The sequence below is a fragment of the Onychomys torridus genome, chromosome 3 (genome assembly GCF_903995425.1).
Source record: "Onychomys torridus chromosome 3, mOncTor1.1, whole genome shotgun sequence".
Classification (NCBI taxonomy): Eukaryota; Metazoa; Chordata; class Mammalia; order Rodentia; family Cricetidae; genus Onychomys; species Onychomys torridus.
The window spans coordinates 35794183-35866271 of NC_050445.1; the positions used below are offsets into that span (position 1 = coordinate 35794183).

A 72089-nucleotide genomic window follows, 5' to 3' on the forward strand; every position below is an offset into this window, starting at 1 on the left:
GTACTCAGTTAGACAGAAGATTTGTCAGCAAGTATATAGTCAGGCCTTTTTGGTTTTTGTTTTTGTTGTTTATGTTTTTGTTTTTTTGTTTTTGGGTATGTACAAAAAAGGGAATTCTCCCACCTCACTGTTTCTCAACTGCCTCCACTGCCAGGCCTTCTGTCCTCCTGGTGGTATCTACATCAGAATGAGTATCTTTGCTGAAAACTTTCTATACTTCCCCTAAACCATACTTTTCCTTCTATGTAAGATGATATGTGGCTCTACAAGCATCAAGCTTGGAGTATTGTCTTAGGGTTGTATTGCTGTGGACAGATGCCATGACCACCATGGCAACTCTTGTAAAGGAGAACACTGAATCGGGGCTGGTTTTATTCAGAGGTTTAGTCTATTAGTGTGACGGCAGGAAGCTGTAGCTGAGAGTTCTACATCCGGATCAGCAGACAGCAGGAAGAGAGAGCAACAGTGGGCCTGGCTTGAGCTTCTGAAACCTCAAAGCCCGCCCCCAGAAACACACTTCCTCCAACAAGGGCACACTTCCTAAGAGTGCCGCTCCCTGTGGACCTATGGGCATCCTTTTCATTCAAACCAGCACATGTTGGAAGCATGGCATGATAGGCATGGCACTGGCTGTCACAGGGTAATGATTTTGTGATACCAGGTCTCCCAACAGAGGTCTTGCTGGGGAGTCTGGAAGCTTAAAGGGTAAGTGGGCTCTTCAGACCTTGGGTGGTGGAGGCTGCAGCAGTTTTGTGGCAGAAAAGGAAAGGCCACTGATGTGAAACTGTTAAGAGAGGGAAAAAACCCTCAGGAGCTTCTAATTCACTTTTATCCCCCAACACTCAAGGAAGTTTCTAGTGGAATGCCAGGACTCTGTTCTTAGCCCATCCGATTTCAAGAACTTAAAAATAAAATAAATAAGAATAGAGGGCAACTTTTATGCCCTTTTTCTGATGATACAGAACTAGAGGTGTCATAGGTCATGGGAGTGAAAACCAAAACTGTCTCCTTTGAAATATTATACAATTAATACTAGTTAAACCAATACCATGAACTCAAACCCCATTAAATGCAATACCTTCTGCTTCAGAGTAAAGGGGAGCTGTTTGAAACCAGGACTTCATGATGGAAATATTCTCTAAATGTTGGGCAATCAACATCCCAGTTACAGACACTCACTGTTGTTTGTTTACGAGACTATGTAGCCCAGGCTAGCCTTGAACTCATAGTAGTCCTGAGTTCTGGGATTACACCTGTAATCCATCATATCCAGCTCCAGCCTTTCTGGTAGAGATGTAGATTGCAGGTCATGAAAGTATCATTGAACTGATGCAACTTCATCCTGAATATAATGTGCAGTTCTGGGAAAGACCTTTGAAAAGGTCATGATAACTGTAATTACTTTGAATGATTAAAAAGTGGGTATTAGTAGTGGCACCAAGAAAGATGATTTATGTGATAGTTTTCCCTGAAGCTAAAAGCTAATGAGAGATTTTTTTTTTTAAATGTCAAAGCCAATTTTTGAAGATAAAATTGCTTTAGTTCAGTCTGAAGAGAACTGAGTCCACTTCTCACTCTTACTTGTTCCATAACACTGGGTAGGAAAGGTTATTTTGTTATTTAACTTTTCTGTTTTAGTGAAACGTTAACTATTTACTGGTTGTCTTTGTTTAAAATCTGATATCCCAATTGTTCCAGAAGAGGAAGGGGATGGCAACAGAAGAAGGATCTGTCCCTTTGACTGGCGAGATTTAAAATATAATAGGCTGAAATTTGGGGCGAGACCCCATGTCTGAAGGATGGTTGGAGCTCAATCAGTTGACCAAATCACACGGGAGGGACCTAATTCTTAAAGAAACTCATCATCGAGAGAAATGAGGGGGTTTGAGAGATGACTCAGTGGCTAATAGAGCTTGCTGCTTTTGAAGAGGAGAGGACCTACCCACGTAAGGCAGCCGCTTCAGTCCACTCCCCCACAAGGCAGCTCACAACTGTCTATCCCTGGAGTCCAAGGGGGTCTGAGTCCCTCCTCTGGCTTCCATTGTGTACCTGCATGCATAAACACAAACCCACACTCACACACATAATTAAAAATAAAACAACTCTTTAAAAAGGGAAATAAGGATTTTGCTATCAATAATCCAGTAAGGGACAATAGTATAAAAAACAGAATGACAAGTCCAGAAAAGTGTTGGCTGTTGCCTCCGTCCGTGCCTATAGTAAGATTCTGTAAGAAATTATCTTTCTTGGTGTGTATGCTAAGACAATGAAAAACTGCCCTAAATGAAGAGATGGGAGTCGTGACAGACACAGATGCTGGGAACAATGTGTTTGGAGAACAAGCCACTAGGCAAGGCGTGACACTGGCTGAAGGCTCCTCGAGAAACGTCTTCGACAATGTTAAGACCAAAAGGAGAATTTGCTCCTTGGTGCTCTGGCTATAAAAGAGTTCATGACAATCAAGGCATGTAGATTCATCAAACCCCAAAAGGATTGTTTGGATTTTTTTTTTATATAATCAAAACTTATTCATCTTCAACTAGAGGCTCAGTACTCCTCACAGCATTCCATCATCAATGATTACATTTAATTCACCTGAGAAGAACCATCCAGATAACCTTAGATAACATGCCAGCTCTCTGGTCAAATCCTCAGCTGGTAACCGGATGACTAACGCAGCACTTGGATAATGTTAGGTGAAGCCATCTGATGTTTCCCTGGAGTGTTTAACTTCCTAAACTCATTTGTGTTGGTGTTCTTTTAAAAAGTAAGCCATCTGTCTGTTTTTTTCTTACTGACAGTATCTGATTCTGAAGTGAGTTGTATATACTTCGAGAGTTTCAGTTATTAAAAACTTTCTCACATAAGATGTCCCTACTTACAGTGTATATTGCTAACACATTAAGAGAAGGGCTTCTGCAGAATGTGGGATCCCAACATAAAATCAAACAATCTCTTGATCCTGCTGGGGTCATGGAGTACTATGTCATTTCAGAGGCAAAGAGCAAAAATGGGAAATTCATTGAGAGTTTTAAGTATAGTGTAAGTCTAGAAGAGAAGGGTAGAGTTTGATTGGGATTGTGTAAGAATCACAAGATAATAAGAGAAGACCAGCAAAGCAATGCTTTCAATAAAAAATTCAAATAAATCTTGATGTATAAATTCTCATATGATTCTTTCTTCAAGTGAGTGAATGGATCTTTTAAGAAGCTCCTAGAATGAGCAGTGATGTTAACTCCAATTTTTATTTTTGTTATGCATGAATCTCTCTCTCTCTCTCTCTCTCTCTCTCTCTCTCTCTCTCTCTCTCTGTCTGTGTGTGTGTGTGTGTGTGTGTGTGTGTGTGTGTGTGTGTGCGCTGTGGATATCGCTCTGTGTAAATAAAGTTCTGATTGGCTAGTGGTCAGGCAGGAAGTATAGGCGGGACAAGAGAGAAGAGAATTCTGGGATGTAGAAAGCTGGGGAGAAACACCGCCAGCCGCCGCCATGAGAAGCAACATGTAAAGACACTGGCAAGCCACAAGCCATGTGGCAAAGTATAGACTAACAGAAATGGGTTAATTTAAGATAGAAAAAGTAGATAACAAGAAGCCTGCCACAGCCATACAGTTTGTAAACAATGTAAGTCTCTGTGTGCTTTCTTGGTTGGGTCTGAGCAACTATGGGACTGGCGGGTGAGAGAGATTTGTCCTGACTGGGCCAGGCAGGAAAACTCTAACTACATGTGTGTGTGTGTGTGTGTGTGTGTGTGTGTGTGTGTGTGTGTGTGTGTATTTCTGTGTCTCTGTGTGTGCAGAGGCCAAAAGAGAGCATCAGCCACTTTGGAACAGGAGTTATAGGCAGTCATGAGCCACCCAAAATGATCTATGAACTGAACCCGGGTCCTGACCTCTGAGCTGTTTCTCCAGTCCGGGCATGAATCTTCTAAAAGAGGTTGCTAAGGAAGGAAGCCATCTGGTTGATATAAGTACAGCTGCATGGTATCTATAGTGTCACTTATCAGGATGGATCTCACTAAAGGAAAGAGACAAGTATACAATTTTTTATGGAGAAAAGATATTGTGCACATTAGTATTTTTTGTGTTGTCTTTTAAATACATACTATATAAAATGTTATTTATTTATAAATACAAGCACATGTATACATATTCTACAATGGAGGGATGGAGGGGATGAATGAATGAATGAATGAATGAATGAATGAATGAAAACTCCAAGTTAAAGAGAAGAAGCCAGTCAAGCTGCTTATTCTATCACCCCCCAGGCTTCCTCTTCCTCTTGGGCTCCACTAAACACGTCCATTACCAGATGTTCGGATATCCCCAAATTCTCTGTACAATTCCAGCCCAATAGAACAAAGATACCTTTTTTTATTCTCTTGGCATAGGTAAGTGAGGCAAGAATTTGGAAATTACTGGCTGGAAGGAGATAAATAAATATCTCGAACATTCAGACAAAGAGAATGGCACCTCCAGTCACCCCTCATCTGTTCCTGCCACCAACTGGCACAGAGCAATGACACAGAGCCATCTGTCTCTCCAGTGGCAATTTTGTGGTCACCTCTACAGGGCACTACTGCAGATACTACCCCTGCCTAGCAATGCACACCCAGGCTTTCTGAGTATTCCCACACTAGTTCACATGCACAGAATGAAGCTAAGGGTTGTTGACAAAGAAAACATCACTCAAGGATACTTATTAAAACACAAGGAAGAACGTTCTCAGAAGCACTGCCTTGGGCTCCTACAGTGGAGGAGAGGTGAGGCTCAACTCTAAATCCTGCATGGGCAAACAGGAATTTAAGACCAAGGAGAGGTGTGGGGGTCAGTGGATGGGCAGTTGCTAAGAGAAAAACACTATGGAAAAGGTGGATCACAACTAAGCTGATATAAGGACTCATGGAGGTGTGTGAGGGGTGATCAGGTATGACCTGAGGGATGGTGGAAGATGAGGGTGTGATCAGATTTCAAGGAAGAGAAGTCCATGCTAAAATGACTTAGCTTACTGGCTCTTGGCTAAAATTAGACTTCAGACGTGCACAGATAGGCCTAGTGGAGGGTTCAGAAGTGGAGACTGTCTCAGCTCCTTTTCTTGATCTCTCTTGGACTCGGCAGCAGGCCTTCATCCCGAGCTTTGACTCCAGGGACAGTAGGGACTGATCCCCCATGGAGCCTGAGAGTCTCTATTCTATATATATATTTAAAAAGTAACTTGAGGGGTTTCTTTAGCTTATAGTGCTGTAGGAAAGTCAAGGCAGGAACTCAAAACATGGTCAAGAGCAGAGACAGAATACGTGCACGCATGCTTGCTTGGTTACTGCCCAACACTCGGCTAGGTTTCTCTACAGCTTCCGGAGCCCAGACCTGTGAAATGGATGAAATGGTGCCGTCCACAACTGTCTGGGTCTTCCTACATCAACTCACCATCAAGACAGTCGCTCACAGACACATCCACAAGCTAACCTGGTGTAGAGAAGTCTTCATTAAGATACCGGGTTATGCCAACACGGCACAGTCTCCATCTCAAGTTCCACACCCTGAATCCCGAAGTTGCTTCCTCCAGTGAGGAAAGGAGAACTTTGTCCTTGGCCTCATTTCTTTGGTGAACAAGAAGGCCTACAACAGAATGAAACAAAATGTAAAGTAACCATCTAGAAGGGATTTTGTGTGTTCATTTGTCCTTTGCTTTTCCAAACAGGGGTTCTTTGTGTAGTCTTGGCTGTCTCTGAACTCACTCTGTAGACCAGGATGATCTCAAACTCAAAAGAGATCCACCTGCTTCTTCCCCTCAAGTACTGGGATTAAAAGCATGTACACCACCACCACCTGGCTTGAATTCCTCTATGGGAATGTACATAAAAATACACACTCCAGGCTGATGAGACAGCTCAATGGTAAAGGCACTGGCTGCTAAGCCTGACGGCCCAAGTTCAAGCTCTGGAACCCACCTGGCAGAAGAGGGCTGACATCTAAAAGTTGTCCTCTGACTTCCACCATGTATACTGTGGCATGTGTCCACCCCAACACACAAAATAACAAAATGTAAGTTAAAAAGACATACACTCCAGATTATACATATAATGGGGAACTTGTAGGCATCAGGAATGCATTTTCCTAACAAAAATTATATCAATAATAAAAAATGACTTGTGGCTAACCTTAGAAATAGTGAAGCTGGCCGGATTGTTTCAACAATGATCTTTCCTGTTGTTTTCCAATAAGAAAGAATTTATGTCCCAAGCCCAGCCACGTGCCCCCAGGCCTCTGCACACTCAGTGACTTTCTTTGGGGTGTGCTCTCATGGCTTGACAAAAACTTCTTGAAAAAATTGATGACTCTGAGTCCTCATTCTGGTGGAACTGATGACTCTCACAACAGCCAACAAGACTTCTTTCATGAATTTCGTTTCCAGAGTACTTGGAAGGCCTGCGAGGAGGCTGAGATAGCCTGCCCCCAGTTCCCACACAGCCTTCACCCCTGGTTCTATTTTAACTCTTTCAGTGCTGGGGTTATGCTAAGAGAAACAGTGAAAGGTGGCTAAACACAGGGCCTTGGATCTCTAGCTTGTGAAGCACCTTCTGCAGAGAACTTTTAGGGAGGCAGCAGGACAAGGCCCAGGGGCTTTGAACCTCTCTGACAATGAGCTGGAGGAAGACCAATAGGAGGTGTAAGGGCTGGCTAGTAAAGCCTAAACATCCCTGGTCCCATCGAGGTTGATAACCACCTAAAGTGGTCCTCTGTGCTTTACCCAACATTCTCTTTGGAGAAGCAAGAGAGGATGCTTTTTGTCTTTATAAATTCTACACACTGCTTTTGAGCTAGAAAAATACCTCCAAGTCACATCAATGCCTTAGTGGATCATCCAGCATGGGCTATGTCATTGACATTGATCCAGCTTTGGCATCAGCCTTCTGGTCAGTGCTGGCATGCTAGGCCCACGAGAAGAGGAAGAGTGGGGACAGTGATGTGACTGTGCATAAACCAGCAGCAAGTATCATGACTTACCAAGACTGACACAACTACTATCACCAGATTTCCAATCAGCCAGCAACTGAGAGCACCACACCAGGTTCCTCATCTGGTACCTTCCCTCATGGATGCTCCAATCTTAAAGGACATACAAGAGTGTGAATTTTAATCTAGACATCAGACATCATTAAACAGAAAGGGAATCCACACATTGAATCAAAGTCCTTTGTGTATAGTGGATTAGGGTGCAAAGGTGAACTGGAGGGGTCCTGCTCATTGCTAATCTCAATAAGACTTGTGGACCTGTGCTTCCCATCCCTACACCTCCACACTCTTCAGTAACTGTTCTGTTTCCCAAACTTGCAGGGTGACACAGTTAAGAATTCTTGGGAATTCTATTGGCACACAGCCTTCGTCTTTCAGACCCTTTGATAGAGAGCTGCCTTGTCCAGTGTCACATTTCTTCCAATGTGACCCACCTCCAATGCACAATGAATTTCATGGTTTGGCAAATTTTGTGGCCATCTTGGTACAACCAAGGACATCTCAGTGCGGTGATAACACCATAGCTCTCAGTACATCAGTCAAAACAGCATTGGACCTATATGAAAATGGATTCTGCCCTATGCTCACTCCTCTTCAGACCCTTCCCTTTCACAGGTACTGATGCCAAGCATCCTCCTGGATTGACATCCTGTATACTGGATTCCATCTCAGTCTACTACCCAGCAAACCCCAAGTGTGACATCTCCCATAACCTAGACCGTCTTATCTCTCTGGGAGCACCATAGGGGGCTACAAACTGGCCTCTCCACTTCCTCTCTTGTACCCTGCCCCGATGTCTAGGCTATACACAGCATCAAGAATGACCACTCTATAAAGTATGTCAGGACATGGTATTTTCTTGCTAAAATCCATCCACATTCTTGTTACATTCGGAATACAACCCAGCCTCAGGAGGTAAGGCACTTGCCGTACAAGCATAAGGACCCAAGTTTGAATTCCATGTAGAAGCCTGGCTCATAGCCCATATGCCTGCAATCCTAGCCCTTGTATGGGAAGTCCATGCTGGTGGGGAAAGAGAGGCTCGCTCCTTCACAGCCCACTTAAAAATACCAGGACACCAGAGCTAGGGAGATAGTTCAGTAGGTAAAGCACTTGCCACTGGGTCTGACGACCTGAGTTCCGTCTGTGCAAACCTTATGGTAGAAGGAGAAGACTGACTCTCACAAGCTATCCCAAACTTCTACATGTACACCATCCTCCTCCTCGAACACAAATGCGTCGGTAAGTGCAATTAAAAATTTTAGCCAGGCGGTGGTGGCGCATGCCTGTAATCCCAGCACTCGGGAGGCAGAAGCAGGCGGATCTCTGTGAGTTCAAGGCCAGCCTGGTCTACAAAGCAAGTTCCAGGACAGCCTCCAAAGCTACAGAGAAATGCTGTCTCGAAAAAAAAAAAATTTTTTTTTAAGTTGTCTTCTGACTTCCACATACACCCTGGGACGAGTATGTGCAATTTTAAAAATTAATGTCTTTTATAAAGTCATCTTAGTTGAACTTTCTTCACCTGCTCTTTCTAGAACTTTCATGACTAGATGCTGAAGAGAGTTATGCTGACACATCCAGGTGTCAACACTTAGTAACGTGACAACCACAAATTACTGCCAGGGAGTAATGCCTGCTCGGGGTCCATAGCCCTGCCACCGGCACTTGGCTCTTAATCTTTTGATGATCTAGCAGGCATGAGGTGAGTCGGGTATTTTCTTCTGAGAAATGTAGAGGGTTGGAGGAAGGCCCGCGATTTCCAATCATCAAGTCAAGCATGGTGGCGCACACTTGTAATTCCAGCACTTGGAGGCTGAGGCAGAAGGATTGATCACAAGTTCAAAGCCAGCTTGAACTACACAGCAAGACTAGGCTCAAAACCAACCACTCAATTAATTAAAGCAAAAATCAAGAGGAATAATGTTGTAATGCAGCTTTAAAAATCTAATGCAAAAAAAGATCCAGGCTGAACAAAATGCCAAAGTTTAAAGGCAAAGCCATTTAATAATGTTTTGGCCTGGGACAAATTAAATCAACAAACTTCAGTGTATTCATTCTGCAAATAGAAAAGGGTGTATAGATAGTTGTCTCTGTGGGGTGGTTGGAGGGGTAATGCATATGAAGCCCCTGGTGCTGAGAGGGTCGGAGCAAACAATGGATGATATCACCCATAGGAACTTGCCACAGTCAGGGTGAGACGGACAAAATTCACTTGTGGGTTGGTTCATCCTTTTCTTTTTGTTGTCCGCCCCTGTCTGGTAGAAGGAAATAATATTAACAGTTAACTCAGTGATTTTTGTCCTCAGTGATTTTAAACCTGGCCTCACAAATGTGAACAAATATTGACAAACTGGAGCCAGGACTGGAACGGACCCATTTCTTTTATCTTTGAGTCTCATCTCCCTCAGGGTTGGGAATAAAGCCCTCTAAACACCCTGTGTCCTCTACCTTCCTGCTCTCTTGCCATGCCCCATATCCCTGCCCTAAAAACTCAACAGGGTTCTCGTAACAACACTGATGGATGCCTGGGAGAAGAGAGAGAGATGTGTGTGCAGATGTGGTAAGAAAACCGCTGTATCGGCTACTTCTCCTATCACTGTGAGCACACTACCTGACAGAAACAGCATGGGGTAGGGGTTGTTTGGGCTCTCAGGGACTTCAGTCCATCCCACTAGGGAAGGCACAGTGAAGTATCTCCATCCAAGGAAGCAGGCATATGAGGCAGTAACTTCTCAATGGTGCAGCAGAACGCAGCGAGAGTGTCTGGGTTTGCTTTCTGTGGCTCTGATAACTATCATGACCAAAAGCAACCTGGGGAGGAAAGGGTTACCAGCTATAGGCCATCATAAAAGCATGTCAGGGCAGGAACTCAAGCAGTGACCATGGTGAGATGCTGCCCACTGGCATGTTTCTCATGGTTTGCTCAGTCTGCATATGTATTTGTCTGGACCACCTACCCAGGATGGCACTGCCCATAGTGGACTGGGCCCTTCCACATCAATCATGAATCAAGAAAATGTCCCACAAACATGCCCATAGGCCAATCTGATGGAGGCATTTTCTCAACTGGCGTCCCTTCTTCTCAGGTGACCCCGGCTTGTGTCAAGTTGATAAAAAAAAAAACAATCAGCAGAGAGAGCAAGCTAAAATCCAGGGCAGGAATTTCTAAAGGCCCACTCCTATCCCCCAAAGGCCCATCTCTGATGGTGTACTTCCACCAGCCAGGCCCCAACTCAACTCCCAAAGGCCTGACTTCCTTCAGGTGAGCTCCACAAGTAAGGCACCAAGTGTTTAAGACCCGAACCCATGGGAGACAGCTCATATCATTCCTGGAATTGTCATCAAGTTTCCTGTGTGATATTGTCACAGCTGTCTTGCCGTGTGAGTTATGACTTCGTGTGAAATCTGAAGTGAAAGAAGGGCAAAGGTTTCCAAACTGTGAGCAGCAGTTCTCTAGTGGATTATGAAATTTCATGTTCTAAATGAATTAGAGCTCAGCAAAGAAAGAAAGAGGGGAAGGAAGGAAGGAAGGAAGGAAGGAAGGAAGGAAGGAAGGAAGGAAAGAAGGAAGGAAGACCAGAATGTACCACACATGTAAAGAATAAACCACACAAAAAGGATGACAAATATCATCCTTAAAGTTTCTTGAGATTTTTATTTATCTTTATTTTATGTGTATGAGTGTTTGCCTAGATGTATATGTGTGCACCACATGTGTGCAGTGCCGAGTGAAGCCAGAAGAGGGCATGGGATCCTGTGGAGCAGAAGCTACAGGTAGCTGTAAGTTACCACATAGGTGCTGGGAAATGAACTCAGGTCCTCTGGAAGAGCAATCAGTGCTCTTAACCACTGAGTCATCTCTCCAGCCCCTCTTAAGGTGTCTTTACCCACATGTATATATGATGTTATGAGATAGAATTCTTACTGTGAATCATGCTTTAACAAATCAAGTCACTGCTGTAGTAGTCGAGAGCTTGAGTTCAGTCTTAGTTTTCCTTTCTTTGATAAAATACTTTCACAAAAGCAACTTAAGGCAAAAAAGTTTTGTTTCAGTTACAGTTCAATTTGGTTTCAGCCCATCATGTAAGGAAAATCAAGGCAGCAGGAGCCTGAAGCAGCTCGTCGTATTGTATACACAATCAGAAACTAGAGGATGCTTCTCGGTCACCTGTCTATTCTTCACAGCTGGGATCCCTGCCTCGGGAATGGCCCCACCCACAACTGATGGGCCTCCCCACAACAATTAATATAGTCAAGGATAGTACCCCCTCAATAGCACATCCTGAGGCCCATCTGCCAGGTGATTCTAGATGCTACCAAGCTAAAAATTAATACTAGACATGGCAGTTTTTATAGTCAAATTCCTTGGGTTCAAATTGTGACTATACATTTACTTTTAGCAAGACAGCAATTTATCTCACGTCTTTCTGCCCTGTTTACATCATAAGTAACATGTATTCATAGCAATACCTACACCATCCGTGACACTGAAGACGAAACGAAAGTGTGTTCATAATGCTTATGGAGTGATGCTGGAAACATACTGAGCACAGCCGGTACCCACTGTTGTGTTACCATCACTGCTGGTATTACAATTGGCAACAGCATTACCTTTAGGTTACATTTGTATAGTGCTAATTTGCTGCTTGAAGTATGCTGAGAGCTCAGTAGTTGTCATTGTGGGAGAGACTCGTGGTTCTTCCCATATCCCAGGTACCCTTGCTTTCTAACATGTAATGGTGACACTTTGTCACACCATTGTGGGTAAGTAAAGTGTGCTGGTTAGTTTTTGTCAGCCTTACACAAACTGGAGTCAGTTGTGAAGAGAGAGCCTCAACAGAGAAAATGCCTCCATCAAATTGGCTTGTTGGCAAGTCTGTGGAGCATGTTCTTGACTGGTAGTTGAAATAAGAGATTCAGACCTGCAGTGGGTAAGGATGCAGGCTGAGCAAGTCATGGGAAGCAAGCCAGTGCCTCTGCTCCTGCTTGAGCTCCTCCCCTGAGCTCCCCAAATGATGGACTGTGATCAGGACCTGTACGCCAAATAAACTCTTCCGTCCTCAGGGTGGTTTTGGTCAGTGTGTATCACTGCAATAGAAAGTTAACTAGTACCCAAGGCCTGCTGGCTAGATGTGGCCAGTACATGACAGTGGAAGTGATGTGCGCCTTTTCCAGACCTGAACAATTCATGTGAGACCCTCCCTCCCTTTGGCTTTCCCGGGGCCAGCTCTGAAGACTTGGGCTGGAACAATAAGCAATCAGAGGAGACCTCCATACCCTGGGTCCTGAGAGACTGTGTGGAGGTGAGCCTTGGCTGGATTGTTTATAGCTGCTTGGTTGGGGTGTAATTCACACACATCATAATTCATCTTTTAAAAGTATACATTGCAGTATATTCATGGAATTGTATCAAATTGAAGATAGTACTGTAAATATTAGCACATGAAACTCGAGCTTTATACTCTGGGCATCTATGGGCATTTGGCAGCTAAAGGGAGCTTGTCCTTTTCAAAAATAGACTTCTTAAGACTTATTTTTTATTCAAGTGTGTGTGTATGTGTGTGTGTGTGTGTATGAGAGAGAGAGAGAGAGAGAGAGAGAGAGAGAGAGAGAGAGAGAGACTATATGCCACATATATACAGGTGCCTGCATAATTCAGAAATAGGCATCAGATAGATCCTCAGGAGTTGCAGTTACAGGCAATTGTAAGCCATGTAGGTTTGGGGAACTGAACTCAGTCCTCTGGAAAAGCAGCATGTGCTCTTAACTGCTGAGTCATTATTCAAGCCCTGTGAGTTTGGTTTTTGTTGATGTTATTCTTTGTTTTGTTTAATGTATTTGGGTGTTTTGCCTGCACGTATGTCTATAACCATGTGGGCCTGGTACCCCCAGAGGCTAGAATATGGTGTGGAACTGGAGTTACAGACAGTTGTGAGTCTCTGTGTGGGTCCTGGGAATTGAACCTGGTTCCTCTGGAAGAGCAGCCAGTCCTCTTAACCACTGAGCCAACTCTCCAGCCCCAGAGGTTGTCTTTTAGTTGCAGAAAATAATGTGTTTACAAAGGAAATAGTCTGACCAATGATATCCTCATTTCTATGGCTTCTTCCTTCCTCAAAAGTAATGTGACTTTTCCTCCTGCTTGTCACTAACTCCTGTTTACATGACTTTGTGTCCGTTTTTATTTTAGCATCATTTCAAATACACTCTTCTTTGTTTCTATACTGTCTTCCCATTTAATAGCTAAGCTTTATTTCTTGCCATTACTAGACATTTGCAGATTGATTTTGTGTGCATTGCATTGATTTTTGTATATGCATGTAAACATGTCTGTGCAGTGTTGGAATGTACCCTAGGAATAAAATCTCAAGCAGTACTCACCTCTCTCATAAAAATTTATACCTATACCTACAGTATAGCTCCCCACCACCACCACCACCAAGTTATATCCTCATGAAATAATCCCTGTGGTGAAAGTTTATTGTCAGAGTGTGTTAGGTTAAGCTAGAAAGCTTTAACAGAAAGGTTTACAGAGAAGTTCCCTTTCAAGGCTTTTCTATGGACCTCACAGAGATCTACTCCTCTGCCTCCCAGGTGCTGGAATTAGAGGCCTGCACTCTCATGCCTGGCTATATTCCTTTCTAAAGAAGAATTTGATGCATGCACAATCATTTTACAAAGATTACGGAGTTATCAGGAGACTATTGTAGTAGTCTGTCTCAACTGAGCACTATTATTACTAGGAGAATTCCATGGGTGTGTCTTTTAACATTTGAATAGCCTAGGCAAAATACTGAGTTTTAGACAATTAAACGTTCTATTTAATTTCTTTTGCAATAACAAGGCTTTTGGTACATGGTGCATTTCCCTAACTGGTGCTGAGCCTTCTGTGTATGCCCCTGTTGCTAAAGATGCATGCTTTGTGGCGACCATAATATTGTCCTCTGTATCTTTTGAGGCAGCCAGGCTAACTTCAGCATCTCAATCCTTGTGCCCTATTTTTCTGAATGCTGAGTAAAGAGATGTGGGCTGCCACACAGACCAGGTGCATTTCTCCACAAGGAATCAGCCCATTGTGTTTGGACCCAAGAGGTTCAATGGCAGAGCAGTCTGAATGCCAAGAGGGATTTAACCGAAGACAAGTGGTGGGCCACATCATCTGCTATCTTATACAAACCAAGTTCCCACCAGGAGACTCAAATTCAAATTCTATTATTTAGAGAAAAATTACACCAGAATTTCCCTATGCCAACGTTTTATTTTGTTTTATTTTTTCCTTTTACAAAATTCGAGTGGAAAAATATCTGTTTTTTATAAATTTTCCCTGGGATTGGGGTGGAGGAGTGTCACTTTTTAAAGAGGGCACCGACTGGAAAATCACCAGCAAGGGACTTAGGGAGGTGGGTTCCTGACTCATGACTAAGTTGATGAAGTTGTTCTGTTGCATAATCAGGGGGCGACTGAGCATGACCCAGCAGAAGGAGACAGGCATGAAGCACAGCATTACCAGATGGGTTTGGAAGAGTACCAAAACTGCCTCCGTAGTTTTTGGGGCAACATAGATTATCTTAGGAAAAGTCTGTCTTTCTACCCGACACAACTACTCAATTTACTTTGTACCTCCTAATTCAGAATCATTGCACTGTGAGAGTGGACTTTTCCTTCTATGGGATTCTGCATGTTCAATTTTCTTCCAGTTTGGCCACCTTGCTATACGAGAACCTGCCAATTCAACAATCTTACTTTCCAGAATCATTTGTGCATTCTGGATCAAGTTTATGAGGTTTTGTAACTTCAAAAGTTGCTGGATTTTGTATCGAGGCTTGTTGAACCAAACTGAGCTTGTCCAGACACCGGTGGCGGCAGAAAGCTATACAAAAGGGCAGGGGAAATTTCGTGGTATTCTGCAAAACCGGTTACAAGCATTTTAATCTAAGAAAAAAGCGCACTTACACCGGAAGCCTATCTGCTCCATCAGATTGAAAATAAGACGTGTAGGAGTCCAGAAAAGTGTCATCCTGGGATTGAAAAAGACACAAAACAACTTCTGGACTCTAAAACGAAACCAAATTTTCTTCCCAGTCTCTTTATCTCTCTAGGATGCGCGTTATTTTCGGAACATTCACGCTCTGGTGCTTCCACAGCAGTTAATCACTGCCACGTGAAGCGCAAGCAAAGCAGCTGGAGAATTCCGTGCCGCTAGGACCTCGCGGGAGAAGCATCCTCGCGGACCCCTCAAGGACCGCGGCAGTGACCAATCAGAAGACGCCTTCACTCAGCCGTGCACCAATCGCAGGCCTCCTTTCTGCAGACCGTTGGGGCTATTTAAAGGTGCGCGCCGGAGCCAGCGCCGCACAGTTGCGGGTCGTTCGGGCGTGTGACGTGTAGCAGTAGCAGCAGCCGCAGCCATGGCCTGCCATCTGGAGCTCAACAGCGGCGCCAAGATGCCCACCCTGGGCCTGGGCACCTGGAAGGTAGGTGCACTGAGGGACGCGGCCCGCCACCCGCTTGGGTGGCCCCGAACGGCCTACGCCGAGTGGGGCTTGAGTGCGGGGCCTGTCGTGCCCCAGCGGGGCGTGGTCCCGCCGGTCGGGCTCGGGGGCTAGCGGCGCGAGTCCGCGTGGGCGCCCCAGGTGGAGACACACCCACAGGTACTCGGAGAGGGACAGAGGCTGAGCCCCAAGCTTTGCCCTCAGGCCCCCGTGGCGCTCACGTGTAGGTTGTCCCCACTTGGCCCGGATGTTGCGCTCTGGGGAATGAGCCAGTTGGGCCAATGGGCCTGCGATGATTAAATTAGGAGGCGAGAGTTTGCCAGGAACTCGCCTGTTTCTCTGCCCCCTAAGGCTCTGGGCCCAGCTCCTAACGGGTGCGGAACTCCTCAGAGAATTAATCTGGCTTCCGCATTGCTGGGTACCACCCACTGATAAAGAAGAGGGACCCAGGTGGGACATCTCCAAAACCTCAACACAGAGTAACAGGGTTGAGAAGAGTGCCTGATACATCAGCGTGAGATTCGGGGGGCGGGGGGCGGGGAGCGGGAGAGGAGAGAACAGATAATTCAAAACTAAAAGCAGTAACTGATTTGATTATCTGGCCACCAAGGAACCGGTTTTGGTGGCATTACTGGAGCAGAGAAAAACCCAGTTCTTAAGCTACTTGTAGGGTAGTTGTAGGTATTGTATATGTTACATCCCACCGCTGTGACCTGGATCTTAAAGGAACTTTGAATATGGACCTGGGTAGTAAGCACTTAGACACAATGAGGGATAGAGAAAAATGGGCAGAGTTGAGCTCAGATAGTTTGAAGCAGGACAGAGTTCGTTTGTACCCAAACTAAAGTTAAAATGGATAATGTATATGGTGAATAAGAAGCAGGGTATAGACTTGTCTTTCTCTGAGCGTGTTTCTAGGCCAGTAGATCAGCATATGCAGCTTGTGTTTCCAGAGGGCGGTTGGTGTCTGTAAAGGTGTAATTGAATTACAGCCATACCAGGTTGAATTTCACTCATTGGAATGATGAGAAAAAGGATTTCCTTGCTGTAGTGAACACAGCTACAGGACACAACACATATAGGCACACGTAACTACAGTAAGAAGTTTTGGAAGTAAGACATGACCCACAATATGGGTAGGGTGTTGATACTTTAGTTCTGTCTCATTTCTCTAAAAACCATGGTCATAACTTTGGAGATCAATTCTCAAACACATAAGGAGTAAAAGTTCACAAGTGGGTTGCTGGAGAGCGTGCAACAGCCCCAGAGAGCTGGGGGTTTGTTTAAAATAACATGCATTTGTATGGTTAGATATTTCTGTCCCATCCCACAGCGTCTGGCTGGTATAATGGATCCAGAAATCATGCGTTAGGTTAAGGTGAAGAAATACACCATAGAGGAAACTATGTAGAGAAAATGTCCACTTGTGTTTCTGGGGGCCAGGTGAGGTTGGGGGAAAAGGGTAGAAATGAAATAGATGAGGTTGGTAGAGACTTGTAAATTTCCCTCTTTAGTGGCGCACGCCTTTAATCCCAGCACTCAGGAGGCAGAACCATGCAGATCTCTGTGAGTTCGAGGCCAGCCTGGGCTACCAAGTGAGTTCCAGGAAAAGGCGCAAAGCTACACAGAAAAACAAACAAACAAACAAAAAATCAACGTAATGTTTTCCTTCATAGATGATGAACAGTATAATCATTGTGATGGTCACAGGAGAGGGGGGCATATGGATGCAGTTTCTTGTTCTCGTGGAACCATGTCAGTGGCTCTGGTACCCAGCAGACTAGCAGCAGGACTCTGGTAGTGTATGATCCACTCTTCCCTCTAGGGCCTTCATACCCCCTTTCTCCTCAGAGGTGAGGATTTCAGGCAGTTGGGAGACATTCTTCAGTGGAGTTCCTTCCTGGCTGGCTTGCCTTCCCTCTGGGCAGTAAATACACCCATATGGTCAAGAGGCCTGTAAGACAGAGCTAATCTCTGATACAGACCAGCATGCTGTACTGATAATGTTTTGACCTATTTGAAAATCTTTGTAAGGACATAGCCATTGTCTCTTCCACATGTAGGCTAGGACTGCGGCCAGGAACTGGGGGACAACTGTGTCTCCGTCTTCTTCCAGTTAATGCCCCCCTGTGCCTCCCAACTAGGAGTCTTTTGAGATTCTTTTGGCCTAATTGCACTCCAACCAGATCCTGGTATCTCAGGTGAAACTGCTATATATGTGCACATGCTCTGTAGCCCTTTCGAAGGGTCACACACCATTCTTAAGCTGTGGCAGGTTTTCTTTTCAAGTCTAATGTTTGCCTCTTTGGGGTAGTACTTGCCCCTAGAAGAAAAATGCAAGAGTCTGTCTGCCACTTGCTGAGTTAAAACAAGCTTCCAGTGGCCGCTCTGGGGTCGGGGGAAGAGCTGTGGCCATTGAAATAGGAATTTGGTTTCCTGGTTGCCTGCCAGTGACCAGGCTGTACACCTTAACCTCTCCATCTTCAAGATCAGAAGTAGTCAAACAAATCCTGCCTGTAGGGCCAGTCTTGGATCCACATCTGTTGGGTGGAGCCATGTCTTAAAATCAGGACGGGTTTATTGATTTGTTACAGTAGGGCACATTTTAGTGTTGCCGAACCAGGTTAGGGCTTTCGGCATGGTAGGGCTGGGGGAGGGGTCGTTCCTGAGGGTGAGACTTTATCTCTTGGAATTACTGTGTGTGTTATTGAGCTGTCAGATGAACTTACCCCATCAAAACAAGTGAGGCTGGTTTCTGAGCAACAGTGGAAAGTGCTCTTCGTGGTGACTGTAGGTAGGCTATGGAAGGTGGCACATTGCGATCATTCCGTGGGTTTTCTGACAGAGGCTTGTGGATGTGGCAGACTGAAGTCTGCTTACTAAGCCACCAGGGTTCTGTGTGTGGGGAAGGACACCTCTGGAAGCAGGCTTTCTCCTTGACCTCTTGCCTGTCTAGCTTTTATCTGTCTTTGTCTTCCCATGAAAACATTACACAGATTTTTCTGTGGCTTTTAGTTTGGTCTAGTTGTCTGGCAACCTTGATTAGTGTCGTCTGCCCTCTATCTCTGAGGCACAGAACAGTCAAGTCATAAGCAGATAACAAGCACAGAAGTTATGTCGGGGTGGGCTCATGACGATACCCAGGACAGCCACTGGATTCCCATTTGGAATTAGAAATTAAGGTCACCAGGGTTCAGTCACTCTTGGCCTCATTCTTTCAAGGAGTTACAAGCCTGCATTCTCCCGGCAAAGGGCTCTAGCTGAGGAGGGCCCTCAGCAGGTGCGTGCAGGTCCAGAGATGGAGTCTCATACCCTGGCTCAAGTCGTGTTCCTGTTTATTCATGAGTGGCCATGGCAGTTGTTATTTGGCTTTGCCCATCCTGGGCCTTGTGCCCAGCACTCTGTCCAAAGCCAGGTGCTGCCAAGCCCTAGGCAAGCTCACTACAAAGCAAGCAGAGGGGCCTTTAAGAGAAGAGGCAATGAAAGTGCCGTAATTCCTGGTAAAAGTTCAATATGTGCGTGCCATGAGGCAGAGCTCCAACTCACCTGGCCTCTCTTACATTGGCTTTCTCAGGCAGGGATGCGCTTTCCCCTCACAGCTAATATCAGCCATGGCTATGTCTGGGTGCCCCCGAGAGCCTGTGGTGGGGGAGCCTTCTGCATATGCTGAGATGGTTCTTCAGCCACCCACGGAAGGGTGGAGAAGCCACTGGTGCACTATTAGGTCATCCTGTAGGGAAACAAGAGGCTGCCCAGCAGGGTAGAGGGTAAAGGCAGCCCACACCTCAGAATGGCGCGGCCCCACTGCCAGCAGGTGCTGGTGATGGACTCCTTCTGGCATTCCATGTTTTTCCCCAGACTCTCTTGTTCGTAAGGCTCCAGACAAAATAGATGTTGGCAGCTGCTGGTGGCCCTGGGGAGTTTTCCTTTCACTTGCTGCTGCCCCAGCTCTCCAAAAGGAATGTGCTGTGTTCATTCAGTAGTGTCCCACACAGTGTCTTGCTCAGCTCTCCAGTCTAGGCAGGAGCAGCCAGGAGGTAGTGAACATGGCTGTGCAGTCTGGGGGCTGGTGAAGCGCAGGACCATGCAGGCTCCCCCTGCTGATTGGCCAGGCTTCCCATTTACTTCAGTCTGCTAATACCTCTTGCCGGGCTGTCTCTCCTTGTCCACCTCCTAGACTGGTTCTCATCCACCCAGTCAGCAGCACGAGCTCTTGCTGCATGATAAATACCTAACTATTTCAACGAAATGGTGTCCACCATTACCTGCGATTCCAGCTAGATTGCTTTTGCCTCATTGTCTAGTCCAGGCAGCCTCTGCCTCCAGAGGGATGGGATCATACCTATGTCCCAGGCTTCCAGCAATCTGTGCTGCTAGCAAGTGGCTGTCAGGCTCTGCCAAGGTGAAGTAATGAGCCAGTCATTACACCTTGGTCCTCCTTCCTGGGGGCTGACTGTGGAATGCTACCACACGAATGTGTGATGGCCGAACCAGAGCCTGATCCAGGACCGCTGGTTCCATTGCTTTTTGTTGGCCTATTGCAGACTCTGCCCCGTTTTGTTTTGTTCATAATCTCATGGTTTATATTCCTTTCCAGTCCCCTCCTGGGCAGGTGACTGAGGCCGTGAAGTTTGCCATTGACTTTGGGTACCGCCACATTGACTGCGCCCAGGTATACCAGAATGAGAAGGAGGTGGGGGTGGCCCTCCAGGAGAAACTCAAGGAGCAGGTGGTAAAGCGCCAGGAGCTCTTCATCGTCAGCAAGGTACCGACCTGTCAGGATCCTGGGGTCCGATTCCACGGGGGGGGGGGGGGCACGGACACCTAGCTGCCAGTCAGGTCCACACTTACCATGATGGCAGTTAGCTCTGGGTAGATGATTCTTCCATGTCCAGCTCAAGCCCACAGGGGGACCTGTTGCTTGTCTTCCGCCTATATATCTCTCTGTTAGACCTGTACAGAGTCCTGTGCTGATGAGACTGGTTGGGGGTTGACTCTTCCTTTTTAAGGAGTTTCTTTAGGGACAGAACTTAGTTCCCCTTTGTAGACAGGGTTTCACTGCTGGCCTGTAATTTTAGCCAGAGGCTGTGGGTGCACAAAGGAGCTTAGACTGATTGGAGGGTGAGGCTGCTCCATGTGAAGCAGCCTGGCAGGGAAGTAGACCTTGAGCATGTGGTTAGCACCTTCGGTTCTGTAGTTCTGCCTTGATTGGTCTTTGTGAGGTAGGTGTCCTAGACCTGACCATCCCCCTTGCCTTTGGAAAGTTGGGGTCCACGGTATGAACTGGGAACTCTCCAGCCACTGCTAGTGTCATGGTTATGGGAAGAGGAGTGTGTCCTCTGCCTTGGAGCTGCATGGCTCCCAGCCAGGAAGAGGCATCTGTGTGGCAGGGATAAGATGTACCTTTGCTGGCTCCAGCTGTGGTGCACGTTCCACGACAAGAGCATGGTGAAAGGAGCCTGCCAGAAGACGCTCAGCGACCTGCAGCTGGACTACCTGGACCTCTACCTTATTCACTGGCCAACAGGCTTCAAGGTAAGGGCAGGGCTTCATCTTCCTTATCAGCACATGATCGGTGGTTGTTTTCTTGCCTCCGCTCCTGGGGGCATGGGCCTTGGACCGGCATCAGGATCATTACCCATAATGTATTAGAAACCAGCCTCTTGCCTTTCCTGCACCATCTGAACTGCTGTGACTCACATGCACGCTTTGCAGCTTGGGGAGGGAGCATCACTGTTCTCACTTGGTGCTTCCAGAACTTAAAACTGGTGATGGCTATGGCTACTGTGGCTACTGTTGTTCCTGCTGCACACAGCTGTGGGTGCTGCCCTTCCTCCTCCAGGCGTGTGCACGCAGTGCTCATCCATTTGAGTCTCTACGCCCATTGCTTGTCACTCTCCTTTGTGTAAATACACAGTCACAGCCTGGGGCTTTGCACTGCAGAACTCAGAACCACTACATTTTCTGCCTCCATCCCCTGGCTTGTTTTTCTGCGTGGTTACCCAGATTGAAAGGTTATGGGTTTTATCTAACTGCAGCTCTATTTTAGCTCACTGTGGTAACTTAGGGCCTGAGGGACTTGATTTTCACCTTTTTTTATTGTTGTTTGTTTTATGACAGGCAGGCAAACCATGGGCAGGGTGATAGTTTTAAAGGCCTGAGGGCCAGCTGAGACGTGGGTCCCTGAGTTTCCCAGCCTCGAGCACCTTCCGTGTCTATATCTCTTCCCTGTGGCAGGAGTAGTCACAGACTTGAGCATGTCCGAATCTCTGTCTGACAGCCTCAGCGCTCCAGTCATGACAGGGACCTCCACTGGGTCACTGTCTGGTTTCCTTTCCATGCTGGCTGCCAGACCTGCCTCTCACCACCGTCTGCAGCGTGATGCTGCAGATGAATGGCTCTGTGAAGAAGGGTTACCGATCACTTTGCATGTGTGTTCATTGTTAATGACAGCCTGGGCCTGATTATTTCCCGCTGGACGCATCAGGAAATGTGATTCCCAGTGACACCGATTTTGTGGACACTTGGACGGTAAGATGACTCGGGCTGAGACCCTTCCTTTATTTATTGCTGGTATCCTCCTATTCTTGCACGTGAGCCAGATATGAGCGGTCTGGTCTGCTCTGCCGCCTCTTACCGTGTCTAAATCATTCTGCCTCCATGGTTGTCTGTTTAGTCTCCTGAAAGGCAGTCCAGCTTTTGAAAGCTGGCTGTGCATGGGGAGGACACAGTCTGTCAAGCTTCTGGACACAAACTGGCTTCTAGTCCCTGTTCTTTTGGGATTCATTTAGCACCCAGATAGATCTCTTCTTCTTTTTAGGCCATGGAACAGCTGGTGGATGAAGGTTTGGTGAAATCGATTGGTGTCTCCAACTTCAACCCTCTTCAGATTGAGAGGATCTTAAACAAACCTGGCTTAAAATATAAGCCTGCAGTTAACCAGGTGAGCCTCCCCCAGGGAGGATGCTGGCATGCCATTTGATCAGCTAGTCCTGGCTTTACCTGTGGTCCACATCACCCAGGGAATCCTGAGATCTGATTTATCACAACAGTCAGGCACATCTGGGAGTGGAAGCTTTGCAGGGATAGGACTTAAGGCTAGCCAGCAAAGATGTAGCCTCTGACGTGAGCAGTGGGCAGCTAGGGAGATCTGCCAGCTTATCAGTTGGTAAGTGGCCAAGGCCAGAGAACGCCTTAAAGGTTTATGGCTGTAGAGCATTGGTAACAAAATCATTATTCTTAATGTGAAGGCCACCAGCTGGGACATGTAGAGTTGTTACAGCTTATCTGGGAGGCGGACATTTCTGTGTGGGGAGAGAGGGGAACTTGACCACGTCACATTAACTGTGTCTACTGCCACAGTCAACCTTCCTGCCTATGTTGCAGATCGAGTGCCACCCGTATCTAACTCAGGAGAAGCTGATTGAGTACTGCCACTCCAAAGGCATCGTGGTAACTGCGTACAGCCCCCTTGGCTCTCCTGACAGGCCCTGGTGAGCTTCCATGGGGTCGCTGTTGGAAATTAGAAATGACTGAGAGCAGTGATTGAATGTCACAGAATGCTGCTGTGCAGCCGTGCAGACCTTCTCTGGGAGGTTGATGAACCTCTTGTACAAAGGTTCAGCAGGTGGGTCATGACCCACCCTCAGTCCAGGAGCCTGTCAACCACCCAGAGGTCAAAGGGAGGGTCAGGGCTAGTGTGGCCAGCTGCCTTGAGTGGCAGTAGTGAAGAATATTGATCTCACAGTCTCTCTGTTCCAGGGCCAAGCCAGAAGACCCTTCTCTCCTGGAGGACCCCCGGATTAAGGCAATTGCATCCAAGTACAATAAAACTACAGCCCAGGTATGGCCACTTTAGGTACTCGAGACTGTTGCCTGAACTCTACTCCTGGTGGTCCCTGTTAGTCAAGAGTAGAGGGAGCAGAGCCCATGAAGTCCTCTCTGGAAGTGTGGTTTGCATTCCTAGAATGCAATATTAAGGACACAGATCTGGGTTTAAATGGATTAATTTCCATGTAGTCTTGGAATAATAGTTTCTGCCCTTGCTGTCTTTAGACATTGACACAGCATTTACTAGTGTTTGTGAAAGTTCATCCCAGGACAAATAGAAGAGCCCTTACTATCTGCAGTGTGGGAGATAATCTTTCTTCAGTGGGTAGTGTGACTCCCAGGCAGTGAGTTACTTTGGCTTTGTGATATGCCTGGAGCCATCGATGGAGCAGGACTCTAGAGTCAGATTTGAACTTGATTCAGCCCTGACTGGTGGGTGTCACTAGATGTCTCTGAATCTCTTTACCTGTGCAGTTGTGGACTGTGAGATGATAACTCAGTGCCTGGTATGTGTATACACTCAGCACCTCTGGACCCACAGGTGCTGATCCGGTTCCCCATACAAAGGAACTTGGTGGTGATCCCCAAGTCTGTGACACCAGCACGAATTGCTGAGAACTTGAAGGTAAGATCCCAGCTGGCAGACTTGGCTTCCCTCCATTATATATAGGGGTGGAGGTCTCAGGTTCCTCTTCTTCCCCAGCTATGTGGTTTTGACTGAACTCACATACAATTCCCATTTTGAGAGCTATTGTGAAGCTTAAGTTCTTGATGCACACACAACACTTCATAGTGCCAGGTTCCAGGGTAAGTGCTTGGGAACTGTTGCTAGGCTAGTGGTGAGTTTGTGGACTGCTAGGCCTTCTAGGATACATGCCTACCCACTAACTGTGAAGTCATGCCTAAGTAGTCATGAACAGGGCTTGGCAATGTCTGGGCACTAGGAGTGTGGACATTCAGACTCCACCACCACCACCCTCCCTCACTGCCATTGCCCTGAAGCTCAGTTTACCAGGTGAGAGGGCTGGCTGGGAGAAGAGCAGGACAGTCCTGGTGTCCCATAAGCCTCTGTCCTGTCTAAGCAGAGGGACGCTCTGCTGAGGTCTGGTTCAAAGTGTGGCAGCACCAAGAAGCGTAGCTCTTCAGCAGTTAGCCCCATCGGCCATGGTTAGGTGCTTCTGGTGACATAACAACTAGTCATACCTCCTCCTCGACCATGACCATGACCCTCAGTGTGCAAAGATGTGGGAAGAAAGGCCTGTCCTGCTAGAGATGGTTAGCCACTCACCTCATATTTCATTTCTGAAGTATTAGAAAAGGTAGATGACATATCTCAAAATACTAACCTGGTGTTTTTGTTTTTTCCATCTTCCTGTGCATTCTTTGCATGTTTTTCCATGGCTGTAACCATAAGAATCTTGTCCTGCACATTCTGTGATCAGGAGCCAAGTAGAATGGGTTGTCTGGGTGTGGGTCCATTTCTAAGCCCCAGCACTGCCAACGGCCATCTGGCCTAACTGTCTACATGCCCACCTTATACCCTAAACTCTTCTCTTATATTCTATTGTGGGGTATCTACCAGAGAAGACTACTTGGACATGGGGTTAAGCAAAAAGAATCTTCACTAGCCAGCCCACAACTACACTAAGTGTTCAGAATTCTAATGTAGCCCAATGCCTTTCTCAGGGTGAGTTTTTAAGCACAAAACTACATCCTAGGTTGACACACTTCAGTTACAGGAATAGTTGTCAGGAAGCAGAACTACAGAAGGCAGAAAACAAGGTTAGTACATCTAGAGACTTTTCCAGAACTACAGACTTTGATGGACTAGACTTTGTTTTGGCTGGTGGTTGGTGCTGTCTATGTGCTGAGTTTTATGGCCTGAATGGTACTTCCATCATGGAGTCAGTTGTGCTAAGGTCTGGGGGCCTATTACATATTCCTGTATTCTTTTGTCTTTATGGAGGTGATGCCATTATCCCAATCTGACTGTCTGTCCAAACCTTAGGTATTTTCTTAGGCCATCTCACATACTAGCTCCACAAGGCATTATCCTTCAGTGCCCCAGATGGAATGGGAATGCATTGCTGGTGCCTCTAGACAGCCTGATGGTTTTGTTTCATCTCACACAGCACTTCACAGAATACTGGGTATTCCAGCTGTTGAAACACCTTCCTCTGCTTCATGGTGAATGGAAGCAGACGGGCTACTCATTAAAATTTCCCCTGGTGCTTATCACAGTGGAATGCCTTAGTGTGACAAGAATGAACAGTGCCCTCTGTGCTTGGAAATTCTGGAAGGGAAAGGCCTTTTCAGATAGAGCCAGAAGTGTGTGCATCTTGTGGAGAGTAATTAACAGTCTTGTTGAAGTTGCATTTCCTGCCCTGCCCTCTGCACTCCAGGCAGTGGGAGCCATCTGAACATCACGGTATTGTCTGCTCTCGTTGCTTTTTTTCCTTCCTTGTTTGTGTGTAAGGTCTTTGACTTCGAGCTGAGCAAGGAGGATATGACCACCCTACTCAGCTACAACAGGAACTGGAGGGTGTGTGCCTTGATGAGGTGAGTGAGTCAGTGTGCCAACGGTTCGATGTCACCCAATATTGTAGAGTAAGAGGCTTCTCTTCAGGCCCCAGAGGGCTCTCCTTGCAGCCCACTCTGCTGTCATACAGACCTTGTTCTGATCCATGCAGAGCAGGTAGCACCGCAGGAACCCAGAGGAGAGCCGCCAAAAGCCCTGTCCAGTCTCTTCCTCCTGCCTAGAGCACAGCTGGCCCAGCCTTGACATTACAGTTGCTTTTCTGAACTCAGATGACCCCAGGGGCTCATCTGGTGCCCACTTTCCTATGATAATGATGTGACTTAATTGACTTAATGACCCTAAAAGTTTGGTAGGAAGACGGTTGCTGTTCTCAGGGCCGCCCTGGTTGTGACACCAAATAGCCCTATGACTCAAGAATGCCACTCAGTCACCAAAGACCCTTCTGCTTTACCTTTGCTGGTTTCTTTCTTTCTTTTTTTTTTTTTTTTTTAAGATTTATTTATTTATTATGTATAAAGAAGAGGGCGCCAGATCTCATTACAGATGGTTGTGAGCCACCATGTGGATGCTGGGAATTGAACTCAGCACCTCTGGAAGAGCAGACGGTGCTCTTAACCTCTGAGCCTTCTCTCCAGGCCCCTCTCACCTTCCCTCTGAAATGGGGTTTGGACTCCAAGTCCCTGGGAACTTCTAATCTCTGGGGTACTAGAGAGGTGGCTTAGCTGTTGAGAGCACTGCCTGGCCTTGGCTACAGGCCAGCCCCTCCCTTGGTTCCTGCAGCAGATCATTTTGTTCCAGATGACAAGGAAGTGCCCTCTCCTCTCTCCTGGGAGCAGCTGCTGTTTAACTTGCCCTTCAGGATTCAGCTTCCTACAGCTTTTTTCCTTTTGGTTTTTCGAGACAGGGTTTCTCTGTGTAGCTTTGCGCCTTCCATGGAACTCACTTGGTAGCCCAGGCTGGCCTTGAACTCACAGAGATCCACCTGCCTCTGCCTCCCGAGTGCTGGGATTAAAGGCGTGCGCCGCCACCACCCGGCAGCTTTCGACAGCCTTTAAATCCTTCTGTTGCCTCATTATCTCTGCTCTTTTTGTCCTGTGTTCAGGGTGATCAGATGAGGTGTGTGTGTGTCCCATGCCTTAGGAGTTGGAGGCAGAAAGATCTGAAATTCAAGGTCATCCTTGGCTATTAGTGTTTGAGGCCAGCCTGACTACATACACCAAGCCTTGTCTTTAAAACCAACAGGAAGATGATATGATGTGATGTGATCCTGCCAGCTAGTCTGTGTTCCTAGGAGGCAAGAATCAGGTCTTGATGCCCAGTGTGCCCCCAGGCCTAGTGCTGGTGCAATCTGTCACAGGCCTGCCAGTTCATGACATTAGGAGCCCAGAGGCTGCGTAGCTATCTCGCTGTGTGTGTGATCAGAAGACTCTTAGGACTGGCTTGGTGCCTCTGAGGCTCAGCTCACGATGAGACATCATTTCTCTGTGTGGTGACTTATTACAGTCAAAATCTTCCTTGAGAGCTGGCAAGATAGTTGGGTTTATTGAGGCATTTGGAACCAATCCTGATGAACAGTTATATGCCCAGGACCGAAATGGTAGAAGAGAACTGACTCATACGAGTTGTTCTTTGACCTCTAACATGGCCCTGGAGTATGCACACCCACACCCCTGCAGTAGATAAGTAAGGGAAGGCAGTTTTTGAGTGTCCATGTGTTCTTTCCTGACAGCTGTGCTAAACACAAGGATTACCCCTTCCATGCGGAAGTCTGAAGCTGTGGATGCCTGCTCTACCCCAAGTGATTCGCACCTGTTCTTCTTGCTTCATCTGTCCTGAGAGGTGTCATGTGGCCTGTGTCCCTCTGCACTGGTGGAGCCTTGCCCATCAGACCACGAGGGTCTCTGGAGAGCAGTGTCAGCAGCCGAGGGGTTTTCTTGAGCCTATTTTGGCCTTTCTTCTTACCCACCTGGGGAACATTTAACACAGTACCCTTTCCAACCAAAGAGAAGCAAGATTTGTAGTTCAAGCAGTGCACTAACAGTTAGGTTTTTAGTGCTTAGAACTGTAGTCCTTTGGGTCAGACTTCTCCTTACCTCAAATAAAAATTGCTTTTGTGAATTTGGTGATGTTCCATTTTGTTCTTGTTCTGTGAACAGTAGACACCTTTTGTCCCATTCCCAGCCTGCCCTCCCTGAGTACCCAAGCACAGACTGGTGTGCTGTGAACAAAATGAGGACCCGCACCCTAGCACTTTACCACTTAATGTTAGGGTTGTTAGGGTGGTGGGTCGCACCCTGGCTACACTCTAGTGACATGGTGAGCTTAAACATGGTGTCAGGACCTTGCCTCTGGAGACTGAGCAGTCTGGTCAGGTTATACCCAGGGATTTTTAAAAGTTTACAAGGTTTCTGGGCAAGTGTTGCTGCAGCCAGGGCTTTCTGCTAGGGCAAAAAGTCACTGGATGTCACATTTTACTTGGGTGGTCCTCCTCCCTATGAAGGAAAATCAAAAGGCAGCTCTGCCTGAGGGAAACAAGGCTTTTGTGAAGCCCATCATCTAGACAGGGAAGAAAGGCACAAAAAGCTGACGTCAGCTGGAAATAGTGAACACTGGGGTTACAGAGTAGGTTTGGGGGTCGTCATGCTTCTGCTGGCTTCTATGGTAGCATTTCTTCATCCAGGATTGAGTTGACCCAAGGCCTCCAGGAGAGACAGGATGCACAGTATGACCTGAGGCTTCATAAAGCTGGTGGCTCTGGTCCTGGCTTTGTTTGCTGGATGGTTATAGACCAGATGCTCATGTCCAGTGACTGCTTTCCATGTGCCTGGGATTTATGACACTCCTGAAGGTAAGCTGGGCTGTAGCAGTTGCTAAGCCTCTCCAGAGGAGGAAATAGGTTCTGAACCTCAAAACATGAGCTCTACATGCACCGGCTACTGGGTGGCCCTTGGTCTGAGTCCTGCTTCTGGTACCACAGGGGTCCAGTTTCCCTTGCTGGAGTAGGCAGGTTCCACCTTTTCTAACTAACTGCCAGTGCTACATTACCACCTGTAGTATGACAAGATAGGTTACTAGCTAGCTAATCCCCATGCCTAACTCTAGGTAGTTAAGAATTGGCCAAAAAAAAAAAAGGAATTGGCCAAAAGACTCTGGAAAACGTAGGGACAATCACTAGGAAGAGAGTTTTTGTTTTCAGACAAAAAGCACTGTCAGTAAGGGAAAGAAGGGCTGAACCTCAGTGTATTTCAAACCCAAAGAGGAGTGTATTCACTTCTGCCAGCCCATATTCTTCAAGGCTAAGGGTTCTGTCACTATATTCTTTGTTCTACATTCTCTGTCACTACAATTCCACTTGTTCTGACTGGCAAATTACGTTATCAGCCTTTTTCTGGTCTGTAAAATGTTTATCTTAGAGTGGACAGAAGAATTAATGATGTCATGTATATTAAACCCCTTCCAAAACATCAGGCACACAGCTATTCAAACATGGCATCCAAGCCAAGGAAATGGTTAAGTAGGTCAAGGTGCTTGCTGCCAAGCTTAATAACTTGAGTGTGATCCCAGGGACATACATGGTGGAAGGAAAGAATCAACTCCCACAAGTTGTCCTCTGACCTCCATATGCAACACACACACACACACACACACACACACACACATCTAGTAAACATGTCAGCTGTTATTCTTGATAGATCATTATCATAACCAAACACAACAGAAGCAAACCCACGGTCCCTTTGCAGCTCACAAATGATACCCAGGGGTGTAGCCATGCCCAGGAAGGGCTCTTTCCTCTGTAGAAACAGCACCATACCTGTGGGCTGAGCTCTGCCAAACCCATCCACAGGAAGGAGCAGCTCCTGATAAACTTGAATTTTCATCTCTAGGATTGTATTTAATGACAAGGAATGAGTGTTGATGAAAAGGCTGCCCTGACCTTTTTTTTAATAAAGATTTCATAGAAATAGTTCAATACAACCATAGAATAAAAGAGATAGTAAGAATTATAGAGAACATCTAATCTGCTGCTTCTCCAAACCATTGTTTTCAGTTTTACTTTGGCAGCAGACTTTATTCTGAAAAATTCTACCTGGACCTTCAATGTATAAACTGCAGATAAGGCTAAGTTGTGGACCAAGTCAGGGAGGAACCAGGGCATGGAGACAGCAGCATCTTCTCCCATAGCCTCCTCCCCAGCGGGACCTATAACAGTTCCAAAGCCCATTTTTGTTGTTCCTAACAAACATAAACTTTAATTTCACAGAGTTGCTGGTATCTGCAATTCTGGGTGGATCTACATTAGAGTCCATCATTGGTCAAGGATGTCTGAGGATGTGATTGTGAGATTCTTGGCTGGCATCTAATTTCAAGATAGCACTGAACCACAATATGTCAGTACTGGATACAGGCAAGGCCCTCACTTGCTCACTACATGTACCTTTTCCCAAAGCTCCTGGAATGTCCCATCATTGTTGACTTTTCCTAAATAAGTGACCTCAACATAACACAGAAGCCACAATGCCCTTCATGATAACATCCAGAGGTTATACAGCACCATTGCCGCACTATCTTACAGATCAACCAGCCTGGTGTTTTGGGGATACCTTGAGGCTACAAAAACTTACAACCTGAAAAGTACATATTGCTTAGAGGACACTCAGAAGCAATGATACACATGTACACAGTATTTATTTATTTATTTTTGTTTTTTGAGACAAAGTTTCTCTGTAGCTTTAGAGCCTGTCCTGGAACTCACTTTGTAGACCAGGCTGGCCTCAAACTCCCAAAGCTTCACCTGCCTCTGCCTCCCGAGTGCTGGGATTAAAGGCATGTGCCACCAAGCCTGGCCTATGTACACTATTTAAAAAATATATGCTCAGATTAGAACCAACCAAAAAACAAACAATATCCCTGAGGATCAGAGAGGTAACTTAACAAAGCTCACCAGCAGTTTAATGTAAAATGGGCCCATAATCCGGGTCTCTGGATTTTTGTCTACTACATTGTATCATAATATTATGATATTAGATTAAAATAAAAATTACAGAGGCTAGAGAGGTGGATTAGCCGTTAAGAGCATGTGCTGCTCATTCAGAGGACCTGAGTTCAGTTTCCAGTACCCATTTCAGGTGGCTCTCAACTGCCTGTAACTCCAGCTCCAGGAGATCTGATGCTTCTGGCCTCCACGGGTACCTGCCATGTGCACATACCCAAACACAGAAACATAATTTAAAGTAATAAAAATAAGTCTCTAAACAATAAAAATTTTAGTAGATTACACATATACAATATTATCACAAGTAACCAAAGTTGACATCTACAGTGGCAGGTCATGTTGATGATATGAACTTAATCTGATAGCATGAGACTCGGTGTCCTAGTCAGGGTTTCTTTTGCTGTGAGGAAACACCATGACCAACGCAACTTGGGGAGGAAAGGGTTTATTTGGCTTACATCACTGTTCATCATGGAAGAAGGAAGTCAGGGCAAGGATCTGGAAATAGGCTAATGCAGAAGCCGTGGAAAAGTGCTGCTTACTGGCTTGCTCCTTATGGCGTGCTCAGCCTGCTTGCTTATAGAACCTGGGACCACTAACCCAAGGGTGGCACCACTCACAATGGTCTGGGCCCTCCTCCATCAATCACTAATTAAGAAAATGCTCTGTAGTCCTGTCTACAGCCTGATCTTACAGAGGCGTTTTCTGAACTGAGGCCCCCTCTTCTGATGACTCTAGCTTGAGTCAAATTGATGTACAACTAGCCAGAACACTCGGTCTATTCTGCCTCTAAACAAAAACCCTAATGATAATTAAAAAAAAAAAAAAAAACCCAGACAAACAGCAGCAGCAGGGCTACTCTATAAAACACACGACCAGCTCTCTTCAAAGCTGTCAAAGCCGTCAAAATAAGCAACAACTGAGACCAGCCTAAGGAGACATGTTGGCTAAATACAGACGATGCCTCCAATGGGAAATGAGCATCAGATGAAAGCTAGAGCAATCAATGAGAATCAGCACAGACTTCAGCTAATGAACTCATCGATATTGGCTCACAAGTTAGCTCAAGTCAGCTGTTAATAACAGGAAAGTAGGTGTGAGGTATTTGACAACCGGCCATACTGTCTTCACAAGTTTTCTATAAATTCTAAAGTAAGATGTCTCATAAGAGAGAACTTTAAAAATACTTAGAAAGTACTTGTTGTGAGCAAAAGATCTGAACACTCATCTGCTTTAGGGGTTAGCCACATACATTCCTTACATTAAGCAGATAAAATTACTCTCAGATTCAGATGGCATCTTTGCTAACCTTATTCTTGGATGACACGTTTCTAAGTAAAGATAACATGTTTATGAAAATCAGTACTATGCTAGGCCAAAATGCCTTGACACATTGCCAAAAATTGATATCACATTCATATTCTCTGGCCACCTATAAAGTTTAACAAAATTATCCAGAAACTGTCCCCTACCACTCTAAGTGCATTTGGAAATTTTCAAGCAAATATACAATCAAATCAAGAATTAGAGTTGATAGTAGCAATGGTGCCTACTTATTACTTGTGAGCTTGACATATATTAATATTCACTAAGCCCCCTAATTGTGATATGAAGCTTTTATCCCATTTGCAGATGAAGCTGCTGGGGTCAGTACATGATAGACCACCAGTCCAAAGTCATATGGCTGGAAAATGGTGGAGCGGGGATTTCCGGATAGCTTCTGGCACCTATGCTAAGTCTAACCCCTCTGACTACCTCCTAATATAAAGTAGAAATCACATGCAGAAATATGAAGAAATGATCTGTCAGACCTTTGCTGTGCAGACAATGGGTTAGGGACACTCATAGTATCATACCCATGAAAGAAGTTGAATGGTTGCTTTAAAATCTTTCCATAAATAGGTTAAGGACACAGCTCAGTGGTACAGCATTTACCTAGCATATGCAAGGCCCTGGGTTTAATATCCAGCATCCCTTGTGATTCCATAATCAATGGCTTTTTAGAGTATGTAACATTTCAGGTATAGGCAATGACAATCTTATGCAAATTCTTTCAGAAAACTGGTCTACTTTCATTTCTCTTGCTGTTATAAGATGTTCTAACAGAAAAGAACTTAGAGAAGAAAGGGATGTTTGCAATTTCAGGGTACGGTCCAACATTGTATCATTGTGGGGAATTCAAGGCACAAACTTCAACCAGCCAGTCACATTACTTCCTTAATCAAGCAGATGAGAAATAAATGCATGCATGCTTGTTTGCTTGCTGCTCAGCTCTGTCTCTCCACTACTACACATGTCAGGATCCCCTGCCTAGGGAATGGTGCTGCCCACAGTGGGCTGGGTCTTCCCACATCAATTAACAATCAAGGCAACCCCAAATGTCATGCCTACAGGCCAACCTTATCCAGACTATATCTCAACTAAGACTCTAGATAATTCTAGACTGAGTCAAGTGGACAGTTAGAACTAACTCTGCACAGAGTAAGAGGGAAGGTTTTCAAACCCATTTTATACAGCAACACATCATTGATACTAAAATCTGAGTGGAACACTTCAAGAAAGGGGAAAAAAACACAGACTAATCTCATTAAAGACAAACATCTTGAACAACATATAGTTAACAATATTAAAGTACAAAATGACGAACATGATTTTTATCTCAGGGATTCACTGTTGGTTTACTCTGCAAAGTAATACAATTCTCTAGCTAAACAAATTATATACATATAAAATAAAATAATATATACACATATATTAGAGAATATATATATTAGAGAAAGATAGATAAAATTCAAATGATTTTATGATAAAACTCTTTTGGTGAGTAAGGAAAAGGAAAGCATGTCTAACATGGTAAAGGGCATCTATGTCGTTATCAACATCACTCTGATAGTATAGCCTCACTTTGTGCAATCTATAGCCATATGCTTCTGTGTGAGTGATTAAAAAAAAAAAAGAACAATAGTAAATAAAATTAGACAGTAAAATTCCATTGATATAAAGGTTGTACATAGACAAACTGAATAACATATTTTGAAACTATTATGGGTCTTAAAACTATATGGAAGAACAAGGGAACAATTTAACATCCATGCTCAGTCATGATATGAGGGAGATATGTACAACAGTCCTCTGAGATACTACTGATTTCTCAACCTGAGAACATGCGTGCTTATTTTCAATCTTCATTATTTTATTTTATGCTAGTGTGTGTGTGTGTGTGTGTGTGTGTGTGTGTGTGTGTGTGTGTATAGACAGAAATTGACAATTGACATCTGGTGTTTTCTTTGGATACTCTCCACATTATTTTTTGAGACAGGGTTCTTGGGAACCTGAAATTCATTGATTTGGCTAGACTGGTCAGCAGCAAGCTCCAGGGTCTGCCTGTCTCCACCCACACTCTTGCCCCCCAGCACTGGGGTTGCACAGACCTACTGCTAGGCCTCACTTTTACACGGGTTCTGGGAATCTGAGTCTAGTCCTTATATTTGTACAACATGTACTTTACCTACTGAACCACCTCTCCAGCTGCTAATTTTTAAAATGTTATACAGAGAATCTAGATACTGTTGTATTATACTTTATAATAAACGCTCAGGGACCAAGGGCAACAGCAATAGCCTATATTGTTTGGAGAGTCACAGGGATCTCCCAACCAACAACTCAAAGGGAGGGTTCCTAAGCTGGCATGGGGATTTCATTAGTCTGTGGGTCTTGGGGTGAGCACCTAACTCTATTTAAACTATCTATCATCTATCTATCTATCTATCTATCTATCTATCTATCTATCTATCTATCTTTTTATCCATCCATCCATCTATCTATCATCTAATCATCTAATGCATCTTAATTTTTACATTATTTATTTTTGGAGACAGGGTTTCTCTGTGTATCTCTGACTGTCCTGGAATTTGCTCTGTAGCCCAGGCTGGCCTCGAACTCACAGAGCTCCACCTGCCTCCCAAGCGCTGTGATTAGAGGCGTGCACCACCACTGCCCGGCTATCTAATGTATTTTAAAGGAAGCTTGTAAGATGTTTCTGTTTTTTCAAAGATCTTTCATGCTATTTGTCCCTTCTTCCTCCCTGACTATATTACCTCCCCCTTCATCCTTCCCGGGTAAAGTCCTCTCCTCATTTCCCCACCCTTGCCCCCTTCATGGCACCTATGCCCCTCTCTAGAACTCACTGACTCCCTTGACCCTATGGTCCCTTTTTTATTTTTCTGTCTGCTGCAATTACTTCAGGTTATATATCCAAATCTAAAGATTCAGAACTAGGAACCAAATGAGAGAGAACACGTGGTGTTTCTTTCTGGGAGCAGGGTCGGGGCTACCTTACTCCACACAATAGTCTCTGGTTCCATCTATGTCCTGCAAATTTCATAATTTCATTTTTCTTTACCTATTAATAGAATTCCATTGTATATATGTAGCACATTTTTATTATCGATTCATTAGTTGAACGCCATTTAGGCTGTTTCCACTTCCTAGCTCCTGTGAATAGAGTGGTAATGAACATGGCTGAGCAAGTTTCTCTGTAGCAGGAAAACCAGCCCTTTGGTTTTATGCCAAGGAGTGGTATATCTAGATCAGGCGGTAGAGCTACTTTGAGCTTGTTGAGAAGTCTCCACAGTGTTCAATAGAGGCTGCACCTGTTTGCAATCCCACCAACAGTGAGGAGGGGTTCCCTTTCCTGACATTGCCAGTGTTTGGGAGTTGTGTTCAGCTTGATCTCAGCTATTCTGACTGGAGTAAGATGAAGCCTCAAAGCATTTTTAATTTGAATTTTCCTAACTGCTAAGGATGTTGAACACTTTCGAAGATATTTCTTGACTATTTTTATTTTTTTCTCTTGAGAATTCTATGTTCAGATCCACAGCACATTTTTAATGATAAAAATGAACTTTTGCTACATTTTGTTTGTCCTCACACCAATCTTTTGAAATTTACATATCATAAGTCTCACTTTACAGATGGACTTAGCCAGGGGAAAGCCAGTGACATGCTGAAGATCTCACAGCTTATCAACAATGCCACCTCCTGATCTGTGTCCTTTCCCCTGAATCATGCAGACCTATTACTATGACGATTGCTGTTCTCGACACAGAGAATTTGGAGGGGCCAGCTGCAGGTGACTAAGCAGGAAGAAAGCAAGCAATTCCTTTAATCAGAATTATCTTTTAAAACTGATTTTCTCTCTGGCTTTTCTTAGTTTGCTCATTCATGAGTGAGAAGCATGGTTTTCCATAAGGTAGAAGTCATTCCAATGGTATGAGGATGCTAGAGAGGTGGTCAGTGGTGAAGCAACAGATTGTGAACTATCAGGGCCCCAATCTTGCAGGTAGTTGGAACTCAGGGAATGGAAGGCCAACCTTGGGGCCCTGCCCAGGGGTCAGACAAGTTGGGATGAATTTGGAGTATAAGTCAAAAGGGGTCAAAGAATGGGATCCTGACCACAGGAAAAGAATAGACCTGCATCTGTCCTTGGTTCCCATAGGAGAGGAGGCACAGGGGCCAGTGCAGTTTAGTACAGTGGAGAGGTCCTGGGGCAGGAGCATAGCATGAAGTCAGAAATAAGGTGGAGGTACAGAGCAGAGGGTGGCTGCAAGCCCACTTTACTGTGTAGTCCATATGGGCCTCTGGCAATGGCTTCCTGGACATGAGTCCACAAGAGAAAAAGGTGGCTCTCCCCCTCCCCAGGTAGCATGGCTCAACAGGTTTGGACTGGAAATGCTGGTCTTTGTAAAAGTTCTCAATGGTCTGAGGCTCTGTGGAGCAGAGGTTAAATGACTAGTCAAGTGCAGCCAGCTGGTCTGAGTGGTTACAGTTAAGACTGGAGCAGCTCATGGCAGAAGACGGCTACTGAACTACTGATTCCTCCCCTCAATCCAGCACTAAAAGCTGCCCCAATGGCGAGCCCGTCACTGAAGTTGTGGATGCCGTCCCCCATGATCACCATCCAGGCGATGTTGGCGATTCCTGTTTCTTTCAGATCTGGGGCCGTGGGAATGATGGGAGTGCTTTCAGTCAGGGGCCGTGGGAATGATGGGAGTGCTTGTGGTACCATGGGTGGCTATGCTTCCTCAGCACAGCCTTAGCCTCGTTGTGGTGGTTATGTGAAGGTCCCTGGATCTCATGCTCGTGAATGGTGTGTGATCCATCACTGTGAGAGTGGTCCATGATTTCCTCTTCCTCCACACTCAGGTAGTTTTTAGGAGGGGATTCTTGTTGGCCTTCTAAATCTGTCAGTTCAATCTCATTCAGTTGATCTTCAGAAACAACCGAGTCATGAGTACCAGCAAGTGGCTTGAGTTGCATCCAGTCAGCATCCAGTGTGCTGTTTATCTTATGATCTGAGAGCTTTCTTCCGATAGCCGATTCTTCTGTGCTCTGCTTCATAAACCATTTCTGTTTGCCTCTTTGTTCACTACAAGCACAGCATCCCCATACCTTGTTTAATTGCATCTCACTTCCTGGATTGCTCTGGAGAAAGGTAGAAGAGACAGGCTGAGCTCTCAGTGTCTCTAACTTCTTACCTTTCTACCTTACAGTAGAGGCTTCTCTCTGTGTGTGCCTATAGAGAGCTAGTTCAAAACCTTTGCAGACTATTACCTATAGGCAGTAATTGCTTGATGGTGATGGAGGACCGGAGAGGATTCCTACAGTGTGATCCCTGATGGACCCCAGGACTACATGGCAGGGAGGTGATATTCCTGCTAACAAGAAGGCCGGTGAAGAATTAGAGAACAAGAGGGCCTTAGAGAAGAAATACATGGCCTCCACTACATGCCACTGAAGTTCCCTTGACCCAGCATCAACTCTTCCCACCTACAGGATGAAATTCCCCTTGTTTAGGATGGAGTACATAGCCAGCTGGTTCCTGTCTCCTCCCTGTCCAGCCTGTTTCATCAGAACTCACCGGACAATGCCTCTCTGCTCTAATTGGCCTTAACTCAAGAGCCAGGTTGGGTGCCCTTTGGAAGGCTATAAGCTCAAGCAAACAGAGGCAGAAGGGAGCTGTGTTCCTTCTGTTCAGGCTGTGTAAATCCAAGGATGTGTCCATCCATGCACCCCACTTCCTAGCCTCCTAAGCTTATAGCATGGTGTGTGCCTCCCTCTGCTGGCTAACTATGAATCAACACTTCTCTTTTAGTGGTTGAGGACTGAGAAAGTTTCACATCTTCCAGGGCAGAGATCCTGCCCAGTACTTCCATCGCAAAAGCCATCATGGAAATCTATGATCCGTACAGGGTGTATGTTGCAAGGGTTACCCCTGACAGACGTATGTCAGGCTAATCATGCCTTGCCATTCCCATCAGTCCACACGCTAATGACCCCATGCATCACCCCCCCCCCCCCCCCCCCCCCGCTTCATTTCTTGTGTCCAGAACCAAATACAATGACATTCTAGCCCCCTCTCCTTTGATTCCTGTGCGGTTGGCCTCCCTTCCGCTTGCCTGACTCTCATGCAGTGGCTTTGAAACCGGACAGAATTCAACAAAGCTGTCAACACTGGATGGAGGGAAATGAGAGTTGACGGTGAACATGAAAAATGAAGAGCAATGACCATGTGACCTTTTCACTAACGAAGTCACAGCTAGTAACAATCCTATTACATTATCTTTACTCTCTGGGGCATTCCTGAGGCATCCTGTAAGAGAAAAACCTGAAATCTTCCGGGAACTTCCTCTCCTGGTATTTACGTCACTAACTCTTCTATTCACGTCCCACCTCTTCAGAGCTGCTCCGGTCACCCCCTTTACTGTGTGTCTGCTGTTTTCTTTTTCTCTTGCTAACTTTACATACTACTGGGGTTCTGATGGTCCGCTCCTCTTCACTAGGCTCTTTGCTCTACTCCTGGGGTCCCCCCTCCTTTCTGAGTTCCTGCCTCTACTGGAGTTTCTACTCCGTCTTCACCCCACCCCATAAGCCTCTGAGTGCTTTCTCTAAGACCTTTTCTTGGACCCAAATTCCCACCACTAGGTTAGGGGATCCCATTTGGGTTTAGATCAGATCCACTGAAATTTCAGCTGTGGTCTGAGTTCACCCATTTCCAAAAAGGAAAACTAAGGCTCCCAGAAATGTTTACCTGTGCTCTCCCCCTTTTGCTGGGCACATTTGACTTATCAAACAAACTCTCCCTCTCCTATGGCATCATTCATGCTCGACTATCCAAGCATTTCCCCACGGCTGGCGAGTTCACACATTTAGAAGAGTGTGGTGCTTTAAATGACAATTGCTTTCCATAGGCTCAGGCACTTGAACACTTGGTCCCAGTCTGTGGCGCTGTTTGGGGAGGTTTAGGAGCTGTAGCCTTGCTGGAGGAAGTGTGTCACTGGGCTGGGCTCAGAGAGTCCATAAACTTGTCCTACTTCAGTTTACTCTCTCTGCATATGCTTGTGACTCAAGATATGAGCTCTCGGCTTCCTGTTCCTGGGGCCATGACTGCTGCTTGGCTCCATGCCTTCACGCCATGATGGTTCTTATCCTTCAAGAACTGTAATAAACTCCTTCTGTGTGTTTATTGGTCATGTGCTTTTGGTCACAGTGTTTTATTATAGCAGCAGAGAAGTAACTAATACAAGGGATGAGAGTAGATTTTAACAAAACAATTCTGTTTTGTAATACCTTTACCTTTTGGCCACACCATCCTTGATAATCAAAACAACCACATGAGAGAAAGAGAGAGAGAGAGAGAGAGAGAGAGAGAGAGAGAGAGAGAGAGAGGAGAGAGAGAGAATATCCCAGTTGTTTTCATGTGTGTTGCTGTTACAAATTCCTTGAAATGTCACTGATGTCCATCACTATTTTGAAATTACAATAGTTATTAAGCTTGTCACCAGACCTGTTATTTGATCCTTAATAAAGCTATATTTATTACTATACTATGAATTTATCTCAATATTTTGATAGCAGACTTTCAAAATGATATAATTCCTTTGTAACTGTGTGCTTTTAATTTACACATTTAAAATACTATTCTTGGCTAGGTGGTCATGGTGCATGCCTTTAATCCCAGCACTCAGGAGGCAGAGGTTGACCAATCTCTGTGAGTTCAAGGCCAGTCTGGTCTACAGAGTGAGTTCCCGGACAGCCAGGGAAAGAAACCCTGTCTCAAAAAACAAAACAACAACAACAAAAATCATTCTTAGGAGGTTTCCATAGGATTCCTTGGATTGTTAAAGGAAGCCCTCACATAAAAACAATACCCAAACGGAAGGGGTTAAACGCTTTCACTCTCATAACTGAATTTAGATTTCAGTTCTGTGAGAAGAAGGGCTAAACAGGCCATTTATCCGCAATGTGCTTGGATTCAGGGTCGAGGGAGAGAACAAATACAATTTCTAAGGTCAGCCTCACAATGTCTCAATGACAAGTCCTGCACCCCTTCTGAGTCATGTCCGGACTTGCCCAAGCTTGTGTCAGTATGTCTAAAAATGATAGGACTAGATCTCAGCCAATTCAAAGTACACTAGTGTAACTGCTGCTTGCTTAACCAATTATGTATGCGGTGACCTAACTGTCGCTGAAACACCCCTTAGCTCTGCTTCAAAGGAGCCTGCCTTTTCAAAGGGGTCTTTGCCTTTTGTCCAGGTGTCCCTCCCCCCCCATGAGCTGGGATATTAATAAGCACTCTTTGCTTTTACATACTACTTGAATCTGGGGTCTCCTTCAGCGTTTCCTCAGACCCCTACAAAAACCAGTGTTCTCTGAAGCTGTGGGCCTCTGGCAAAGCTCCCACAATATAGCAGTAACACAGGTGGGGACGTTGTTGCTCTCCAAATAGACTGGCCACATGGCTTTTCTTTGCAGTGAGGGTATTTTTAGTTATGAATAACTATGAAAAGAGGGCACCAACAGTAATTCTGCTGGGGTAGCAGGAATAAACAGGGACTCCTGGCCATCCCACTCAGCTAGCATGCGTTCTGAAACTGAAGAAGCACATAGAAAACACCAGGAGATCAAAGGTGACCCATAAGGACCAAAGTAAAACCTCACCCCATCTAAGTATGCAGCTGTTGAGCTTTTTTCTTGCCTCCTAGAATCCAAGCACAGTAACAAATCTAGGTTGGAAACATATCAATTTAGAAGAACTGGCCATAGCATAGACTGACAAGTACTAGAATACCACTCACTATGGGCCAAGCTGTGTCTCACAATGACCCCAGGAGGCCCAGAGCAGGATTGTCCCCTCTTCACAGGTGAGAAAGAGGCCAAACTGGGTACAGGTCATATGCCCAGCTGCAGATCTGAGCCACCATCTCTACCGTGCCTTTGAGACTACTTCATGCTAGGGATTGTCATGATCTGGATGGGACACAAAACCTCAGTCTTCCCCTCAGTAGGGGCTGTCTTCACTCCGGATGACTGGGCCCAGTTCACGGAAGGAACCTCCACAGAGTGGAAGAGGCACTGGGAAAGATCCCCACAGAGCAATCCAAACATCCCTTTAAGGGCCCCGCACTGTAATCCACTCTGCCCCCAGGAATCTGCCGTCTCCCTTCATCTGCCCTTGGTTCCCATGGGAGAGGCACAAGGCCAGTAACGTGGGCTCAGGTTCAAATTCCAGACACCTGTTAGCTTGTTGACCTGGGACAAGTCACAAAGCTTTTGCCCTGCAGTTTTCTCATCTGTGAAATAAAAATAATGGCAGACTCCACAGAGGGTGGAGAGGAGTAATGAACTTTTCCTCAATAAACAAAAATTGTCCGATGGTCATTATCCTATCAGCACCTCTGCTGTGATGATTTTGTTCCAGAACTCAACGCTCGTGTCTTAGTCTGAGTGTTTCTATGGGGCCTGAGATTTACAACATTGCTTCCTCCCCAGCTTTCGCTGTAGTCATCTCTGGGTTATTGCAAGATTTGCTTACTCAGATTTTGCTGACACCACAGAAGCTGAGGCCTGGAAGGGCGGCCTGGGACGCGTGCTCTCACAAGCCTCATGGGTTCTCCATTCACTGGCTCCATAATAACATTTGTGCCTCTTAGCTCTTCATTTGCATTTTGCTGAGCTGATGCAAATTTCTAGTTGAAGGGGGTAGTGAGAGAATGTTGAAAGACTGTGTTGGTAAGAACTGAGTTGACAAAACATAGAATAGATCATTTATCACCTTTGAAGAAACAAGAGGAATTTCTGTTTTCAACGGAAATAAGACATTAGAAGGGGTGGCAGGGCTTGACTTCATGAAAAATTGAAACAGTGCAAAAAAGAGATAATTCAATATAAAAAGGGAAGTCACGAGCTAGGAAATATTTACATCAAAATGGAAAAGAGGAGCTTTCGGGTCTTGGCAAAAGAGAAGTAATCATAGTGCCCAAAGGGGCCACGGCCAGGTGCAGCCAATTCAGGGCACAAAACGTGTCTAGTGCATGCCCAAGGACAAGGTCATTAAGAAGTTCGTCATTTGGAACGCTGTAGAGGACGCTGCCAGGACAGACGTAATCCTAAGCAAGTGTCTTTGATGCTTATGTGCTTCTCAGACTCTGCGTCACTGCGTGAACTGTACCATTCATAGCAAGGTAGTCAGGACTTGACCTAGTGGACAGACCCGGAAGGACTGAACACCCCACCATGATTTAGACCTGCTGGTGCTGAACCATGACCTCCATCAGAGCCCATGGGAAGAGATGGCTTCATAAGGACAGAAGAAAAGACACCTTGGAAAAATAAAATGGAAGTTATAATGCTTTTTTAAAATGAAAAGAAGGGTAATAAGTATGAGTTACAGAGCTAATCTTTTAAATCTTTTAAAATGTGTGTGTGTGTGTGTGTGTGTGTGTGTGTGTGTGTGTGTGTGCATACACTCTATTTCAAAACCAGTTTGAATGATTTTATGTACTGGTATTGCCAAGCATAATTGATAGCAGAATCTATTGGTGTATTTGATAAGTAATTTGGTGCTCCATTTGGGATGCCATGCAAATGTTCATACCCAAATGTAATCCTACTTCTGGGAATTTGTCCCAGGGAAGCAATCCAGTAAAAGAGAAACATCTCAACACACAACTTTTTTCTATCAGCAGTTAAATAGTGAGAGATGAGAAGTCTTCTAAATAGCCAAGAATAGCACAATATTTAAATAAACATGCTACATCAACTCAAAATATTTTGTTACCCAATTGAGACATTATGATGACTATCCAGCAACATGAGAAAATGTTTCTGCTAATCAATGCAAAAATTATGAAAACAAAACCCTGTGTGTGCACCAGCTACTGTGGCTGTTAAAGAAATTATCTTAAAACTTGGTGGCATGAAACAGCCACTTACTGCAGGTCAGGCATTCCAACAGAGTAAACCTGTGATAGGCTTGTCTGGGACTGTGGAGCTGGACTTAGCTAAGGCCAGAATCATTGGAAGCTTTGTCTCGGGCCTGTTCCCTCACCTGTTTGTGGCACCGGTCTCAGCTGAGCCCTTGGCTGATTGTTGGCTAGTGGACTCTAAGTGGCTAGGGCTTTCTCAGAACATCATAGCTGGGCTCCAAGGGCAGAAGTCTTGAAGAGAGCCAGGCAGAAACTTATTTAGCTAGTGTAACCCAATCTTGACCATTGTGCAGCCTCACTTCTGCCTCTCTCCAGTGAAAATCACCTCTCCCCATGTGGTGGTTAAGGGGAGAGAAAAGCAATGCCACTCTAGAGTGACAGGCTCCCAGAAGAGCATGCAGGACTGGTGGGTTGTGGCTGTTTTCAGAAAATAAAATAGAACGCAATATGTATCAGTCACAACCACGTAAACATCATGAAAGTATTAGATCCAGGGCTATAGAAAATGAATGTTTTATTTTTTAAAAAATTGTCACTGTTTTGAGCATGATTTTTTTTGGTCAATGAGTAGAAATTTATTGATAAACTTGTATCAACGAGAAATTATGCAGACAAAGCTTCAGGAATTATCCCTAGGGTGACCCTAGCTTCCCTTTGACTTTCATTTATAAAGTTACATTAGTCTTACTTCAGGGTGACAGAGTTTAATCTACTGTATCAGTAACATCCCACCCATTTATGAAAGGTAGGGCAAGGGGAGCCCAGACCCCCTAGCTGTTAATCAAAGGGCTCTTGTCCCATCTTTCTCATCCTTTGCTCTTGCAGCATGAAATTGTGTTGTTGATGTTTTCCTAAAGCCATCTCCTGCTTCCCCAAACACATCTCCAGTCTCTCTCCTGCAGCTCCTGCTTCTTGCATTCTGCTCCCTCCACCACCTATATTCCCCAGCTAAGTCAAAATGTCCCCCGCATCTTCTACTCTTACCACCGCAGACCCTCCATGAAACTCAAAGGGCTACACCTTATATATACAGAATCAGAAGGAAAATTTTACATAAGGGAGCTGGAGAGATAGTTCCACAGTTAAGAACATTAGCTGCTCTTCCAGAGGACCTGGGTTCAATTCCCAGCACCTACATGTGACTCACAACCACCTGTAACTCTGGGCCCAGGGGATCCAATGCCCTCTTCTGAGTTCCACAGGCATCAGCCATGAATGTGGTACACAGACATGCATACAAATAAAACATCCATATGTGTTAAATTTAAATTTTAAATTAAATTAAATGAGGCCTATAGTTTGTGGAGTTTCATTAGGTTGGATAACTTTGAAAGTTCCTTAGATATGTGAGTCTTTCTTAGACTCAAATGTTCAGCCTTTCCAGTCGGCAAAGCTTGGCCCTGCTGGAAGAGTCTCTTGGTCTTGAGTATTGTAGATGAGTCCTCTGGAAGGTCTCCTTGCTCTCCAGACTGAAGGGATTTTTACAGTCTCTTCACTGTGTCGCTTTATAGCCCTTGTCCTTGAACCTGTATATGTCTAGCCTGGGCTCAGCAAGGCTGTTGTGGGCCAAGTGAGGTTCTTGGTTGATGGAGCCCCATCTTGAGTGCCACTAACATTCTCCAATTTCCCTTTCTGTCTTTGCCCCCTTAAAAAGACCCCCACCTTCCATAGAATGCTCCACAAGGTTCATTAACTGACTCAGTGATTGTGAGAGAGGATGGGATGCTGCCGGTCCAGAACTCAATCACAGTGTATCTTGGGCTGCCCTTAGCTGCTATCATAGCCACCTTGTGTCTACCCCAACAGATAACAACAGGTACAACAGGAATGTTCCTACCAGCCAAAAGGCTAACAGTGTAAGCAGACAGCATCCAGGGCCCATCGTAGACATTTTCTCCTCCTTTGCTTCAACCTACCTTCCTCATGTTTCCACCAGTGCATTTAAAAAATACCATAAAGACTTCATTGAGTCAGGTAGCAGTGGCACAATTTAATCCCAGCACTTGGGAGGCAGAGCCAGGCGGATCTCTGTGAGTTCAAGGCCAGCCTGGGCTATAGATTGAGTTTCAGGAAAAGGCACAAAGCTACACAGAGAAACCCTGTCTCGGAAAAAACAAAAGACTTCATTGAAGTGTTACCACATTGGAACATTGAATTTGGGAGTAAATCCTAAATCTGTGCTCTGGGGTTGTGGTCACTCACATTTGACTCCAGAAGAAACTATCTCCTATCCCCTTTGTGTTTTCACATTGGTGTCCCTTGTGCCACAATTACCCTCTTCCAGTTCTCAATTCAGCCTTAAAGACAGAAATAGGTCCTCGTTTTCTTGAACAATAGAGAGACAGAAAGGCAAAGGAGTTTAGTGAATTATCTCTCAGGGTAGTATCTCAGCTGGAAGAGTATTGCCTGACTCATTTTTAAATGTCAGAAGTGAACATCAACTTGACCTTTTACTAAGCAATTCTCCTGTAGTAAATCCCAAGCTCTTCCCAGATGTTTGGCTCTTGGGGCAGCCTATGAGTAAAGGTCGTATACTGAAGAAGGCAAAAGAAAAATTGTATACAAGTACAAATTATCCATCTATGTATATTCTCACAGTTCTGTCTGCCCCAGCCAAAACAGCTTTCCAAGGTCCAGCTTTTCACATCAAATTGCCTATGGCATATCTGCAAACATCTCTAAAACCAAACAGTGTCTTCTCTCTGACTCTGCTCTTTTTTCCTATGTTCCCAGCATCAATGTGAAGAGGACTAAATAGTAGGAGAGAACACTCACAAATCTTTAATTCCGAGGATCTTCCTAATTCCTGAGCTTCACTTTTTATTCCTTGAGATTCTGAGTGGACAGTGGGAATCGACACCTTTAAGAAGCATGCCTGATGCCTCTGCATGCCTGATGCCTCTGATTCTGACCAAAGTGACATGGAGGAGGTGGCACATTTGGAGATTGTGGTCCATGTTCCACAAGGCAGAAATTGAACCTGGGGTCAAGCACAAATTGCACCAGTAGATTCCCCCTTCTCTGCCACCATGGACTCCTGACACCACCATTTGCCCAGCTGAGAAGCCTGTGGGTCCTGCTGGCTTCCTTGTCTCCCTCACTGCCTCTCCTTCATCAATTGGATGGCTTCTCTGTCCTCGGTGCAGCTCCTTCACCTGCATTCTCCCCTGGATCCCTCCCGCACTGATGGATGGCATCTCTGTCAAGTAGTGTGTCTGACCATGCTGTCCTGTCAAAGGGTCTCTGGGAAGAAGCCTTCTCTGTTGTACTGGCTCCTTCAATCATATCATTTGCATTTAAAGGCTCACAGTACCATAAAAAAGATTATATATATATAAAATATGGGTCTGTGCACTTGTGAGTGTAGGTACCCACAGAATCTAGAAGAGGGCATTGGATTTCCTAGAGCTGGAGTTACAGGTGATTGTCAACCTCCCGACATGGGTGGAGAGAACTAAACCTGAGTTTTCTCTACAATAGCAGTATGTACTCTTAACCACTGAGCCATTTTTATAACCTCAAATCCTTCACAGCTAAGGCCAAACTCGCAGTAGAGAATTAAGGGGGAAGGTATAACGTGAAGTTGGGGTGTGAGATCAGCATATGAACTTTTACAGAGACCAAGACCCCCTGCTCCCCAACCAGGGCCTCAGACATCAGAAGATCCTGTATGGAGAAAATCTGACTCATGCAGTGTGTAAGAAAGCCCATCCATCTAGCTTCTCTGTAAAGCCACAATCCAATCTGGAGAGTGAGGGCTCAGCTGTGAAGAACACTTCCTGCTCTTCCAGAGGACCAACTTGGGTTCCCAGCACCCACACCGGGTGGCTCACAGTCAGTCACCTGTAACTGTAGCCCCAGGAGATCTGACACCCTTTTCTGGCTTCCATGATTCCCACACACATGTGGGACATATTTATGCAGACACACAAATAAAGGTAAATCTTAGAAAAAGCACCACGGGCCTCTGGGCACGAGGCCAATGAGCTTCTAGCACTCTGGTGTGCTTCCTCTCTTAGAAGAATATTCTTTCTCAATAAGCTGTCTGTCTGTGCTACTATCCACTTGTATTGAGTGATGTGTTGTTGTTGTTACGGGACACAAGAAGCTGGAAGTTTCAGTGGATACCAGTGCCAGTATCTGCCAATGACACCTTCCCAGCTGTCATTCCTCCACTGGGCTGGAGTCTCTTACTCCACATACACTCGTTCACGCTGAGCCCTTTCCCGGGCTATCCAAGTAACCAATGGACTTCTTTTCAGGCTTCGGTCAGTACTTTCCTGGCTTCAACTGAGTTCCTGTCTGCTCATGACTACCTGTGTCTGTGTTTATACAGCTAAAACAACACAGGGCACTTTAGGACAGTTCTCAACCTTTCTAATGCTATGAACCTTTAATACAGTTCCTCATGTTGTGGTGACCACTACAAAATTATTTCATTCATAAATGTGGTTTTGCCGCTCTTATGAATCATAATGTAAATATTTTTGGAGATAGAGGTTTGCCAAAGGGGTTGCGACCCACAAGTTCAGAACTGCTGCTTAGAGCGTCAAGGCTAATCCCAGTTGCTACACTGTCCTCTAGTTTAGGAGTGTATCTGTGTAAAGGAGAGTTATGATAAGGACTGACTCAACCTGTGCACTGCCCAGCACTGTAGATGAATTTCTGAGCAGTCTTATTAAATAAAAAACACAGAGCCAAGTAAAAGCCTTAGAGATTAGGGAAACAGGAATAGCCACCAGCTAACCTTACCTCACCTCGCCGCAGCTTCCAAAGTGAGCTGCTTCCTGTCTACCCACACCTTTATTGCCTTGTTGTTCTGCCCTCTCATTGGCTCTTAGCCCAGCTACCTCACTTCCTTGTCACTGTACAGACCTCCAGGCCTCTTTGGTTGGTCCTGGGATTAAAGGTGTGTGTCACCATGCTTGACTCTGTTCCGTAGTGTGGCCTTGAACACACAGAGACCCTGCCTGCCAAGTGATCGGATTAAGGGCATGTGCTACCACTAACTGACTTTTGTGTTTACTTAAAATGGTTTGCTATTTCCTCTGATCTCCAGGCAAGCTTTTTTTTTTTTTATTAACATACAAATAAAATATCATCACATTTCAGCACAAATAAAATATCACTACACAGCACACTGCCCAACATGAAGCAAGTGCCACAGGATGCCAGGCATGTCTCCACTTTGAGGCCATCAGTTAGGGTAATGGCTTCTCCTCCAAGCTTCTGCTTGGCATCTTCACAGAGGGTCCATTTCACTAGGCTTTCTCTTCCCTTCTTGCATTCTTCCACAGTGAAGGTGGAGAAATACTCCAGCTAGGTGGTCACTCTAGGACCAACATTTCCTGCAGATGACCTTGGCAGAGGCAGTAGACAAGCAAGGCACCTCATTCTGGGCATCCTCCAGGTTAGAGACTGACTCATGGTCTCCTCTGCCCTCTTGTCTCCCATCTAAGGATGCCCCTTCTTTCTGCCTGCTGTGATTGGAATAGGCAATCCCCTAACAGATTCATGTGCTAGGAGCGTGGCTGACCACTGATGGGTTGTGGGGGGGTGACTGGATTCTCAGGCCTCTCATCTAATCAGTGGATAAATCCTTTGATGGATTGATAACATGATGTCCTCACTTGGAAGTGAGAAAAAGGAGGAGGTGGGGTCTCTTTGGAGGAAGCACTCACTGGGCACGTGTCCTGGGAAGATGCATCTGGTCCCTTGCCCTTTCCTCTCTCTCATTTGCTCTAGCACATGAGTGCCCTATGACATTCAGCCTCATCTCAGGCCCACAGCCGTGAAGCCAGCAGACCACAGTGGAATCTCTGAAGCCTGCAGCATGTCATTTTCCTCCAGTATTCTGTCTCAGTAACAGAAAGTCTGACTGACATGCTGTTGTTCCCTCAGAGCTCAGACCACAGGAGCACCATTCTCTAGGCTCACAGTGCTTGTGTGATCGTTTTTTTTTTTTTTTTTAAATGTAAAGAGTGTCACCAAGGTCCTGGGCACTGGCTAAGGAGGAACCCCAGAGGGTGGCATGGTAGGACAGAGGAAGCTGGGGGCTGACAGGAGCTGTGGCATCAACTGTTTTACAAATCGAGGGACTGAGGTAAGCTCCACAGCAGTGCAGAGGGGAGTGAGGGGAACTGAGCTGTTCCAGTTGTGAGCCAGGCCTGTCCTGACAAGGACCTTTGACCCAGAGGAATCACGATTCCTGCCAGGCTGTCTTGGTCTATCCCAATGGCAGGGCCTGCTCAGCTCTGTTGGGCCAAATCTCTTGATGTGAGGAAGTCTGTGAACAGCAGCTGGCTCCAGCATGGACTGCCATGGAGGGACAGGCCTCCTTCACAGGGCTGTTTCTACAGCGGCTTGTCAGAGACCAGTCTCCCCAGTTTCTAGCTTTCCCTGTGATGTCTCGGCTCTACCAAGACCACCCAGGCCTGTAGTTCAAGAGAGACTCTGGAAAGAGTTTCTCCAAAGGACCCTCTGGATTTTTGCTTGTTAGAGCCAGCCAGCTCTGAGACTCCCAAACCCTGTCTTTTCTGGACCAGCCCGACCTAAGACACATCAGCCACCACCTACAACTTCCTCGAGGAGATGCCAGTTAGCATGCAAATACGAGATGCTGGGGCTGCCTTGACTTGCCTCCCAGAAGCCTGGGTTCTACACAGCTGGCCAACTGATGAGTAGACCTGAGCCTCTGATCCAACAGAGTCCACTTGGAAGCCCCAGTCCATAAGAAACCATGGGAAGGCTTGTCTAGCCTGGCTTCTAAGATGCCTCGTGCCTAGGGCCAGCCAAGAGATCACACACAAGTGCCTACTAACCCTGGCACCAGGGCTGCAGGAGACTCTAGGTGTCTTCATTGGAAGAAGAATGGACAGCCGAGATGAGCTGGACCAGAGGGAAGCCATGGTGTTGGACAGCTCTGTCCCTCTAGGATTGTAAAACCCACTTGGTAGGATCAACAGCAAAGGCTGCCTACACCCTCCCGAAAAAGGCCCTTTAGGATTCATCCCTGACAGCCCAAGCCTTGGAAGGGAAGGTCTAGGGCTGGATTCTTTCCCTGGCCCAAAAGTGTCAAGGGAGAGGTAGAGGAGGGGACGTCATCAACTGGGACACTGCTCAGATTTGAGACCAGAGAAAGAGCCCTGCTGGCCCTCCCCCTTGAACCTGGCTCTGCGAGTCATCACCATGGAAATGTCCACTCTGATAGAATGGGGATTTTTCAAAGGACCTTGTGCTTATTTCCCACCCACCTTGGGTTCTGAGGGGAAATTCCCATGGAAACTTCCATCTCAGCCCCAGCTCAACAAAAGGGAAAGGGGATTTTTCCACAGTGGCTGTGGGTTGCTGGGGAAAGGGGCCCAGAGTCCCGCCAGGCACTGTCTCCAGAAGCAGGAGCTGTGTCCTGTGGGAAGGAGGTCCTGGGAGGCCTGGAGCCCTGGAATCCACTCTCTCCTTTACCACTTGCCTTCACTTTGGACAGGGAGAACCTTCCCCCACCCCACTCCCCAATCTTGTTCCTCTTCTAGCACAGGGTAGTTGAGTTTCGCTGGAGTTCTGCTCATCTGATAGATTGGCTCAAGAAACAGAGAAACGCATTCTGTCACCATTCTAATTCCAGAGGGAAAGCTTTCTACTAGGACTAAGTACGGGGACTTCTAGAATGTTCTTTCACCCCTCTCTATCCCTAAGAGCCTCCTTTTTAGTTTTGATTTGTTATTCACTTGCTTTTAAAGGATACAATGTAATTTACCTATGATAAAATTTCCCATCTGGAAGTCACATTCTGTGGCATTTATATCACCCTTTCTCCCCTGTGACTTCCTATCCCATAGTCATTTTTCTTGAGAGGTGGGAAGGGACTTGGATGGAACTTTCCCTGACGTGTTTCCTAAGCAATCCAAGGCTGAGGTCCTGAGGGCTGCTCCAGCCTGCTGGCACAGATGTGCCCCTCTCTGGAATTTCCGGGGTGTTCTATCCGTGCCCACTGGACTCCTGCCATGAGCGGACAGTTGGGCTTCCAGTAAAGTTTTCCATGTATTAGAGCCTCTTCCGGGGGTCAGAAGGCTTTAAGAGCCTGCAGCCAACAGGGAAGCCAGATCCTGAGGATGAGTTGGCCAGGTTAATGCTGGAACGGGAACACGGGTAGTGACTTCTGGTTCCTACGTCTCAACTCCTTTCTCCCACAGGTGAGGGAACTGAGGCTCAGAGACTCCAAAGTTGAACAACCTCGAAATGACATCGTGAAGCCAGGCCTTGGACAGAGCCTTCTCTACTGACTGATTCCTTCAGCTATCAATATTAAGTGAATATACTCCCCTGGGTCCAGGAATGTACTGGGCGGGGCTGTATTATAGCTCCAAGGGGACTCAGAGAGGCCAGGGAAGGCCTAAACCCCAAAAGAAAAAGAGCACAAAGACAAAGGGGCTGTGTCCTTCAGTGAGGCCGAGGCCCTGTTATCACCCAGCGACGGCCTGGGAACCCAGAAGAGATGAGTGCTGTGCTCATCAGCCTCATCAATGACCTCTTCCCCAGGATTGCTCATGGCCTCCATCTTTGGCCTCAGGTTAATTGCAAAATAATTATTGGCTCAGGATGATGGGATACCAGAACCAGCTCCCACCAACTCATGAGAGCTTGCAAAAAGAATGATTTGCTTTAAAAATTAAGTTCATACATTTTGTAATTCAATACATTATATTTGAAGCAGGCAGTACATACTCAGAACATCACTTCCTAATGATTTTCTTACACACAACTATTATCTATGGTTTAGGGGTTATTTGAGGTTCTATCTGATGGTGAAATACTCATATTCAGGGTGACACATTGTGTCTTGAAATAGGCTACTGGGGGAGTATCCAATCACAGGAATAGGCAGATGTCACCAGTGGAAAATTTCACCCACTAACAGGTCCACACTGGATACCACGACTCCACCTGAGTAGCGTGCAGGGCACCTTGAGGCTCCCGTTCCACTGTGGCCCTCAGCAGCCATACTTCACAGGAACCAAGATGAGATCACATGATACTGTGGCCTGCTCCCAGGAAGGGGCTGAAAGGAGCCCATTAAAAGGAAGGTACGCAGCCCATTAAAAATAATAGTAGCGGCAATACAATAAAAAACCAATTCAATAAAAAACTTTTCCAAAAGGAAGGCCCACACACATTTGCTCATCTCCTTCCCCGATTCACTGTGGCCATCAAATATGTGAGTTAGCCTGCCAGGCACCTTGCTGGCCTAGAGAGAAAGTAAACACCAAGAACAGGCATTCTCCACACCTTCTTTGGGGGTGAGTGGAGCCCACTTGGCCAAGGAGTCTGTTTACTTGGGAAGTCACATGACTCTCAGTTCATCTCACAAGTGCTGGGATCGAATCACCACATCCGGGCACAGTTCATAATCTTAAAGGTCCCTTCCAGCTTTAAGTTGCCGCGAAGGAGCGTTCCCTGCCTTGTTAATCCTCTTTTCCTTCAAGATTCTTCCCGTTTGAGCCATGAGCTCTCCTCCCCGTGTCTGTTGGTCTCACCTTCTCATTTTATACAGTAAGCCAATGACACTTCACAGCTGCTTATCCACTGGCTTCTGGTCACTTCTGGTCCCAAACTTAAACTGCCTGGGGCTGGGGCACCCCATATAAACAGCACCAACTTCCGGTCCCCTCCCCTAGAGCACTGAGTAGGAGACCAGGAATCTGCATCTTTACTGAGCTCTCCCGATAGTCTGATGTGGGTAGTACAAAATCCGCATTTTCAAAACATGTCCTGTGTTACTAAAGGTTGTTTCTTTTTTATCCTCTCTAAAGAGGATTCATTTTTGCCACTGCTCCACACTGCCTTGCTTGCCACTATTGCCAGCACAGTACTTTGATGTTTTATTTATGCTACGTGGTTCCATTAACCCTATGCTTTCATGACAAGGGGGCTTGGATCGGGTTGAAGCTGGAGATCATGAAAAAAACATAGTTATATCTGTCATTCAAAGAATGAACGCTTGGGGGCAGCATTGCTCTACTTTCTTCTGTGTCCATCCCGGTCGGGTGGAAGTTCTGATTTTTGCGCTGCTGGTTTAGTGTGAATTTCGTTTTGATCTGCTTTTCATCCTCCGTAACGTTGTGTGATTTAGAAGAGAGCGGCATGATGAGGATCAGGTTGCCTGTAATAGAGGTTGGATATCCTCTCACTCTTACCGTGGTTTTGGGGGATAGTTCTTGTATTGGCTTCCAGGCATGAACAAGGGTGAGGATGAACGATAGTCAGGTTGGGAGAGCCTGGTAATGTCTCAGTTATGGGAAGTCATTTGCCTGCTTTCCGTCCGGCTGTAACACAGAGAGCGTGCAGACTGCGGAAGGAGAGAGGTATATAATTTGCTGATTACCCGCTCGGTGCTAACCATTCATACACCATCTCATGTGATTATTTAAAAAATCTTTTTAAAAGTTTATTTGCTTTATTTATTGTGGTTTGCCTGCATCTCTGTAAGTTCCCCATACTCATACATGGTGTCCGTGGAGGCCCAAAGAGGTTGCTGGGTCCAATGGAGCTGGAGTAACAATCAGCTGTGAGCCCACATATGGATGCTGAGGACCGATCCTGAGAACCTGTGTCATCTACAAGGTGCAAGCGTTCCTAAGTGTTGCGCCATCTCTCCAACCCTCTCATGTAATTCTTACCATAATCATTTATTCAGGACAGAAAACTTCAGACCCGGGGGCAGTGAAACCCGGAAGGACCTCTCCAGACCCCGCGTTCTCTTTGAAACAGTGCTGTTCCCTGGCAGCATTTCACAGCAAAGCTGGTTAACTAGTGGCTCTCCCACGGCAGGCCGCTGGGTTCTGCGACATCTGCCTGTGCCCAGGAAGGAAGGCTCTGAGTAGCGGACACGACATAACTCACTTCCACTTCCAAGGGCAGAGCAGAGATAAACATAAAGGGAGGAAGAGAAATGGAGGCTTTTTAAATGAATGGGCAAACATAGTCCCAGCCGCGGCTGAAATCAATGAAGTAAAAATAGACTTTGAACCAATCCAGAATGAAGGCCTCCTGGGCTTAGAAACTTACACCTTCCGTTTCCTAAGGACGTCTACTGTCCGGCTCACACCTGCAGACCTCTGCGGTGACTCCGGAGGGGCTTTCAGCGGAAGCCTCACATCATACACAAAATACACACAGGCCTGGCTCCTCCTTTCCTAAGCTCAGTGAGGGCCTGAGTTCCAGAACAGTAAAGTCACAAATACACAAATAGAACTCAAGAGGGCTAAGTTTAGAAACTGCACAATGTCATGTAGGGACACGTTTAACCTTGCGGGATGGGGGTGGGGTGGGGTAAGGAGTGAAGAGAATATCTGAGAAGCGCTATGAGAGGTAGATGATGGTGAAGCTATTAAAATGGGGGGGGGGGAGCACCCATATTGATCCTGTTTATGGGTCCGGTTATATTTATACTTAATATAATTTTGTTAGTAGTGTGTGTGTGTGTGTGTTGGGAAGAGCTTCTTCAGGCTGTCATCAGTTCCTCATTTTGTCTCATCCTATGTTTCTACATCACGTAACAGAACTGTGTTAATCTATTCACTATGCCACCAAGAACCCTTTCTCGGCGTCCTTGTGAGCTGGATTTTCCTATCCTAAACCACAGAAAGTGACGAAAGAGCAACAGAGTCATAAGGAGGGAAAGAAAAGGACTGAGAGGAAGCAGAGGACCGAGGACCACAATGCCTCTTCGATGGCAAAGCCGTCGGGTCCTGTTTAACGACCGCCTCTCAGGCTCTGGTTTTCTAAAAGAAGAAGAAAAAAAATAGAAACAATGGCAATAACTTCTACTGACTTCTAGATTTCTGCTTCCATGGATTTTCTCAAGTCAGGAGAACATGTTTCTGAAGTCTCTTTAAAGTCGGTAGCAGCATTTTCTCATCTGGACTGACAGCTTATATAAATAACGACATGGAGACTTATTATTATTGACCTTAGCTTGGGCTTGGTCTCAACTAGCTCTTATAACTTAAATTAACCCGTTTATATTAATTTATGTTCTGCCATGTGGCATTAACTCATCTCCACACTGCCCATCCTGCTTCCTCTGAGTCTGGCTGAAGACTCCACCTTTCTTCTCCCCAGAGTTCTCTCTCTCCTCAGAGGTCCCGCCTATACCTCCTGCCTAGCTATTGGCCATTCAGCTTTTTATTACACCAATCACAGCAACACATCTTCACACAGTGTACAAATATACCACAACATTTTCTCCTTTTTGCCTAAATAAAAAGGAACGGTTTTAACTCTGATACAGTAAAATTATATACAATAAGAACAATTATCAAGTAAGAATTACATTCACAATGTTCAGTTTATTAGTATTTGTCAAATTTGGAGAAATCACTCTATCATCTGTCTTATCTTGATGAGTCCAACATTTTATACCTAGACCACTTTCTATCATAACTTGCATTACCATCCTAAAAATATCTTTTTAGACCTTAAAACATCTTCTTAGATAAACAATTTATGCTTTTATGTTTCTCAACCTTATAAACTTTACAAACAAGGAAAACTGTATAACTCTCTAGTCTTCAATCCCAATCAAAAATTCAAGAAGGATAAAATATTACTTGAGTAAACAGGAGTGCAGAGCAAACAACTTCCAAAAGTATAGAAATGACAGAGACATTTGGCTGCCTGGACAGTTTTCCAAGGTTGGGGCATCTTTGGCCTACAGGCTTAGCATGCCTGACAGGCTTTTCTATGAAGCAGGATATTCTGAAGGGCTGTCCTATTTTGTCTTGGCAAAAGTTGGCAGTCACCTTCTTTTGTGTCCTGCTTGTCCAATTTGGACAGCATACTGTCAGCAGTCAAGGCAAGGGTAGTTTCTTTGCCCAGTGGCTAACTTTGCCACCAAGAAAGCACATGGAGTTTCCATAATGCCATCAACCCTTTTTAAAAAAAAAATAGATTGGTACTGTCAGGAGCAGACATACCTCACTGTCATGAAAAGCCTTATGTTACTAAAACGTCTTAAATGCCATATTCTGTAGGTCTCTCAAGTGTTTGAAGACAATCTGTTTATCTAAATTATATCTCTGTGTGACCTTGAAAACATACCTAGCATGGCCATAAATTTGATTGTTAGATGAACTGTTAACCTGTATTTTTTAATTATCCTAAATTGTTTGTAACAATAACTTTCAAGGACTAGAAGTTTACATTAAATTGTTAAATGAGCTGTATAGGTATTATGCCTTAAACAAGAGTAGAAACACATATACAGTATAACAAAACTAACCTTAAATTTGTATTAATATACAAAAATCCATACCAATGTAAAATATTTGAGATTAATAGTTGTTTTTTTTAGTTTAAAAGTTGATTCAATAATGTACCCTTTTATCTTATCATTTTTATATCCCCCCTTTTTTCAGGAAGAGATCCTTGAATTCAACCTCCTTTGTTTAGCTTTTCTTGTTGTTATAACCATGACCAGTAACAAATGTATGCCCCCAAACAATGACAAACATCCACTGAGCTACCAGAAACCACCCATCCCACCTCTTGGGAATGTGGGTGTTGTGTTCTCTAGACTGCTTCCTGTTGTCTGGGAGTGATGGCATCTTTAGGGGACCTGGAGAAAATTGCAATAATGGTCAGGTCCTGGAAGAGATAGCTGCATTATTTTTTGTTTAGTCTCTGTGTTACAGGAAGGTGTGGAGCTTATTTGAAGTCTTGGCTGGAGTAGTCTGTGAGGCTAAACCATCTCAGCTAGCAGCTTTGAAGTTTTTCTGGATGCAGATTTCTGAGGAAACTGCAACAGAGACATTCTGAGAGGCTGGATCACCTGGGCTACTTATCTTCATTGGTGTCTGGTCCTTTTGTTCTGAATACACACAAACTTTTAAAGGTAACATATATATCTGCATTAACACAGCTATAGACTGTGCAGTGTGTACAAGGCACTAAAGATGATTTTCTGGTTTATGTTTGAGCAATTAAAAGGTATCTGTTGACTTTATGTTTGTTTGGATTGTATAACCAAACTTCTATCCGTGCCATATGAAATGATGGCATGTAATAATAAGTCATGAGGACTCTGTAGCCAACAAGATTTATCATGTCTCATTCAGTCTCAGAGCTGTTTCCATGCAGAGGGATCAGCATACAGGTCACCTGTCCTATAGTCTTTCCTGGCTTTTCTGTAGCCAAGATCCTTGGGAGGTTCTCCCCCAGTCAAATCTGATCTTCATTAATTTTGAAGGAATCCACAGCTTTTCATTTCTTGTGGGAACAAAAGCACAACCTCTCCCCAAATGCAACACATTTCTTGACTTCTATTCTGAATCCAAAACATCTCTAAAGTATATAGGCTGGTTTAATTCAGCAGTCCCTTTCATAATCCAGTGTCTCTCAGCACCTGCCATTGTTCACTGGCATTTAAAAAATTCAAAATTAACAATGCGCCATAAAAGGTCCAAACTCCCTGTGTTACAATATTTTTCATCCTGACATGGCTTATTTTTTTTTATATTACTTGACTCTCTCTTTAAAGACTTTGTTTTATTATTTTTAAGCTATTTATTTTTATGACTATTTATACCTACTTTTTTCTCCAGCACCTAAACACCTTTTTAAGCATACTGTACTTTTTTAGAGGTTTTCGTGTCTGTGTATGTGTGTGTGTGTGTGTGTGTGTGTGTGTGTGTGTGTACCTGCCTTTTTGTGCCACGCTCTTTTTTTTTTTTTTTTTTTTTTTTTTTTTTTTTTTTTTTTTTTGGTTTTTCGAGACAGGGTTTCTCTATGTAGCTCTGTGCCTTTCCTGGATCTCACTCGGTAGACCAGGCTGGTCTCAAACTCACAAAGATCCACCTGCCTCTCTGCCTTCTGAGTGCTGGGATTAAAGGCGTGTGCCACCACCACCCGGCTTTTAGCCCTTAGCTCAGTGGTAGAGCACTTGCCTAGCAAGCGCAAGGCCCTGGGTTCGATCCTCAGCTCAAAAACAAACAAACAAACAAACAAAATATTAGTTTCTGAAGCCACGCTCTTGTAGCATTCTGTCTGCAAGAGGGAAATCCTAAACTCCTGGGCTACCACCATGGAGTGGCACTGGTGGCCGGATCCACACCTGCTGGGTTCCATGAGAACCTAGCTTCATGCCAGTGGGGACTCAGTCCTGGAGCTGCATTTACCTGTCCCAGCCCTGGGAATTTGTTGTGTCTGCCTATAGCAGGAGCTCTCCCCAGTGTGGGCTGCTCAAGTGCTCAGCTGCACAGCACTTAAAGGAGCCCTGCCTGCCCTCTGTGGATATTTGAGCCTCCATGTTGGATGCCATATGAGGCAGTGCTTTCTTGTCAGGACCTCCAGCTCACAAATAATGACAGGGAAACTTATCATTAATTATGAAAGCTCGGCCTTAGCTTGGGTTTGTCCTCAGCTAGCTCTTGTATCTTAAATTAAACCATTTGTATTAGTTTACATTCTGCCATGTGGCATTACCTCATCTCCATACTGCCCATCCTGCTTCCTCTGAGTCTGATTGGTGACTCTGCCTTTCTTTTTCCCAGAGTTCTCTCTCTCCCTGGAAGTCCCTCCTATACCTCCTGCCTAGCTATTGGCCATTCAGCTCTTTATTACACCATTCACAGCAATACATCTTCACATTGTGTACAAATATCCCACAACAAAAGTCTTTAATTGACTTGGGCAACAAAAGCTACCATTAGCCCATTCATATGAGTTATTTGCCTGAGGAACTGAGCCATCATCTCCTGAGCCTTCTCCATCCTTGACTCTCTGCAAAGCCACTAACCTTCACTTTATTTCTTATACTGCCTTTATGTGAACTCCATGCACATGGATGGTGAGGATATTGATCAAAGCAAAGGTACCAGGACTTCTATGGCCAGTTTCAAAAACCATGATAGGAAAAGTTTTTCATAGTCATTTAAAGCTTGAAGGGACCATTAAGATTATTAATTACATCCAGGTGTGGACATTAATTAATATATCCCAGAACTTGTGAGTTGAAGTCAGGAAGATAAGAGTTCAAGTTCAAACTCAGCTAGACAGTGAGTTTGAAGTCAGCCAGGCCTACATGAATCCTTGTTTCAGAAAAGGAAAAAAAAAATGAAAATAAACAAAACAAATCACAAAAAGATCACAAGTCATTTTAATGGAGCTGAGAGTCAGAAAGACTATTTGACAGCTTAAGGACACTAGCTAATTAGCAGTATAACTAGGAAAGAGTCTGAGAGGAAGTCCATCAATCAAATAGTAAATACTGATCAATGACCATAGTCCTTTCATGCCAACAAGGGGCTGGAGCCAAATTGACAACTTACTTTAATATGTAGGGACATAAGACAGAAATGCATAAAGTACTAGTGTTATTGGAAGCATGGCTTCCTAGTTCATGGAGCTCATGTAAGGGTTTCCAGCAACCCTTAACTCCCAGATAATGGTGATTTTTTAATAGGTTATGGAGACACTCCTTTTTGTAGAGGATGATGGTTAATTCAGAGACTTGTATCTGGTCCAAGTGCTGAGAATAAGAGACTGGAGTGATCTCCGCTTCAAAGTGGGCACCCATATCATCCTCTCTCCTCTACAGAACATCACAGATGATAGAAAGAGCCGGAGAATGGGTTAGTGTCACAAAGCACTTCTATACAGATGTGACAGCTGTTGCAGCCATGACATGTGTATAGATACCTGCAAAAGACTGGGCCCTTCAACTTTCCACCATGGCTAGAGGCACCCATAAGGTCCCTCCCCGGGAACTAATAACTGCTGACATTTGTTGCAGGGTGTAGTGACATTTTCTCTAATGATATAGTCACTGGGAAATTAGGTATAGAGAAGAGAGGTTCCCAGGGAAAGTTAAGGGGCATGCCAGAGGGTAATGGGGAAAATTATGATGAATTATACATAAGCATAAAATGATTAAAAAAAACAGTAAAATCATGGGCAGAAAGATGACCTACAAATAAAGAGACATAAAAAACAGAAATACAGCCCATCAGGGGAACCTATTATACGGGGAAACAACTGAAAGGAAAAATGGGCGTGGTTGCAGCAGTTAGCAGCTGTCAGTCACCCTTGGCCATGAAAGTCAGACCAAAGACTTTTGCCCAGAGGCTTCATGCAGAGCAAACCCAGACTCCCAAGGATGGGAGTAAAGGGTCCACCACCGGGCTGCATCTTCATTTACATCCACTATGGAGGAGGGAACATCCCTAAGGACAGCCAGCACAATGAAGGTGTATCCCAAAGCCTGGTGTGAGCCTCAGCATGCAAAACATAGAGGCTGTGTTGTGTAACTCCGAGCACAGCTTGGAACCACTGCCTTGAGTAAACATTACTGTCCGGTTTTCCTGGACATCGTCATTTTAAGTTTCTTTTTAGGAATTCCAGTCTGCAGCGCTCTCTCTCTCTCTCTCTCTCTCTCTCTCTCTCTCTCTCTCTCTCTCTCTCTCTCGGTTAATTGAGTAAAGTTTTGTGTCTGCTGCTGTAATGGCTTTTAATTTTGAGCACCAACTAGACATTGGCATAGGGCCACATAGAAACTCCCACTTGTGTTTTGCACACGAGGAAAAGATTCCTCTAATTCTGAGACTTTGTTCCTTCTAGTCAGCTCTTCGTGGTCCTACACACTCAGACCAGATCACTGATGTATTTTCTGAGATATTTTTGTGGGTGTGGGAATGATTATGAAACATTCTGTGAAGGCCATTAGATAGTTTAGGATCAAAAAATCTCCCTGAACAATTGACTCAAATATAAAATTGATGTAAGCTCATAGGAGAGTGGTTCTCAACCTTCCTACTGCTGCGGCCCTTTAATATAGTTCCTCATGTTGTGCTGACCCCCCAACCATAATACTATTTTTGTTGCTAGTTAATAAATGTAATTTTGCTACTGTTATAATATCTGTGTTTGCTACTGTTAGAGCATCTGTGCAAATATCTGTGTTTTCCACAGTGGTACTGAATGACACCCGTGAAAGGTTTACTTATTCCGCTCCCCTCCCCAAAGGGGTCATGACCCACAGATTGAGAACCTCTGACAGGGCTCCACATGTGGTTAAATATTTGGGATTATGGGCTTCGTGGAGAAAGGGCTATCTTCCTATAAGGAAGCTTAAAAATGAGACTAAAAGATATTCCAAGAGTCTCTGCCACTATTTTTGGTCCATTAGAGGTCAATAGAAATCTCTACAGAATACTGAATTTTGCAACTTACTATCACCACTGGAAATCTTGGGGAATGACCATTGCCTTCTCAGGGAGAAGTGGAAATTTTATCCATGTAGGGTAGTTCCACTGAGATCAAGCCAGACTTCTTGGGGGCAAGACATAACAGGTCTGGGTCGGGGGACTCCAGAGGCCAGGAGGGAGCCACAGGCACAGCCAAGAACAAAATAGGAAGATGGCCTGAGCTGACCATGGACACATGAGAGAGGTGTCAAGGGGGAGCTCATCCATTTCAGCGGTGAGGCCACAGTTCAGGGATGCTGGGGACCATGGAGGGACACCGCAAGCTGGAAATGTTCCCACAGTCAGGAGAGCCTATGACCTGAATGGGGGTCTGTATGTACGTCCCAGGCTGTTCTGCAGCAGAAAGACCTGGTTGGAATTTCTTTGAAGTGAGAGATTCTGTGCAGGAGAAGTTACTTTCAGAGTTCTGGTGGAGTCTTGAGTCAGAGAACTGATCTCGTCTCTGCTCTCTAGATACCTCTATCTCAGAAATGCGGGCATCCATTCACAAAGTGGAGTATACCAGTCCATTGCCTCTAGACACAGACACATTGACCTTTTAATATAAGTGAGTGTACCCAGAAAACACAGAAATGAAAAATCTCCTTTCTGCCCTAGGGTGATCATTTAGATCACTTAGGATCCTCTTTGTTCAATCCTAGGACTTGAACCAGCTGCATACAGCATCTCATTTTGGAGACTGAAGTCACCCTAGGCCTCACATGCCCAACTGCTGGCTCCACCTCCTCCTGAAATGCCGCTTCTCCAGTCTCCTCGGACACGAATGGCTCAGAGAACTGCTCCAGCGTTTGCCCAGCTGCCCTGTTCCAGCATCGGAACTGGGCCCGACTCCTCTCTCACAATCCAAAGCTAACTCACCAGGGACTGAGGATCCGTGGCTTCACCGTCAAAATCTTTCTAGGATGTGAGCATGTTTTCTCTTCTCTGCTGCCACCAGCTGACCCTCACTGCTGTTGGCTGGAGCCTGGAAAGAGCCAGAGATCCCTAATTCACATGCATTCTCTCTAACAGTTTATCCTCCACACACTAGCCAGAGTGACTCCTGGGCAGTTAAGAGCACACACCTTCTCCAGAACATCTAGAACGAAACCCAAGGTCTCGTGTGGCCTAGGGCCTAGACTCATGGCCCTCAGGACTTGCTTCCTACACATCTCTGTCTCTGTCTCTGTCTCTGTCTCTGTCTGTCTCTCTGTCTCTCTCTGTCTCTGTCTCTCTGTCTCTCTGTGTCTCTCTCTGTCTCTGTGTCTCTCTCTGTCTCTGTCTCTCTCTGTCTCAGTCTCTCTCTCTCTCTCTCTCTCTCTCTCTCTGTCTGTGTGTGTCTCTCTCTCTTTCCTCCTTCTCTTCTCCCTGTCACACCCCTCCTTCCTTCTCTCTCCAGGGATCACCACACTGTTGCTGTCTTGGAACACAGAAGGTACACTCTTGCCTCAGGTCTCCGATGTTTGTTCCCACAGCATGGGGAGAAGTTTTTCTCTAGAGGTGCTCAGAGCTATTCTTTCATCTCATGTTAGTATGAATTCAGATGTCACATCTCATCCCAGGAAGAAACCAGCTTTCTCAACATGCTCCAGGACTGTGTGCTGCTCTGTTCTCCACCCAGTGCGTTTCACCACTTGCTCCTGTCCCATCAATTTTCTTATCTACGAAGAGAGTGCCCATCTCTCTAAGTAGAACCTAGGCTTTCTGGAGTTAGGGGGTCTGAGCCTTTTGATCCTTCTTGGAGCTGTGAGGGTATGGCCATATGGCATACTCCTAGAAGCTGCCTTATGGATAGATGAATGGCTGGATGGCTGGATAGATAGATAGATAGATAGATAGATAGATAGATAGATAGATAGATAGATGTGGGACATGTGCTCATTTCTTCCCATGATATACATGGGTTCTGAGGGACTTGAATGCCTTTTGGAGGAATACAGCTCCAGTGGCAGGCCAATGCTCATGACTTAATCCTCTTTTCAGGTCCTCTGAAAAAACATACCTCTTAGAGCTGCTTGAAAGTCTGATCCCTACAGCTGATATCATTCCTTTCTGGAATCTTCTGCTATTAGCCTACCCTCAATCTTGTGTCTATCTCTCTCCACCACCCTGAAGAGGTAGGCTGGCTTCCCTCTCTTGCTCACCACCAAGAGGTGGGCTGGCTTCCCCTTTCTTGCTTATAACCTTGCACATTTGAGTTTCTGAGTTGGGTCTCAAAACTAGTTCCTTCTAGTATTCCTCTGTCCTATAAAGATTTTTTTTGTTTACAAAGACATTTGTGCTGATGAAGAGGGGAATGTTAACAAGGAAAGGCATCAGAGAGGATGGAGAGACCAGAAAAAAAGTAACATCTAGTTGGCAGTGTCTAGCAGGCTTTTGGGATTTCTTTGCTCTCCAGCACTGTCGGTAAAGACTCATCTTACTGCTCTCCTTGGGGAAAACGTGGAATCCTGTTGATGTTCCTTATCTCCCCAGGTCTTCAGGTTCCCCTTTTAGGTCCATAGGAAGGGCATAACTGAGTATGTTTACTTCACACTTCAGGGGGTGCCAAAGAAGGCATTAGTAATGGAATCCTTTACAAAGTTTCCATTCCCTGGTAGACTCATTCATAAAATATTGAGCAAGCCTGGAGACAGATCACTTGTCTTCTCATTTGATCAATAAGGAAGCCGAGGGGCAGAGATGATAAATAACTTGCCTGTGGCTATGGAGATGGGAGGCTCGAAGCTAGGACTTAAGATCTTAACTGTCATCCAGAGAGTCTCTGCTAGACCCCAGGGTACTGCAAGGACGGATTCTCCCTGACAAAATGTACATGCATTCACTCAGCTAACAAAGAATTCCTCAAAATAGTCAAAGCTGGAAACACACCCCATTCACCCAAAATTGCTTCATCAGGGCCTGCCATTTTTATCTCAAGTTTTCACCTCCTTCCTCTCTAACACCCACACTTTACAAATACAAACGCCACACTTTCAAATGACCACTTAGAGTTCGGCATCTCTCCAGCCAATCCAAAAATTTGTAAAAGATCTTTTTCTCAAGAAATTTCACTTTAAACTTTCAGCAATGAGCTGGCATGGTGGCACACGCCTTTAATACCAGTACTTGGGAAGCAGAAGCGGGCAGTTCTCTGAATTCGAGGCCAGCCTGGTCTAGACAGTAAGTTCCAGGACAGCCAAGACTATACAGAGAAACTGTCTTGCAAACAAAAAAGCAAACAAACAAAAAACAAAAAAACGAAAAAGATTCAGCAATGAGTTCCCCAGCAGAAGAGCGAGTGTACCTTCAAATGTCACCACCACAGGCCAGACCAGAAGAACCTGTGTCAAGCGCTTCTGGTGCTTTGGGGTTTATTTGAGCCCCAGGATCAGTACCTCCTCCTTCATCTGCACCCCTAAAAGTGATGACCCCTGAGAGCTCCAGATATCTGTGAAGCATTGTTTCCTTCTCAGCAGCATGGAAAGTGGCCATGTGACAGATGAAGTCACATGACTTTGCCTTCCAACGCCAGTGATAAATTATACTCCTGGAAAAATCTATGCTTCAGTATTCACATTATTTATATTCTTCATTTATTAATCCTGTTAATAATAGTCCCCCAGGAGAAGAATAACGGTGGAACAAAACATTAGACAAATAGGCAATATGAGAAGAACACCTAAGGCCTGCTGCTTCCCTCGGGTGCAGCTTATATATCACCTGTGTGCAAGCAGGATGACTGAGTTGGTGCAGGAAGGAACAGAGCTGTGGCTCTGAGTGCCTTTTGAATGCACCCCAAGACCCGGGGAGAGCCAGCCCAGCTGGAGGAGTCTCTCCCTTCAAGGAAAGCTGCAGTCAGACGTTAGTCTAATCCAGTCCTCTCAAATTCAATACAAGTGTTCTGAACGCAACACACAGTTAGAAAACAGACCAGAGGAAGAGCAGGCTGCCATGGGCGGTTTAGTTGCTTGACTGGCATCTAAGGAGCAGCCTGTGAGCTGAATGCTCACCTGGATGCAGCAGCAACGGAGTGAATGTTCCAGCCTTCATTTTAGCTCAGTCGCATGGGGCACAGTGGGCTCAGGAGTTATGTTAGGCTATGGAGCCCCACTGATACTTCTCCACCTGCTTGAGGGGATGTTACTTCTTAGGAATGGGCTATCACAGTACCTCTTCTGGGAAAGCCTGCTGCAACTAGGCCTCCTTTGAACCGTTTTTCCCTAGTATATATTAGTACTGTGCCTAGTTTATAGCCCCCATGGGGTTCACTAGCTGCACACAAACATTTTAGTTTTCTTTTCTCTTTTTTTCTTTTTTTTTCTTTTCTTTTTTTTTTTTTTGAGAAAAGGTTTCCCTGTGTAGCCTTGCGCCTTTCCTGGAACTCACTCTGTAGCCCAGGCTGGCCTTGAACTCACAGAGATCCGCCTGGCTCTGCCTCCCAAGTGCTGGGATTAAAGGCGTGCGCCACCACCGCTGCCGCCGCCACCACCAACACCACCACCACCCAGCTTAGTTTACTTTTTTACTGCCTGGTACAAGATATATGGAAGTGGACAGTTTCTGTGTGTTTCTGCTTGGTGGCAGTTTAATGTCAATGTCTTAACTCTTGCACTGTAAATTCAGAGATGGGAAAAAGATGACATAAAACAGAGCTTTATATGAAAATGGGAAATCTCTGGTTCCTATTATGTTTCATTCACCCCTCTTGGGTTTTAAGAAAATGTACATTTATTTGGTTATTTATGTATTTATTTATTTAATGTGCTTGTACTTGTATGTCTTTATGTAGGAGCCCACAGAGACAGACACAAAGGCATCAGATACTCTGGAATTTGAGCCATAGACAGTAGTGAGCCTCTGTGTGAGTGCCAGGGATGAAACCCAGAACCTATGCAAGAGCAGCAAGTGCTCTTAACTGCTGAGCCAGACAGACCTCCACATTAAAAAACAAACAAACAAACAAACAAAAAAACTTTGTTATTTTTAAATTGTTGTATGTGTCTGGTGTGGGTATGTGGATGTGAGTGAAGACTCCGTGGTGGTCAGAGGTGGTGGGGCCAAAGGAGATTGTGATCTGCTGGATATTGGTACTGGGAACCTGAGGTCCTCTGCAAGACCTGTGTATTCCTACCCACTGGGCCATCTCTCCAGCCCCTTTCTTGGAAAGGATATTGGTTAATAAAAAAATACAAATAAAAAATGAATAAGGAGAAGGCATAAGTTTCCACAGTTATGGGGTTTTTTACCCATAAAATGAATAATAATTCCAATTATAACTATCCCACAGGACTATCGCAAGGCTCAAATAAGATAATGTGTATATGAAAGCTCTTTGCTGGGAGGGAAGCATGATATGGGTGTAAGGTGTTATTATCCCTTTAATCTTTCTAGTCTCATAATGGAGAAAATTTTCCAGAGACAAATTGGGAGCTCATTTCCATCTCTCAGCTGCCTCTTGCTACATGATGTCCATGACAATTAAATGCCGCAGAAGAATGTGGCAGAATCCAAATAAACAGCAGTGTGGAATAAATTTGTCATCCCTCCAGCGCTGCTGGAGACAGGCAGACTTCTCCCTCAGGCTTCTGGGATGCAGCACTCAGTTAAGACACCGTTTCATGTAAGGACACGAATAATGTCATCAAGACAAGATCTTTACTTCATATATCCAAGTTTTCTGTTCCCCCTTTAAGGCCATCCTGCAGGAGAGTGTGTGGTGGTATTGTGTTCCCCAAAATATTGTGTGTTCCCTGAAATAAACATATCTGGGGTCAGAGAACAGACAGCCACTAGAACAAAGCCAAAAATGGTGGCTAGAAAATGGGAAGAGTAAGCCATAGCAGAAGTTGGGCAGTGGTGGTACACACCTTTAATCCCAGCACTTGGGAGGCAGAGCTAACCAGATCTCTGAGTTCAAGGACACTTTAGAAACAGCTAAGCATGGTGACCCACGCCTTTAATCCCAGGGAGTGGGAGCAGAAAGAAAAAGGCATATAAGGCGTGAGGACCAGGAAATAAAGAGGAAAAAAGCATGTAGTTAGTTAAGCTTTGGAGCAACACAGTTCAGCTGAGATTCATGTGGAGGAGGACTCAGAAGCTTCCAGCCTGAGGTAACAGGATCACCTGAGGAACTAGCAAGGTGAGATAGCTGTGGCTTGTTCTGCTTCTCTGATCTTCCAGCAATCACCCCAATAACTGGCCTTGGGTTTGAGTTTTATTAATAAGACTCTTTAAGATTCATGTTACAGAGTGTGCCTATTGTTTGGGAAGGTAGGCTGCAACATCTCCGAGGTAGAAGTATGACCTCTGCTTGGGCCCTCATTCTTTACAACTGAGAGAATCATTCTCCCAGAATAGTAGTTACTTTCTCATTACTGTGAAGAAAACAAAACAAAACAAAACAACTATGTTACAAAAAAAAAAAAAAATTAGGAAAGAAGGGTTTGTTTTGGCTCACAGTTTGAGGGAACAGTCCATCAAGGTGTATAAGTCCAACATGATGCATCATGAAGTTACAACCCCAGGAATAAGAGAGCTGATCACATTGCATCTGTAGTCATGAAGCACAGAGAGATGGATGCTATGCTTACCTTACCTTCTCCCATTTATTCCAGAACCCCAGCCCATCAATGGTCCCACCTACATATAGTATGGGTCTTCCCATCTCCAGAAACTCCATCACAGATATGCCCAAAGATTTGTCTCCTAAACGGTTCTAGATCCTGTCAAATTGACAATCATTGTCAACCACCATACCAAGGTGATAGCTACTCATAGCTCTCAGTTGAGCCTGGGAATTTCCCTCAGCCCAAGCTACCCCAAGCCTCAAGCTCCACCTTCTCAGATCTCAATGACTTGTAGTTGTGGGGAGGACAGTCTCAAGGTGGGATGCCCCTGAGGGGTTACCCCAGCTCCAGAGTTCCTCCAGAGGATGAACTGATGCTGCTGCTCAATTTGTCTCTTTGCCTGAACCTGTGTTATCTGTCCTTTCCAAATATTGTCCTTAAAAACTGTCCATAATAAAGCTCCTATGTGCTAAGGGGATCAGCCTATGACATCCTCAAATAATTTCATGATAAATGGTTGCTGGTCTGCAGGGACAGTGACATGCAAGTCTTCAGAAATTGGAAGGGCCCCATGTTGGTCCATGTCTCCAAGCCAGATGTTTAGTTACAAGCAGCATTTTCCAGTTACCCCAGGGGTGGAGTGAGTACTTGACAAATTTTGAGATGAGGCAGTGAGGACTGGGTCCAGGAAAGTGCTGTGGATATTGCTTTGTATAAATAAAGTGCTGATTGGCCAGTAGCCAGACAGGAAGTATAGATGGGACAAGCAGAGAAGAGAATTCTGGGAACAGGAAGGCTGAATCAGGAGATGCTGCCAGCTGCTGCCATGAAAAGATGTTAAGATACCGATAAGCCATGGGCCACATGGCAATTTATAGATGAATAGAAATGGGTTGATTTAATATATAAGAATAGTTATCAAGAAGCCTGCCATGGCCATACAGTTTATAAGTAATATAAGTCTCTGTGTGTTTACTTGGTTGGGTCTGAGTAGCTGCGGGACTGGCGGGTAAGAGAGATTTGTCCTGACTGTGGGCCAGGCAGGACTGAAGAAAACTTCAACTACAGGAAAGAGTAACATTTTAGTGACAACAGTGACCTTGTCTTCCTTGTCATTCTGAGGATGCATGTCTCAGTCTTTGGCAATGTGATTTGAAATCTCTCTATTCTGCAAACTAAGGGGCCCAGACACACCCTTCACAGAATGTCTTCTGCTGTAGAATAGCTGGCCTGTGAACAGAGGGCCTTCATTCCCATCTAGCTAATGGCATAATTCTGGCATTTGCACTCATTTCTACTAACTCTCCTGTGTATGGCCAGCCAAGCTCTTTCTTTCTTGTGCTATATGAATGAAAAGTCCCACTTGAGTCTTCCTGGAGGCTGCATCCAAATACAGATAGGAAAGCTGGCTTCCAGATGCCACTCTGTCCATTTTTGATTTTTTTTTTTCTTTTTTCTGTCTGTACAGGTGTTCTCAGAGACTTCCACAGCCATGGCCAGCTTTTCTGAGACCCAGCAGCCTCCTCACCTTTTGCCACAGAGTAGGTCTTTCTCTAATACTGCAGATAGCTCCCTGGCTAGGGGAAGAGAAATAACTGATAGGTTCCAGGCTTTTCTCAGGGCTGAGGTAAGGTGGGGTTTTTATTCTGAGCTGCTTTATTTGACCAATTAAGACGCACAAACACCGTTTCTAGGTTTGTGTTTGACTAGGGTGTTTTGGGACAGCGTGAAGGCAGAGCTACACCCACCGTCAAAGCTCAGGAGCTCCTTGGAAAAGCCATCACCCTCCCAGTGTGCTCCTCCCCTGCCCAGGCATAGTGTTGCTCAGGAACTCTTGGGCCAGTCCTGCTCTGGTTTTTCTGAGACTTTACCTTACGAGCCAGCTAACTCAGAGGGTGCTGCTCTGATGTGAAGTCCCCTGCAAAACCCACACTGAAACTTAATTACTATAATGACAGTTTTAAGAGGTGGGAACTTTAGGTGGTGATGGGGTTCTGGGGGTCCTGAATTAGGGCTGCCAGTGAGGAAATGGATTGATTATTGCAATGGTGGACTCCTAGAAATAGGATATTTGGCCTCCAACCCCATTCCCCTCTGTATGATGGCCCCTGCGGTGCTATGATGTGACAAGAGGCTCTTCATTGGATGCCTCCCCTTGGCCTTGAACTTCACAGCCTATCCAAACACGTCACACGTGCACAGTCTAAATATAAATACAAATATATAAAAAACATAACATAAAATAGTGTAAGTGTAAATACCCTTGCAACCTGGCACCCAAATCTCTGGAGGGAAGCAAAGAAAGCGAACTTATGGCTCTTTGTAGAGGGGATAAGGTCCACCCAGCAAAACTGGGGGCTCTCGGGAAGTATGATGGACTCAGAGGAAACTGAAATCAGCCAGGCCAAGAACAGCTAGAAATGTGCCTTTTGGGGAGCTCCAGAGCAACAGAGAAGATGTTCTTTGTAACAAAGCACCCACAAGCTCAAGGCACACTGGAAAACAGTACCAACAGCATCACTAAGAGGAAGAGGGCAGAGAAAGGCAGGTGCATTGGCTGGACCACTTCCAGAATATCTCCCAAGCAGCTAGTTCGAAGCTGGCTAGCCAAATACCATCAACTTACCCTGGTCTCTACTTGGTTATCAAGCTGTCAATAAATCCCAGGGTAAAGATGGGGCTCACGCAAGACTTTCGGAGGGGCTTGGAGAAGAGAGGGAACTCACGCAATTCTTAGTCAATGTGTCAAATTTCTAGAGAGCTAAAAAAAATGTTAGGGGGTCCCCCTACTATAGAAAAGGCCCTGAAAGAGGGAAAAGCATGGCTCTTCCCCCGCTGGTTGGGGGCGGGACAGGTGCACAGAATCAATGGGACGCACTCAGGCTTGCAGTACTTACCAGAGAAAAGGCAATTCCAAGAGAGAGCCAGGCTGATTAACACGCTCCAGCCTTGGAGAAGATTAATGTGCAGACAAGGGGGACCAATGAGCATCATTTATTTAGACTTTCAAAAAGCCTCCATGCAGGAAGCCTGTTTCTAAAAGTCACTGTGGAATTGGGGATTTAAAGGACCAGCTTTCTGAGGTTAAGCCATGGAGATGGTTGCCGTTCCCAGCTGCCAGAGATGTGTGCTATGAACGGCCTAGTATGCTGACCCTGAAGAGCAGTTTCTAGAGATTCACCTCCTCTCTCCCATTAAGAAGCAATCCCTCATGCTAGGTGGTGGTGGTGCATGCCTTTAATCCCAGCACTCAGAAAGCAGACAGAGCCAGGTGGATCTCTGTGAGTTCAAGGCCAGCCTGGTCTATAAAGCAAGATCCAAGACAGGCACCAAAACTACACAGAGAAACCCTATCTCGAAAAAACAAACAACACCAAAAAACGTAATCCAGTAATCCCTCAATCTCTGCCTCTGGATTTCCATCCAGTTCTGTGTGCAACCAAAGTATGCAATCAGCATGTGTATTGGATTCCCTAAGTAGACTGGAACCTACTTCAAGGCAGGACAACACCGTATCCATTCTTGTGTTCTGCCCTATAATACTAACTAGGATTCCCTAACCCTAGCCCAGAGGAGACTAGTATTGTCAGACTCCGTGGTACCATCCACCAAGCTCATCATGGTCCTGTTATGGTTTGAATCTGAACTGTTGTCTTACCAGCTCACATCCTGATTGCTGGTTCCAGCTGATGATGATGCTAGTTTGGCCCTGGAGCCTTTAGGAGGTGAAGCCTAGTTAGTGGAAGTGGGTCAATGCTAACAGCCCAGCCCTACTTTGTCTGCTTCCTGGCCTACTCTGATATATGGAGCCTGAATCATACACTCCCACCTATGAGCTTGGCTGTGCCCTGCCCACCATGATGGACTGAGAGTCTCTGAAACTGTGAGCCAAAATAAATCTTTCCTCCCTTGAGTGGTTTCTGTCGGGGATTTTTGTTAGAGTTAAACAAAAGTAACTAACATAGCCTCTCTGACACCGCCTCTGCACTCCACAACTTCTCTCTATGTCTCTTGGTGAGTGGGACCACTGTGCATCCACCGGCAATGGTCCTCACTATCTTCCTACCACTGGCTCCTCACAGTCATGAAACCAGTCAAGTCATCCCTTGCCTCTTCAACTGTGCTCCATTCTCCTCCCCAGTGCTCCTTAGCCTGGTCCTCCTCCCTACTCC

General features: G+C 45.3%; 1 protein-coding gene across 1 annotated transcript; it reads left to right on the plus strand.

The window, feature by feature from the left end:
- Window positions 1–15318: 15318 nt before the first annotated feature.
- Window positions 15319–27989, plus strand: LOC118580546 (aldo-keto reductase family 1 member B1). Its single transcript, XM_036182341.1, has 10 exons — window positions 15319–15484; window positions 20100–20267; window positions 20921–21037; window positions 21956–22033; window positions 22323–22445; window positions 22889–22995; window positions 23264–23345; window positions 23874–23957; window positions 25809–25891; window positions 27601–27989. The coding sequence occupies exons 1-10, from the start codon at window positions 15419–15421 to the stop codon at window positions 27641–27643; spliced, it is 951 nt and encodes a 316-aa protein (XP_036038234.1). The 5' UTR covers window positions 15319–15418; the 3' UTR covers window positions 27644–27989.
- The last annotated feature ends 44100 nt before the right edge of the window (window positions 27990–72089 follow it).

What these genes read in the sequence shown, in the direction of transcription:
- LOC118580546 (XM_036182341.1), top strand. Translation starts at nt 15,419, where the DNA reads ATGGCCTGCCATCTGGAGCTCAACAGCGGCGCCAAGATGCCCACCCTG. An exon ending in ACAATAAAACTACAGCCCAG is followed by an intron (nt 23,346 to 23,873) that starts GTATGGCCACTT and finishes CTGGACCCACAG; the next exon opens with GTGCTGATCCGGTTCCCCAT. An exon ending in AGGGTGTGTGCCTTGATGAG is followed by an intron (nt 25,892 to 27,600) that starts GTGAGTGAGTCA and finishes CTTTCCTGACAG; the next exon opens with CTGTGCTAAACACAAGGATT.